This window comes from Elaeis guineensis, chromosome 7 (genome assembly GCF_000442705.2).
Source record: "Elaeis guineensis isolate ETL-2024a chromosome 7, EG11, whole genome shotgun sequence".
NCBI lineage: Eukaryota > Viridiplantae > Streptophyta > Magnoliopsida > Arecales > Arecaceae > Elaeis > Elaeis guineensis.
In genome coordinates, this window is record NC_025999.2 from 1,553,408 (window position 1) to 1,625,496 (window position 72,089).

A 72,089-nucleotide genomic window follows, 5' to 3' on the forward strand; every position below is an offset into this window, starting at 1 on the left:
GAGCATTTCTTGCATGGATGGCTGCCTTTTCTTTTTGGCACTTCCATGCATACGACATATGCATCTGAATGCGTGCACAACTGCGCATGCCACATGCATGCAGGGTTCCTTAATTTATTTGAATTCAATCTAAGTTCAACTTTGTCAGGCTGTTAGGCTACTTTTCAGGCATAAATTCAGCAGAACAGCAGTATATATGACTAGTCATAAATTTTTATGATTAATTTTTGAAGATTTCCGACAGTCTGTTTCACAAAGATGCTAATATATACTTCCCTAAGTATTCAATTATTGGTAACTGCCTTGCAGGATGAAGAACCAAATGATAGAAAGATTGGCAAATTGTGTGAATATGCTTCTAGAAATCCACTACGCATCCCAAAGGTAATTCTCCTCTTTTTCTGTAACCACCTGAACAAATAGCACTCTCAAGTAAGCTTATTAGATAATAAAATTCAATATACGTGGTTATTTTTTCTTCATTTGAGATGGTTTCACTCTACCTTTTGCTTTAGGATGATCATACCATATATTAATGATAAGCTCTTTGAAGATTAAAAAAAAAAGAGTATGGGACACTGAAAGAAAAATGACCTACTGGTAATCATCAAGAATTTTCTTGAGATTTATTCCAAATTATATTTTGAATTGTTTTCCTTTTGGCTCATACTAATAAGTGTTATTCATCAAAAGCATGTATATTTTTGTATTTTCTGTGACAGTGGTGCCATTTTAAAGCAAACGCCTTCAGTTACCCTACTGGGCATATAACACATTGGCATTTTATATGTCTCTCTCTTGAGGAGTTTTAAAACCATTCATGATGCTCTTGTGAATGGATGTTTAATTGGTTCTCTTTTTTCTTTATAAATATAAAGAACAATGAATCATAAATTAACAACTAAAATGAGGAATCACTAGTCCAATATCGGAGTTTTTGCTATCGGAATCTTTTTAGTTAATATACTTCTTCCTCCATTTAGGCAATCCAGAAGTGAAAATTTTGGCCATCAAAGTTATACTTGAACTGCTGACTGAGATTCCTGTACTTGTAACTTCAATTTCTGCTTCTAGTCATTGCTTATAGTTGTCTAGATTTATTCCATGATTTGGTACACATTATCAACCAATACTTTTTCCTTAACATGTTTGCTGATGTCTTTATCTTTTTTAGCAGATTACAAGTTATTTGGAGCAAAGGTGTTACAGGGAATTGAGAAATGAGCACTTCGGCTTTGCAAAAATTGTCATGTGCATTTACCGTAAATTATTACTAACTTGTAGGGAGCAAATGTAAGTTTATATTCCAGTTGTATGCTTCTTGTTGTCTTCTTAATGTGCTGCATTTAGTGGAACTGTGTTTTCAAGCAAGCATGCAGAATGCCATGTTCTTCTCCCTGAATAAAATCATAGTTGTTGTCAACAGCAGTAGCTCTTGAATCCCTTTTTAATTTTTACTAATGTTTTTGACTCATGCCTGCCTTTGGTCATTATGGAGATATCTGTTGAGAGCCAAATCAACATGTCACATATGCCAAACAGAAGAAGACCAAAAGGACACCAAACCATTTTTCACCTTAAGGAAGTAACAAAAGCAAAGCAGCAGCATCATATCTAGTAACATATAACTAATAACAAGTCTATCTCTTTTGGCAATTTCACTAGTGAAGCAAGTCACACACATTGATATAAGTTTCCCTATATATGTATTTTGCGTAAGTTTTAGATGGATTGGTGAAGACATTCATTGTCTCTACATACATACTTGCAGACTGCCAATATTCAATTTACTAATATATCTGGTGTTAGTTACTCTGTGTTATAAAAGGTGACTGTAACATGCAGGAGATAAGGGACCTCATAGAACCTAGGCAGCTATGGAGAGGCTGATTGTATGGAAAATGTAGTGAATATTTAATTAAAGTTCATTGTTGTATAAAGTTAATTGGATGGATAGAGATAAATCAGAAGCATCTAAAGAATAATGGTAGACAAAACACTTCCACATTTATATGTGAACCTATTAAAGGGTTGCATACTGTATTAGCTAGTAAATATAAATTTTCTTTGCAAATTATACAATAACATTAATTGATCAAAGAGAAACAAGCTCACTAATTTAACTAAACAATACAACAAGCAACTCTTGACCAATAGATAATCAATGCAAGTTAGCATTAGATTTATAGTCAAGAATGAGTAGAGCCTGTAGTTATAACTAGACAAGGTGTTTAGGCACCAACAAGAAAGATACGTGTTTGTGGTTTGCTTGCTTGATATGCTTAATACCTAGACTTGCCACATCTAATAGATCTCATCCTCTTTTTCAAAAGAATGGCCACTATGTTTCAATTAAACTGTCTTGCCTTGACTATATAATATTAAATATTTGTATTTTAGATTCAATCTGCATTGTTAATTGGATCATGATGTTTAATCTCATTATATATAATAAAGAGTTCCTAATTTGCTATACCTGATTTTGATTGTCGGCAAACTTTACAATGACAAACATTGTTATATGACTGAATGTTACTGACTAAATTTCCTATGATTATGTGATGGATGGTACATTTATGCAATTCTTACCTGATTTTTCACCAAATTGCCTGCATATTCTTTGCTGACATGTCAAACAGATCATGTATTATGCCTATCTTTAATATGCTTCTTGATGTTCCTTAATATTTTGGTAATTTTTACTTTGAGATTTTCATTTAGCATCTATTGGGTTTATTTGAGAATGCATCTATGATAATTAGACTATATCTATTACAGGCCACTGTTTGCGAGTAGCTTACTGAGCATCATACACACTCTTTTGGATCAAACAAGACAGGATGAAATGCAAATTATTGGATGCCAAACTCTTTTTGATTTTGTTAATTGTCAGGTAGGCTTTCAGTTTGGAAGGTTAACATAATGTTTTTGTTAGTGAGGAATGAAGCTAGGGGTGTCATTTCTTAAGAGACCAAGTTTATGCTGTTTTGTTGATTCATGTCAGGTGGATAGTACATACCAGTTCAATTTGGAAGGACTGATTCCTAGGCTGTGTCATCTGGCTCAAGAAGTGGGAGAGGATGAGAGGGAACAGTGTTCGCATGCAGCAGCACTGCAGGCCCTTTCTTCTATGGTAATTCTTCCAAGGATTACACTGTTAATGGTTTAAATGTCACATATTTCACCCTGTTTTCTGATTGCTGACTTCTTGATCTAAGCATGTATTAAGAAAATAGACCATGGTATGAAAGATTTTATTATAAAGCACTACATTTTCTTGCTCCTTTTTTCTTTTTGCCCTATTAAAAATTATTAAATGACCCAAATATTGAGTGAAAACTTCACTTTGTATCATAGAACATAAACCTAGGATGTTTTCTTGTTATTATTATCAAGGTTTTATGTGCCAGCGGGGCGGGGGGCATCCCGGTTGTCCTGTCCCGTTTCTGTTAGAAAACGAGACCTAGAAGAAAAAGAAAGAAAGAAAGGAAGGGAGAAGAAAAAGAAAGGAAGGAAAAAAGGAAGAAAGGGAAGAAAAAAGAAGAAAAGAAAAAAGAAAAAAATGGGAAGGGATGACAAAAAGAAAGAAAAAAAGGAAAGAAAGAAAGGTAGAAGAAAAAGAAAGAAAAACAAGGAAAAGAAAAAAAAAAAGAAAGAAAGGAAAAAAGAAGGGGGAGAGATGGAGGATATTTATCGGGATGCATGACCGAGACGGTTGTCGCGATGGGACGGGATAGCGGGGTGTCCTGTTCCATGGAGATTCTGGGATACCATCTCATGGGATTTGAAACCTTGATTATTATAAACAATAAAATCTTGATATATAGGCATAATAGTGTTAACAAGTGGATTGAATGTAGGTAGAGAACAAAAAATCTGACACTTGTCCTATCATTTGCTAATGAAAGGAAATCTACTTAGCTGTGAGAAAGAATAGAAGAACCACAAATGATGGAAACTTGATGTGAAAGGATGGTGTATAGAGAAGTATAACAAAAGTAGTGTGATGTAATCAAATGTAGAGCAGCCTTTATGCCAGATTTGCAAGATGAGCCTACATGATGCTTGAGAACTCATAGACAATAATATGCATTCATGAATGCTAAAAAGAACCAATTTTGTAGATGAACATGATTGATGAAAGTGCAATATTGCTGATGTGGCAGGTTTGTTTGCAAGTTGCAATGGTACTGAGATAAGTTGTATGAAGGCATCATTAGCAAAAGGAGAAACCACAAGTCATAATGAAGGCATCTGGAAGAATTTATATTGACTAGTTGAGGAATCCTTGAGCTCTAGTATACGCCAATAGAACTTGTATTAATAACCTTGATGATGTACAACCAAACTGATGAGAATGATGGTGTATGCTGATGCTGGTCGAGATTCCTGCTATCAGCGAAGCAAGTTGGCTGGCCAAGTTGGTTGATGACAAGATAAACGACAGATTAGTGATGAGTCTGGTTGATGATATCAAGGATTTGGTGGAGAAAGACAAATCTATCAAAAAGTCATGCAAACAATATCTAGATAAAGACAATGCTACCAAGAAGGCCACACATAACTATGAAAACCAGAAAGTCTAATTGTATGTGTTTTGAGAAGGTGAAGCATGCTTAAAGATGCCATGATTGCATGATTGAACTATCTTTGAAGCTATGAGGATGCTGCATGAAAGGTGACATAGGTGAATGCTTTAAGATAGTCTGCTACACAAGTAAGGCTCTGCTGTGTGCAAGCAAACACATACAAAAGCACCAAGAATGTATTGTGGATCTAACGAGTCAGAACCTTCAAGCCAAATCTAAAGGAAAAAATAGGATCAAGTTTCACTATCTTGATACTGGATCCTATATTGGTACTATCCTATTACTGTGACGGTATACCTGATATGGGGGCTGGTTCGTCACACCGACACTTGGTACGCCCACTATACCATGTACCAGTTTGGTATAGCATGGTAGGTATGCACCGGCATCGACTGGTATGGAAAATCATGAATAAGATCACATGAGGCTGATCTGAAACCAAGAAGTCTATCTACCTAGTTATGAAAATGCAATCCACCGAGAATGCATTACCACCATGCTAAAGGGTGTCTGGTTCAAGGAAGAAGGCTAAAGCTAGACCATGTTACATCACTACAATAAGAGAAGGGGATTTCATGAGCTTGCAATAATCTCCAGGGTTATATGGAGTATAACAATAAGGTTGATCATTTGTATTCAAGGTGTTACTACAAGCTTACACTCTGGCAGCCAATATGGGTTCAACAAATTAGAAAGGTATGCTTCTAGTGGTGGACTCTAGAACCAGAACACCTAGAAAAACAACTAAATAAGGCCTAAAATTTCAACTTAAATGTAAATTACATTTATAGTAGGGTAGCGTGGATCAATGATGGAACATTGTTGTTTGTGAGTAATGGTTTTCCATTCATGAGCAATAAGGTTAAGTAACCTCAGGTTGATTTTCCAAAAGAGATGATTAATCAATATGCATCATCGAAGCACTTCAGAGATCTAGGGCATGAACTTAGTTTAACCGATAAAATGTCTTGAACGTGGAAAAAGAAACCAAATTTCGAGAAAGAAAAAAATGGAAAACAACCAAAAGATTCCAAATCAACCAAAAAGTTGGGAGAAGATCCAAAGTCTGAGGGAAACTGGTAAAAGTAGGTAAAGGAAAATCCCTCTCTGTAGTTTAGAAATTTATATGTTTGATAAATGATTAAATCTTACAGATTTAAGCCAAAAGAAACATGATGACATATGGAGTTACGAACAACACCTTAATAGGCGAGGCAAGTAGTTGGAGAAGATGGTGAAGGGGCAAATTCATGTTCTTAATGGTCTGCTAAAGGAACAACTAAAAATTTGTCAAGTTCAGTATTATCTAGTCAAAAGGGAGAATCTATTGAAAAACTTGTTGGCAGTTTGAGTATGCTACAAAGAATCTCTCAAGTTGGTGGTCCAAAATCCCAGCGGGATCTGGGATTTGGCTGCACTTCTCTATATTTTGCATATGATTTACTAATCTAATGCTCACAATACAACACTGATCGCGTTGTAGACATTTGATTTATGATGGAGCTTAAAACATAAAGCCATATATATACACTCTCACAAGGAATTAGTAGAGTTAAATTAAATGAGAATACAATACCATTCTAGGGTTGCATATATGATAATTTTCAGAAAGATGGAGGCTTTAGCAAGAGATTTCAATTCTTAATGAGGTGAGGTGTAAGCCTGAAGTCGAAAAGCATCTATCACTTTGATTCTTTACTAAATCTTAGGAAACAAGGATCTAATATTGCATATTATAGATGTGCACATATCTCAAGGAGACATCTCAAAGGCACATGCCTTCAGTTGACTCTATTTCCATGTTTTAATACTTGTAGAGCATGAACTACTACAGACCACAACATTACCAAGTTTGGCATATTACGGCACCAAAGCAACATTTTGCAAACTAAATGAATGCCCCTTACATTGTTTGTGGAATTGAGAAACATATCTTGCGGAAGCTTCTCTATCACTGCACATACCATACTTTATGCATCAAAGGAAGTGAGCCCTATGGAGGTTTTTAACTGCCTCATCTCAAGGGGTGGGGCTTGGCAAGCCTAAAAATAGGTCTTTTAAGCATTAATGCAGTTATATGAGCAATATAAGGACATCAGTGCCCAACATATGCAACAAGCATGTACTTTAACTTATGTACACTAGTGCAGACTGTCATGTTACCTTTCTCTAACATGAGGAAGGAAACCTTTTTTTTCTTTGGGAAATTGATAAAATGAAGAAATGTATCATTTTTCTACTAATAGTTGTCATATATACATTTAGCTTTTCATCAATGTGCACACAAGTGTGCTCTCAAGGATGTATTTTGAGAGAATACCTGAGGATGTATTTGTTCATCAGTGTAAACACAAGTGTGCACTCAAGGATGTATTTTGAGAGAACACTTGAGGATGTATTTGTATATGCAGGTGTATGGACATTTTCAAATTGTTCCTGCTTAATGTAATGAAAACTGTTCTTTGTATGTTAGGTTTCTAGGTGGTTATATTATATCTTTATACAGCACATCCATAATCTAATTATAATGTTCTATTTTTTAACAAAAAGATTCAAACTAGTATGTCTGGTTATTTAGAGTAAAATTAAATCATTTGAATTATTTATTCTCACCAGTTAATTTTATTGTGCTTTTTATCCATGTGAATGCACCACCAAAAAGCTTAACTATCTTAATGTGCACTTATGGTTCAGCACTCCTCTGTACCTTTGAGATGATTTATGGCTTTTTTACATGACCGATTCATCTTTTCTATTTTTTTCTTGTTCTGGAATCTATACTTGTAAATTAATAAAGTATATGTTTTAAAGATTAATGCCCCTCTGTTTAGTTAATTACTGGTTCAAGGAACATTTCTGAGAGCACCAATTATTTTAAATTTTGAAGAACCCTTGCTCTTGGGTTGCACTCTAAGTTTATGCAGCTTCATCTGTCTTATTGAATGTTATTGTCTTTGTATTTTCATAGTCTATCAGTTTTTTTTAAGGAAAATTTCTGTGATCTGTTGAACTGCAGTTCTGTATTTTTATTTAGTTGATGGTTTTGTATACTTCAATGTGATTACAGGTTTGGTTTATGGGTGAATTTTCCCATATCTCAGCAGAATTTGACAATGTAAGCGAATTTTAAATTTTTTTTTTGGTTCCTTAAATTGAATATCTAGTAGTATGTTGATTTTGTCATTATCATTGTCTTTAAATTTTATTGATCTATCCGTAGCTTGTTAACCATTGATTCATATCATTGAGATCAAGGTTTTAAATGCCGAAGGTTGGGCTTTGCTGGTTTTTCCATTGAATGGAATGGCCCGTGTATTCACACATGGGATGGTGAATATCACATCCTGTCCTAGTGGATGTCCCATCCTGTCCAAGATGATTTCTTGACTTGTCCCATCCCAATACTCTGGTTGGTGCTCCATCCTGATACTTGGGATGGTGGGATGCCCTGGCTTCCACTTGGTATCTAAGACCTTGGTTGAGACACCAACTTGTGACTGGGATGATTTGTTTTCTGGAAAATAAATTTCTTTTTCTACTTTATGGAACTTTTTGTAATAAACCCCTAGAATGCAGTTTTTAGTCAGCTGTGATCTAAAGTTTAAACCAATGCCCATAGAAATGGTCCTCTAACCTACTTGATAAGATCCCACTTCAGGATGGAGTGTTATTTGGTGGCTAAAACATTAACTCCTAATGATTTCTTGTAATATGAATCACATGTTTTTATATAATGTTTTGTAAAACACTGTGCAAATGAATCCCATACTTTTCTTTTGACCACTTGCAAAGTTCATTTGAAACAACAAATGCCTAAAATATCTCAATTTTAAATCCTTGTTCATCTGGTCTTAGGTTAAAGATTCTCTTTTGATCTATTTGACCATTATATAATTTGGAAATTGGAACCTTGTTTCTAAATCATTGCAGATTATCTGATTCATCATCATCATCCAACCTTTTCCTATGGAGTTGACTTTGGAGCGTGGCATATTTCTAAATTGAGAAGGTTCTATTGAAGGATTAAGCAAGCAGATCTTCAAAACTAAGAGATGACCATCCTAATAGCTGATGCTAAACTAGGACAACTTTAGGCAAGAGAGGCCTATCATGAAACCTATTAAGTTAGTTTTGGGGTGAGTAAACCTATTTGCAATTGAAGGTCGTTCAACCAGAAAGCAACCATTTAAACATGCAACTTGGGGGCAAACCTTCGGAATCTTTACTCTTGGAAGATACTAGATTCAGAGGTAAGAGATGGCAAAAGTTTATGTCAATGATTTAGAGCAAGGTTCACTGTACCGATATTGAAGCCCGGACCGGTTGGCTGGTGATATGGTTTAGTACACCCTGGTATTGTTCCATATTGGGCTTGAACCGACACAGCAGGGGGAGGGAGAAGGAAAGAGAGGAAAAGAGAGAGAGGGGAGAGGAATGAGAGAGAAGAGAGCCTTTGGAGGCTACCGGAGGGCCACTGCACTGGAGGAGGGCCGACGAGGAGGGGGGAGGAAGAAGGAAAGAGAAGGACAAGAGAGAGAGAGAGGCATGGAGGGAAGAGAGGGGAGAGGGGGAGAGAGCCTCTAGAGGCCCGTTGAGGCTGCTGGAGGGTTGGAGATGTTCAATCAAAATAGGGATGGAAGCCCCCGTTTTGTATTTCCCTTGGGGATATCGGCAAAATAAAAAAAAAGGAAGTATTGAGGGAAGTCGGCAACGCCGTTGCAGACTTCACCCGATGTTCCTCCTAAAAAATACGAAACAGTGTTTCGATTAGCGACCTTTGACGCTCTAGTAGCCTCGATGAGCCTCCAGAGGCTCTCTTCCTCTCCCCTCTCCTTCCCATCTCTCTCTCTTCCTTTTCTTTCCTTCTTCCTCCTCCCTCCTTGCTGGCTCTCCAGTAGGCAAAGCAGCCTCCTTCTCCTTCCTCCCCCCTCTCCTTCTCCTCCCTCCCCCCTCTCTCTCTCTTTCCTCTCTTTCCTTCTCCCTCCCCTCCTTGTTGATGTCTCATTTTGAATGCTATAACCATCTCGGTCCACCGCGATACAGTTTGGCAAGCCCGAACCAAGTAGTTGGGGTGATTTCACATTCCTTGGTCTAGAGAGATGATAATGTTGATAGAAGTTGAGAGAAATGATTCTCTAATTGTGATATTCAAAGTGGGGTTCACTTTAATTTGTGTTCACTTCATGGAGTTGCAAAGAAGTGCCAATATGGATTGATTTAACAGGTTTAGTAATGCTCAATTACTCAAATGGACAGAGATTAGATTTTTAACTAAAGAATATTTGGTGATTGATCGAGACTCAGTTATGATGAAGAAAAAGTAAGAAAATTACCTTTAATAGTGGTAAGATAGAGATGTGGGCCTACACAAAGTTTATAGTGATATTATTGCTTTTGTATGAAGAACCACGATCAAAGATAAGCAAAGTGGCTTATATATGTTGCTAAAAGACATCTATTTGGATTATTAGGTTAAAAAGAGTTCCAATATTAGGAGGAAGCATCTGTGTACCAATAAGCTATTTGAATAAAAGAAGTGGAACTAGTTCTGTGGTCGCTGAAATTCGAGATCAGGCTGAGGTACTATGAATAAGGTGATGATGAGGTCATCCTCCATGGGAGCACTCTGTGGATCTGAAGATGCGGTTGTCAGAGTATCTTGGTTGGCAGATGGATCCAAAAAGAAAGTCCTCTTGTCAGATTTTTTTGGACTCTCCGATGCTTAAGTCAGTCAGAATTTAGGAAACAATAGAAGAGGAGAGGAGATTGGGTGTTGTAAGTGATAGAGTGGTTGAGTGCCTTACCTAAGAGTCCCATATCCTTCCCTATTTATAAAGAAAGTTCATAGCCGTTATCGAGATGGATGGAACGTGCATTAACTGTATGGCTATAGCTCTAATTGTGCTTAATTGCACAATAATAGCTTCCTACGTTATCTCATAATTATAGTTGCTTTAAACGTGCAATTTTGGCCAATTGGGCGTCACTATTGCAGTATTTTCGGGTTGGCATAGTCATTCTTGCTGTTCATCTATATCCAAGATAAATAAGGTTGGATATTATCAGGGTGGCATCATTTGGTTATTACAGAGGTCAAACAAGTAGACAAGAAGGGGTGTTGTAGCGAGCAAATTGTCCAATGAGCATCGATCAGCATTGGACAACCCCGGAGCTTGGTTTAATGATCTTCAGGTCTATCCTCAGAGGTGTCAAACTGCCACGATTGCTTGGGAGATAAAAAGAAGAATCTCTCCTTTCGTTCATGAATGGAGGAAGTTCTTCGGATCGGTGACATCCTTTTCAAGGAGAGAAGTACCTTAGTATCTCTCCCAAGGATGCTTTTGTAGGGTGAAGCAAGCTCGAAAAAGGGTGATGATAGTTGGATGTCATTAAGGAGGCAAAGAAAAGGAAAGGCTACAATGATCTTCCAAGGTTCGACACTAGAAGGGTCGGGACAAGAAGATAAAACTTCGTTAGTTGGATGAGGAATGGGTGAAAACAAAACTTAAGCTTGACCTTAAGTTCTCATATAAACCTAATCGAGCTAGAGGAGGGCTAGAAACCCAATCCTTGGGACCAGCAAGCTCAAGTTAGACTTCAGGAGGAATGGAGTATTGAAGTCGAAGCATGTCCAGGTCTTATCGGATGAGGACAGATACCTCATTCTCGGGTCCAAGGTAAGCTTGGAACTCGACCTCCAAACTATGGAGGAAGAACAACGGCCCTGAGTTGGAACTTGGTCGAATGACTACCTCCCAACAGAGAGTTTCACCTTGTTCATTCTTGAAGAGATTCCAAAAGAAAGAAGAAAGATGAAAGAGGAAAGAAGAAAGGAGAAACAAAAAGAAGACCAAGGTAATACCTCCACTAAGGTTGGGGAAGACGAGAGAAAAGAAGAATTGAGCAGCCAAAGATGAACGACCTCGAAGATAGACATCATCGAAAAACTCATCAAAGGACATTGAATGCTCCTCGGAAACTTTGAAGGCTCATCGTGATCTTCAAAGTAGTTGGAGCTTGGGTGAAGGGCTGTTTGAGAGCAGCAGTTCCCCCAAAGTGAAAGAGTAAAAGTGAGAAGTGAAAGAAGGTAAACAATATTTATAAATAGCGGACGACCCAGATCAAGGTGTTGCTTCGATTGACCCGACCTGATTGTGCCGCATGTTAGCTTGGAATAAGTCACAGTAAATCCCATGGATCACTATTTTGAATGGTTTAGAGGTGCTGTTTCGCGTAACTTGATATGATCATGCCATGTTGCAGATGGGGATAGATCATGACGAGGTTTTGTGGATCACGATTTCAAACCTTTTCAAAAATCAAATGACTGTGCTTGAAATAATGATGTCTTGAAAGAATAAACATTGCATTAAATGTAGTTTCTAGAACTTTCTACTCGGATTGCAGCATGATCTCGATCAAACTAACGCTTCTACTCCCACCCCACCCAAAAATCAGCTTTGGCTTAAAAGTGGGTGGGGGGGGGGGGCGTCTGGCGCATATAATGTGGGGGATATCTACTTTTTGATCTTGGTAATAACTGAAGTGATGTCATCCCGATAGTGTTTGATCTCATTCACCTCGGATATATATGAACTGATAAGACGATCGCGTCAACCTAAGAATATTGGTAAGATTGCGCCCTCTCAACCATAACCGCACATTTAAAGTAACTATAACTGCGAGATAATATAGGAAGATGTAGTTATTCACATTCGTCCATCTCGGTAACGACCACCGAATCCCTGTATAAATAGGGAAGGACATGGAATCCTTAGGTAAGGCATTCAACTACTCTACCACTCGCAACACCCACTCTCCCTCCCTCCCTCTCTCTCTCTCTCTCTCTCATGTTGTTCTTTGAATTTTGGCTGACTTGAGCATTAGAAGGTCTCTTGCTAGAAAGACTCCAGCAAGAGGACCTTCTTTTCAAGTCTATTTGCTGATTGAGGTGCTTAACAGCCGCATATTCAGATCTACATAGTGCTCTAGGAGAGGACCGACCTCATCATCACCTCATTCATACCTACTTCAGCCTGACCTGAATTTCAGTGGCAACAAGTTCTATTAGTAAGAAAGGAAATGCTTTTGTGAAAACAAAATTTAATGACAGTATAAGAGTAGTAGGATATTCTAAATTTGTTTAACAAATAAAAAATGTTAGATTTGATGATCCAAGTGAAATGTGCTGTGGCATGGGCTGACATGCTTTTGGGCACAATAGAACATCACACTAGAAATTATACGTGCATTTCTTTTGAAGTTTGATAATTCAAAATTCTGTTGAGTTAACCTAAGAGTTGTTTAATGCATTAAAGCAATACTTTAAATTCTTGTATATTGTTGTGCAATCAACAAGGGGTATGAATGCTTGTTGAATATCATGCAATGTATTATTTATGCTAATATAATATCCTAACAACACATTAGTCTTACTAATATAATGCATTAACATTAATGATAATCCCTATAAAATGGATAGTAATTATTCATAAAATTATGGACAAGAAAAATTTGAGACTAAGATTTTAAAAGAATATGGCATGCATGCAACTTGAATCCTTGTGCCCCAATAACATTGTATTAGATGAAAATGGTTTGAAAAATAAGATGTAAGTTTTGGTAATGTTTGAAATTTGAATACAAATCAAATTTATTAGATTGCTAAATTGGCCTAACCTCCAAAAAATCTGGAATTGTTGTTTGGTAGGAAAGTTTATCTTAATTAGATGGAAGCTAAATTTAGATATTTTATGGAACTCAAATGAGGGTAAATTCTTTATTTACATGCAATATTTTAGATCCATTTATTTAAATTATATTCATGAAAATGAGGTTTTTTTTCTAGTTATTTTTCTACTTAGCCATGGATAGCGCAAAGCCAATAAAAATGCTGCCACTCACTTCCCAAGACAATGAGATGATGAAATAAAAAAAGAAGTGTTTTGAACCTTTTGGGCTTCTTTTTTGGAAAGTAATGAGCCATGCTGAGACATAATGGTTAGTAATGCGCAATGCTGGGACAATGAAATGCATGACTTTTTTTTATTGCACAGATGTGTACTTGTACCAGCTTGGCACTGTGTGATGGCCGACATGGACCATCACTTCTAACCTTAGCTGAAATAGTAAAGCATTATATATTAATTCACAAGAAGACATTTGATTGTAGAAAATTGTGCCAGCTACTTCGAGATCAATCTTGCATGCTGTGTTAGAAAATTGGAAATTAATAATGTAAATGCATCATAAATCAAGAAATTGTACAGCCTATAAGCATCTTCTATGGTATCAGCCAATGATCGATTTGACATGGTATGGGTCTGTATCATGCTATTCTGGGGCGCACCAAAACATGGAGAGGGAGAAAAGGAGAGAGGAAGAGTGGGAGAGGAGGGAGGGAGGAAGGGAGAGAGGGTTGGGGACTTACCGGTGATGGCCGGGGGGGAGCCAACGGCATCTGGTGGCGAAGCTCTTAGAATAACCCCCAATCCACTAAACCCTAGATTTGCACTCTCCTCCATCTTTAGATCCAAAATCCTCTAATAGTACCCAAAATCGAGGGATTTTGAGATAAATTTGATTTGCAGTCCTTGCAAGCTGATGAGAGAGAGAGGGTGAGAGGAGATGATTGTGCGTAAAGCCAGTGGGAGAGAGTGCCTCTTGAACCATTGCGAAGTGGAGGGAGGGCTCTTGAACTATCACGAGGTTGGAGAGGGGGGCAAACCATCACTAGCTGGGGTGAACCATCTTATAACCAAGCCTTATGGTATCCGAGCCATTTTTAAAGTGAACTGAACTATCTTATAGCCATCTCAGCTGTTTTAAAACCAAACTAGAGCTGTCTTATAAGGTTTTATAACTGAACTGCATCTAACCCCTAAATTGTTCCAACTTGGCATTAGTTTGATTTGGTATGGGCCAAATCACCCGGTTCAAGCTTGGTTCTGCAAACCTTGCCTACAAGGATCCTGCAACCAAGCGCGACATTTGCTAAAAAATCCAAGCTTCAGCCTTCAAGGCCATTTCATGTAAAGGCGGTTGATGAAAATTTTAGGGAGAGGGGGATAAGAAAGGGATGGAGCTAGAATTTTGTATGGTAGGGAGTAGGTGGTGGTATTTCGGTATCCGTAACAGATGTGGTCTCTAAAGATCATGGAAAGCATTCTTTAAGTTACTTGAAAAGGTAATACTATGGGTCTTTAGGAAAAAAGGAACCACGTAAGAATTTGGTTGCACAATAGTCTTGTTGAGAAGAATGGTATTTAGCAATCATAAAAGGCATACATCAGAGTACTTGGCGAGATATTAAGTATATGATTCATAAGTATGGCATCTCATATTTGTATGTCATTTAGTATCATCCTTACGTTCATGGTAGATTCAGGCTACTTAGTCGATCATTCAAGATGAGCCTGTAGAAAGCAACATGGGGCTTGAGTGGGAAACTGGGAATACTGCTATCTATCTATGTGCCTAAAAAGTAAGATCCATCCTCTTTCTTTGCTGTGGTGCCCACTTCTTATTCCTTTCCATCTGTTAGAAGGTTTTTGGACTCTCCATGTTTCTTCGCTTGCTATTACTTCTGTGAATTCATTAGAAGCTAGTTGCCTAGTTCCTTTTCATCCTGCTCAGTAGCTATTCCTTTTCATCAACCAGCCAAGTTGTCAACTAGGCCTCTAATCTAAGTGAATAGTGTCGCCAATGTTTCTTCCATGAAATGCTACTAGTGTTTTGCTTTTAGTTCTAATCCAGAAGCTGTCTATGCCACATCCTACCTTCTTTAGCTACCTATATGATTCATATGTATCTCTTATTTGTATATTATTAGTATTATGGAGATGGATTACTGAGAGGGAGAATCATGAGCCAGAATTACTCTTGCATAAGGAGATTGGGAAAATTCTAGTCACAATGGGATAATACAATTACTAGCTCGACTCTTATCATCTTTAATGCTATTATGCTGCAATATCTACTGCTTTGCATACATAAGAATATAAGATAGTTCACTGCCTGAGCTGACTAGAGGATAATGCTGCATTTGATATTTGATAATTAAGAACTTGAAGATGAATGTCTTATGATGGCTTGATATGTAAAAAAAAAATATGAACTACAATATTGGTTGAAATCTTTTCCAAGATCAGGAATGAAGCTCAATAGTATATGGTAGAGTGGTTTCCTATGCCTTTATTTCTACATCTTGGTTGTATTGCATGCGGTGTGGTGAAGCAGATGAGGAAGTTTCTATTTTCAAATATAGTAGGGTCTTGAATTGAAGTATATATGCACATCTAGAATGCTGGGTGCTTAGCAGATGCCAAGGCAATTTAAGGAAATCTCTCTTAAGACAGTGCTTCTGCGTGTAGTGTAAAGCAACAAAGAAAAAGAGTGTAAGATGCTAGTTGGGGAGTTGAGAAAGAGTCCAACAAAGGTAGCTTAGTGTCATGGTAACATTTGAATGGAATGATGGGTATATCAGTTCATGGCTATTCGACGGCATGGATCATGCTAGTGAAGATTCTTATCCATAGAACTTTGGATGGAAGCTTAGTGAATGAATTTCTGCAGATTGAAACAACGGGGATATGACTTAGATGGACAATATGATACAAATGAAGCCAATTTAGATGGCATTAAATTGATTGGTTGTGATTGTGCTCAGTGTACTTCAGTATTTTATTGTACTGCTTCTTGTAGGGAACATTTTTTATGGTGCCAGACTTGTTGTAGAATTGGGTATCTTCTACTTTTTTCACTATTTTTATTTAAACTGTGAGCAACTGAAAGATACCTATCACTCTGTCACTAGTAATTTCTACTCACCATCACACTCAATTTCTTGGCTTATAAGTTCCAAGTAGGCAAGTAGTATTGATTACATCTATTATCTTGGTAACAGGCAAGGAATAGAGCATAGGTCTTTATATTGCTCCATTATTATTGAGTTATCTGTAATCCTCTTTAGTAGTTGCATCAAATCTTGAACTCTATTTTATTAGATGTACAAATATCATAAAAGGATTGTGGAGGAGTGCATTAGAATCCAAGAATTTTAGGTTAAGTGGGACCAAGATAGAATACAATCATACATGGATTGCAATTTTAGTAAAATTTAAAAATAAAGATGAAGTTGGAGTAAAAATTAAGGATTATGAAATTTCTAAGAGTCATCATTTCCTGTATTTAGGATCAATTATTCATAAGAAAGGGGACATTGAAGAGGATGTCATATGTAGGATTAAAGCAAGTTAGATGAAATGGAAAAGTGCAACTAGGATATTAGATAATCATAAGACATTTGCCAAGTTCAAGAAAAGTTTTATAAGCCAGCCATAGGCCTGCTATGCTTTATGGTATCACATGCTGGACAGTTAGAAAACAACATAAGCATAACATGACTATGGCCAAAATAAGAATATTGAGATGGAAGTGTGGTAATACAAGAAAAGATAGAATAAAAAATGACCATTCATAAGAAGTTGGAGGTAGTGCTACTTGATGACAAATTGAGAGGACAATTTAGATAGTTTGGACAGTATGATGTAGGCTGAGGGATTCACCAATATGAAGGAGTGATTCGATATATGTAGAAGCAATGAATAAGGGTAGAAGTAGATCGAAAATCACATAGGATAAAGTAGCAAGGAAAGACTTGATATCTCAGTATCTTTCAAAAAGTATGGCCTAAACTAAGCAGGATGGAGGAAAAGGATTCATGTAGCTGACCCCAACTAGTTTACGGTTAGGCTTAGTTGAGTTGAAGTGTGCTGTTGTTGTCATATAGTTTGAACAAAATCTATTTGCGTTATGAAGATGATATTTAATGTTGGGGCCTTAGGGGTACCCTTTTTCGTTGTTGCTTGCTAGGAGAGAAAAATGATAATATTTCCATTCAGTTTTCCTTCAAACTTTTGTGTCTTTATCACTACAGGTAGTTACAATAGTTTTGGAAAATTATGGGGGCCCTCAAAAGAAATCAGAGGATCTTCATCAAACTACCAAAGATTCCCAGAGCCGATGGGTGCAAGAAGTCCTTAAAGCTGAGGGTCATGTAGCTCCTTCGCCATTTGTCATGTCAAGGGTTCCATCTTGGAGAAGCATTGTTAATGAAAAAGGAGAACTCCGTTTGACTAAGTAAGAGTTTATGAGCTATTGCCTACTAATGACTTTCACTTGTCTCTGTGCTTGTGTGCGCAATTGTTTGTGTGTTTATGGATGTGTTTGTGTTTGTCTGCATGATTGCTTGCATGCTTGTATTTTGATTGTCAGTTTTCTTCTTGTACTTATTTTTAAGCACATTCAACAGGGATGAGGCCCAGACCCCAACTTTTGGTCCAGGGTTTGTGTGCATAATATGGCCAAGCTAGCCAAGGAAGCCACCACTGTGCGGCGTGTTTTGGAGTCTTTTTTTCGATATTTTGATAGTAATAATTCATGGTCATCACAAAATGGGCTTGCGCTGTGTGTCTTAATGGATATGCAGTTATTAATGGAAAAGGCAGGTAATTTTTGTGGGAAAAAAATGTATGAATTTGTGGTATACTTTCTATTTATCTATTATCTTTTAATCAGAGAAATTCCGTACAGACTTTCTTATGGGGAATTACTATGATCATATCCTAGAAAAATGGTTAGCATGTTTGTTTCTTTTTTTCTTTACAGGGCAAAACACACATTTGTTAATATCTATATTGATCAAGCATCTTGAGCACAAGGCTGTATTAAAACAGCCTGATTTACAGCTAAACATCGTTGAAGTTACAGCCAGCCTTGCTGAGCAATCAAAAGCTCAGGCTTCTGTTGCAATTATAGGGGCAATAAGTGATCTTGTGAGGCATTTACGGAAAACGATGCATTGTACACTTGGTAGGCAGGAATTGGGGGATGACATGATCAGATGGAACAATAAATTTCAAACAGCAGTAGATGAGTGCATTGTTCGGTTATCTAAAAAGGTACCATCTATTATCCGATTTTCTGTTAATATGAAGGTTTTTTGAAAATATTTGCATGTACTGTTTTGTAATTATTATGAATATTAGCTATGCTTTTTGGATATGCAGGAGATTCTGGTAAAATGCACAAAGTTGAACATCTTTTTAGCCAGGATTTCTGTGTGAATTGGGCATTAGTGGTGAAGATGCCTAATAGGTTTATATATGCTGTTGACTTTGTTAAACAGGTTGGTGATGCAGGACCTGTTCTTGACATGATGGCCGTGATGTTGGAGAATATTTCAACTAACATACAGTTGCTAGGTCAACAATCTCTGCAGTATATCGTATGGCTCAAATAATTGCATCAGTACCAAATTTGTCATATCAGAATAAGGTTTGTCAGGGGTACATTTTTTGGGCATATCTGTTTATGTTATGTAATGCTTAATTTAGTTAATTTAATTTATCTTTCATTATTATTGCAGGCATTTCCTGAAGCTCTATTTCATCAACTGCTTTTAGCAATGGTCCACCCAGATCAAGAAACACGTGTGGGGGCGCACCGTATATTTTCTGTTGTTCTTGTTCCATCTTCTGTATGTCCCTATCCTTGCTCAGCTACACCAGAATCACTGAAGACGTATGATCTTCGAAGGACACTCTCAAGGACTGTGTCTGTCTTTTCATCTTCAGCTGCTCTTTTCGAGAAGTTAAGGGAAAAGTACTCCTTGAGAGATAATGCTTGCCAAGAAAGTCTGGATAAAAACTCTCATGGTTATATTGGACAACAAAAGAGCAGCAATGAAGCAAATCTTTATACACTTCGGTCATCTAAAAGTCGGAATCATAGCGTGAAAGGTGCTCGCTTACAGTCATTTCGAAGTCGTGTTTTTAGCACGAAAGGCTCCCCTTTACCTGTAACTGAAGGAAAAGCTTCCATGAACAATGCAAAGAAGGAAGTGGTACATTTTTATTCTCTATCATATTTTGTTATCTGCTACTCCACTTGAATAAGCTCACTGAATTCCTGAAAAATATTCATTGTATTATGATATCTTGGTTCTTCTTCATGCATGGAATCCAGGACCCAGTTTCTTTAAGATTGAGCAGTCGCCAAATCACACTAATGCTTTCATCCATTTGGGCTCAGGCCAATTCCCCTGAAAATACTCCTGAAAACTATGAAGCTATTGCTCATAGTTATAGTCTGATATTGTTGTTTTCTCGAGCAAAGGTAACCTCACCTCATTTCATAATCATGCTGAAATATTGCCATTACATTATCTCATTTTTAAGTTAATATTTGGACTATTATTTTGTTGGCGGTATTAATTTTTGTGTGAGCTTTTATACTATTTACTTATTGTCTGATATTACCTTTGAGCTGTACGAATATCTGAAACTATCTTTTCTTGATTCAATTTCATGTAGGAAACGTTAGAAAGGAAAAGCTAATCAGTACAATAGCTTTCCTTGATCTATGCTCTGACAAATTATAACCTACTTTATATTGGAAAGTGATGCCTGACAAGAAGCAAAGATTAATTTGTAAATCTATTTCAACTCAACAAAAGAAGTGATCCAATCAAAGTGCAGTTATATTATTGCAATTTGAATGGTGCTCACTCTGCTAGTGTCTACTTGATTATTTCTTGTAGAGCTTCTCCTTGATCCTGTAGCGTGGTTGCTTCCTTAAATCTTTGAATGGATGAAGTACTGAAATTTACACCTTCTGTAGGCTTCTTTTTGGCCTTATAAAATTGCCCCTGTAAACGGCTTCTGTTTTGGCTTTATAAAATTGCCCATTGCTGGTGGGCGATGAGATTCCACATCTTTGCATTTAAAAAGAAAAAAGAAAAAGAAAAAAAGAAGGAATTTTGTTGAAAAATTGACTTTTCATCTTACGCTAATTTTTTAAAGTGATGAAGAGGAAAGGATATCATTGAAACTTAAATGTTTCTGTGGGATCTCTCCTCCTACTGTCAATACCTTATAAACATCTAAAACTACAAACATGTGTCAATTTTCTTTTTCTGAAAATATGAGGTCTAAGGAAGCAACTTTAGCAAATTAAGATGATGGAATATGAGTGGACCAGCCTTGCTGTAGGGCTTGACCTCGTATGCACAACATCGAAGTGAGTTGGGACAGCCATGCAGTCAGGTTTGGGATTAATTCACCTCGGGATAAAAGTTAGTAATTTGCTAAAAGTTCAAGGCAGTTATATGAATGCATCTGAGGGTGGTTGGTTATACAGGAATTAACATATTTAAAAAATCTGATGCAATTAGTAAATTCTTTGTTAATACTATAAATTTTGCATAAAATACTATGAACTCTTTGGTAATGTTGCCAAAATAAATATCTAGGAAGAAATGTTGACAGAATAGGAACCTCGCTGCTTCCTTAAAAAGGAAAAAGAAAAGAAGAAAATGTTTTGTGACAACACATTATATATTGAATGCGGTAATTCCAATCTTATGGAAAGTGTACTATCTTATTTTACTTTTAGTTTCCACCTTAATGCATGTAGTTACAATAGTTCAATGTTTATGCACTTTTTGGATTATAAATTCCAACTTCTGATGGTACATGTCATTAGGGTGCTTCATCTTGTATGGTTGGCAAAAGTTACCGCACATCATATATTTCACAAGTTATTTCACAAGTTGATGTCATACAATTCAACAAATTCTATGTTATGTATGGATTGTTTGCAGTTCAGCTATTCTTAACTCATTTCTCCTATCTGCAAGTCTTCAGACCCCAATTCATGAGGCCCTTATTCGGAGTTTTCAGCTTGCATTTTCTTTAAGGAGCATTTCGCTTGGAGGAGGAGGTAAGCTTTTCAAATTATTCTTTGTATTTAGTGAAACACAGCTAATCTTTTATCTATCATAAAAACATGATGATCTGTCAGCTTTATGCAGAACATTGTCATTATAATATAGGTTTTCGAAATAGTTTTGGAATAATTCATACTTCTTCATTTGAGACTTTTATTTGTCTAAGTTGATATCTAATCGAGGTTTGAAATCTTGATTGTATCATACTGTCTTGATCCGATATATATCCACAGCATAGGGGTATCATCTGGTTCGGTAATTATTAGTAGATATGGGAGGTTTACCACGCTGCATAACATACGAGGCATACCACAAGATTTTAAACTCTGTAACAAAGATGTGTCAGTAATAATCTGCCTGTGACAGTGACATGATTCATACATAATAACATTATTATTTTTATTTTGGATGCAAATAATGGATGGAGTTACCATCAGTTGGTCAGCTGTAATCAGCTTGACAATCATCTATACCTTATTAAAATAGTTATTGTGCAATAGGAATTACTGCCATATCATACACGGAGGACTGCTTTCTTTGGTATTAATTGACCGTGCAGATTCTTCTCAGTTAGATAGAATGAATAAAGATGCAGATTAGCCCAATCAAACTCTGATCTGAAGTTGAAGTGAATTAAAAAAAATTGATGATGCATGGTCGACTGACCCTGAATGCAATGCAACACTGAGCGGCGATGATGATATAGCAGAGATCCCTGTGTTTGGAGAACACCACAATGCAGCAACTGAATATTCTGGGGAAAAGATCCTTCCAGTATAACATATAATATTATAATGTATGTTATTTTAATTTTATTTGTTAAAAAAAAATATGATGCCTAAAAAAAGAAGAATGAATTTTGGTTATAGATCTCAATCTGTGACTGTAATGACAGCATTGTTAATAATCATTATAGCCATTTGGACGAACTAATGGCCCTGATCAACTAGCTTTAGTATGCACCGATAATTTATGAAATCTATGATCTTGGCACGCAAATCATATTTCATCCATATGGGTTTGCTTCATGGAATAAACATGATCAATTGAAATTTGAGATTGCTCTGTGCTAACAAGCTGAAATCAGCCTAAATGTAATATTTGTCGAGAAGGTTTGTTATGAAACCTAGATGACTAAGCATGTGGAGAAACCTATTTTATTGATTGTATGGTATAAGCTTATCAAACCCAGGAGTAATTCAATATAATTCCCCAGCCACTAAACGCAGCTAAAAGGATACGACAAGGTTTCTATAAGGAGAATATTTAGCTTTAAGTCAATATACTAAAAGACCCAAATGCGGGTGCAAACCCACACTGTTTGCAATCAGTAAGTTAAATGTTGCCAGCAACCGGTATCTTGGTTGGTACCCATCTCTCCTAGTGAAAGTCTTAGGTTCAAACCTGAGGGGTGGTGAAAAAACAACTGTATTCTCCAAAAAAAAAAGGGTTAAATGTCAAGAACACTTACAAATATCCTCTGAAGGATATAAGTACATAACTACACCAAAAGGTTTTGGTTGCATTTCTGATCCATACCTTTTATAGGTTTAAACACTGTTCTGTGCTTGTTCAACAGTATGAACGAGCAATAATAAATTGCCAGGAACTGGTATCTCGGTTGGCATCCATCTCTCCAAGTGGTAGTCTCTGGTTCAAACCTGAGTGGTGGTGAAAAACCACCATATTCTTCAGGAAAAAGGTAGGTTAAATGTCAAGAACACTTCAGGCATCCTTTGAAAGATTTAACTACACCAAAAGGTTTTGGTTGCACTTCTGATCCATAACTTTTACAGGTTTAAACACTGCACTCTGCTTGTTCAACAATATGAACGCGCAATAATAAATTGTATCGGCATGTCTAAATTGTGACTTATACTGTTTTTTGGACATTTAGATCCTCTGAGGAGTATCTTCATTCCATTTTAAAATGTTGAGAAGTAGCAACCCTATGCTGGATAGGGTAGCGAACTTATTGTGGTCGGTTTTCCATCATTGATTGTTTCAATAGTTTACATGTTGCAAAAACTATATGATTATCATATAACTACTAATGCTTTTTTGATTTATCATATAACAAATAAAAGCAGTTACAGATGTTGATGCTACTTATACTTATTTGTAGGTTCACTGCCACCATCATGTCGCCGGTCCCTATTTATGCTGGCAACAGCTATGATTGTGTTTTCTTCAAAAGCATTCAATATACAGCCTCTTATTCCGCTCGTTAAGTCATCGCTGAATCAGAAAACGGTATGCAACTCAGTGCTTATGGTCATGTTAGAGTCAACTTTGTTCAAATCATGCATTAAGAACATCTTGACAGGCCAGATGTCTGTATTGGGCATTGTAGGACCTCATACAAATTTCTTCACGGAGATTGTCACACAACCAGCATAGAGTTTCCGTATATTGTTGTAAGCAAGGACTCAAGTCTGGCGAGATGTCCCACGGGATACCAAGATGGGGTAGCATCCCAAATGTTGGGACAGGACTACCCAGGCACCCCACCATTGTCTTGGTGTCCCGATTGGCATGCCTTGGGATATCCCCTATCCCAAATGTTGAGACGGGGTGGATGGTGGCATATATCCTTACATGGAAAAATCAGACTGCCCCATTCCATGGGATTTAAATTCTTGATTTTAAAAGACAATCTCTGTATGTGGTTTTATTTGGTCACCTCTAAATTTTGGTCTATCTTGAGCTTTCTTGTAGTACCTTTTATTAATATTGTCTTGCAAGTGATTTAGTGACCTATATCATGTCAAACCACATCACCTGATCAGCTGATCCTGCAACATCGGTTTCTTGGAAATATTTCTGTGGCATGTGTCACTTTTGTATATTTTTATGGTAAGAACCATCATTAACAAATATCTTCAATCAATCTGAAGTTGAGTTCATTGTCTCAGCTAACAATGAGCAAAAGTGCAGCAACTTGAAGCATAATGGACAATCAAATAATTTTCTTCAAGAATTTTGACCATACACTTCCCTAACTGAAGTTACTAATCAAATAAGATCATCTTTTCCTCTAGATATAGTTTTAACCTCTATTATAAGTTGTGTTCCTCATTTCAGGTTGATCCATTTCTTCAATTGGTCGAAGATTCCAAGCTACAGGCTGTGAACACAACATCTGATCACCTGGTGAAAGTTTATGGTTCAAAGGAGGATGACAATAGTGCCTTGATATCTCTTTCAGCTGTAGAACTAACAGAAAACCAGTCAAAAGAATCCATGGTCTCTGTAATTTTGAACAGCTTAGGAGATTCATCAGATGTAACTCCTATAATTACTCTCTTTTTCCTGCATATGTGTTGAAGAATAGTTGTTTATCATATCAGTGTCCTGATTGTCTTATGCTCATATTTCAGACAGAATTACTCACCATAAGAAAGCAACTTCTAAGTGACTTCTTGCCTGATGATGTGTGCCCATTGGGAGCTCAGTTTGTGGAAACTCCTGGACAGGTTCCACCATTTGGCTCTAAAAAGGACAACTCTCAAGAGGAGGTGCTCAATATTTACTATTTAAATGACTGATTGAGAGTTCCATGACCTAGAATTTACCAATTTTATTTTACAGGTCATGCCTCCAACCAGCTTAATTGATGTCGATGTCTTTGCTGAAGCATTTGAAGGTCTAGTGGACCCCAGTCCACAGCTTCCCAGTGACACATCTAATCTTCTAAGTGTCAATCAACTTCTGGATACGGTATGCTTGCAATTCGCTTGCTTCTTTTATTCTTTTTCCATACATCAAAAGATATTAAAAGAATACTTACTAATTGCTTCTCTGTCAAATTCTCAATAGCTGGCATACGTGCAATTTATGGTTGCTGAATCTTTACAAATATCCCTCTTGTTCCACTATTCTGAGCATATCTGAAGGTCACAAGGGATGCTGTAACTTCGTACCTTAACTACCATTTGAATAAAACTGAGATAAAATTCATAAAGCTTGATTCTTCAGGGCACCATCACACGTCTTACCTGGTTATCAACATGGACTCTTTTAAGTGGATCAGTTTGAGGTGAATGCTTTATTGTGCTGACAGTTGCATGCTTTTCACATTAAAATACTATCGATACCCTTGAGTCAATTAAAAGAAAATGTCGTGTCTCAAATGTTTCCGGATTCCATGCTCTTGGAGGTTCATAATGTAAAGATCAAGCTTTAGATAACATCAGAGGGAGCCTTTGTGATCATGTTTATGTGCTTAAAAATGATTAAATATTAGCTAAGCACTAGAAAATGATAAGCATTAGATGGTTATGTTCTTAAATGTTTAGTTAAAAATCTTCATTAATGTATATGTTTCCAAACTTGACCCTCCAATCTGTAGAAAATAGGCTCATGCGATGCATGAAACATTGAACTAATGTGTCTATATACATAAATATCTATCTACACTGAACTTGATTTTTCAGGGTAATGTTACACATATTATCTGGTTACCAACGTGCACTCTTTCGGTGAAAACTGAGCAGTTTTGAGACGTCGATGCGGTGCTTGAATGTGTTGATAGTGGAATGCTTTTCACAGTAACATACTCCCAGTACCGTTGAGTCAATTAAAAGGAAATGACATATATCTCAAATGTTTCAGTATTCCATGCTTTGGAGGTTCATAATGTAAAGTTGTAAATATCAAGTTTAGATGACATCAGGGGTGGCCTTTAATAGGAAGCCTTGGCGAATAGTTGGACTAAAGTTATAGTCATGGTTATATACTTAAAAAATTATTAAATAGTAGCTAAGGAGGTTCGCTGTACCGGTACCGGACGGCGTGCCGGTGCCGGACCGGTACAGTATGGTACCGGTACCATACCATACCGACATGGTACGCCTAGGTGTACCGATCCGGTATCGGTACACAATATTTTTTTGATTTTCAATTTTTTTTTTTAGATTTTTGAAGTTAATAATTGATAAATACAACCTCAATATGGCATTATATTGCATATTATTGACATATTTGGGTTCAATTTGGAGTTAGGTTGCGGTACAAAGACTTTTGATCCAAAATTTCAAACATATATTTATTTATTTTCTTCTATTTTTATTTTACCTTATTTTTATCCTATTTCTAACAACAAAAACAAAAAAAAAATATTTACTAACAAAATAACAGATTATCTTACCTCCGACCAAAGATCAACCTCTTTTCAAATCACTCCAATTTCACGAAATTTTGCCTTCTTTTTTAATTTTTTGGAGGTCTCAACGATTAAGTTGCCCACGGCATGGGTTCTCTGAGAACTCTCAAAGAACACCGAAGCTGTGCTTATTAAAGCACCAAGCCCTCCCCATGTGAAGTGGACCATGCTCATTTCCCCCCCCCCCAACCACGTGAAACCTCCACCTTCCCCCCCCCCCCCCATACGAACCGAGATATACGCCCGGTTCGGCGTATGGCCGTACCGCATCAACTGGCTGTTCGTGCGCTTCGGGTCTCTGAAAATAGCCCGAACCGGATCGGTAAGGACCGGTCCGGCTCGATACGCCCCATACCGGATGTCGGCCCGTACGGCAAACCATGAGCTAACACTAGAAAAATGATCAGCATTAATAGTTAAGTTCTTAATGATAACTTAAAAATCTTCATTAATGTTATCTTTCCAAATTTGACTCTCCAACATGTCGAAAATGTAATCGTACGATGTCATGAAACACGAAGCTAGTGTGTCTATATACATTATGTTTTGATTTATGTAATGTGCTTATCAATTAGGTATATGTTTTCTCCTTTTCTTTTTTCTCCATAAATTATAAGTTTAAGGTGTCCCTAAATTAATTAAATGTCAGTTTTCTTGCACAAATGTGTTGCTTTGAACATCCTGAGCTTATGCATCTACATATTATAGGCAATACTTAGTTCAACAGGCAGGAAATACCAGGGGATATCTGACAAGGATCTTAATTGCCAGGGGAATGAGGGGTGCTGGCAGTGGCTGCTGTGCCGGCATATGTCACCATGCTGAAATGAAAAAGAACACACTCGACACTTTTTAATTAAAATATATTCTAAAAGAAAGATTTAATAGGTGTCATGCACCCCCACCCCCAAAAAAGGCCAGATGCTGATACTCGTCCAATACATATGGGGCATAGATCAGTACTGGCAGGCACTTGAAACCCCAGTACATATAGCCTTTTTTCTTTTTTTGAATGAAACCGGTACATATACCTAGGAGACTTTTTCTGAGTGATATGATTGCTTTTAATTATTATGTGCTTCAATAAGTAAACTTGTGCAGGCTTTGGAGACATCATGGCAAGATGGAAGATTTTCAGTATCAACCACTGCTGATGTACCATTTAAGGAAATGGCTAGTCACTGCGAGGCTCTTCTGATGGGAAAACAACAGAAAATGTCTGCTTTTATGAGTGCCCAGCAAAAACAGGAAATATTATTCCCCGATCTTTTACATGATCAACGTGACATGAAAGGGTCATCATATTTGTATATGGATCAATTTCAAAAGGTATAATAGCTATCTCACAGGATGCATGTAAATATAGGTATAAGCATCTATATAGTCATGATCTCAATACTAACCCTTCTTTTACCCCTTGTTTTCCAACTCTATTAGTCATATCATGTTACAGAAAATGTCAATTTTATATTTAAAAAAAATCCAACTAAATGCACACTTTGCAGCCTCACAAAACTTCTATTTACTCCTTGCAATTTCATCTTTTTTATGCAAAGCTAAAAAAAAAAACCTTGTACTCTCCATCTTTGTAAGAATTTCGCACTCGCATTGCTTCTGTTTTTGAAAACCATAGGTATATTGTTCTTTGGACTCTACTACATAAAACTATAGAAATATTTGTTTTGTTGTATACTTATCTGTAAGCTGCAAAAACACATGCACACGTGTGTGTGCACCCACCATGCGCATGCACAAACACAAAAGAAATTCTTAGAAATTTCTGTTCTTAGAACTAAAATGGTGGAAAGAAAACTCTCTCTCCCTCCATTTATGGAGCAAACCAAAGGGAACCAATCATTCTGGATCATCATTCCATTTTTACTTTGAATTAGTTATAATTCTTTTCCGGTCAGCTAACTACTGTCACATCTCTGTAATGCAGACTGGCAATCCTTTCCTAGATCCGAACTTAAGTGCATACCCACAGAATATGTCTGATGGCAATAACATACCGTTGCAAAATGACTTGCAGTACCATCCCCAGTTCTTCAGGCTCCCAGCAACAAGCCCATTTGACAACTTCCTACGGGCTGCTGGTTGTTAAAATGGTGATGCAGAAGATGGCTAGAAATCTTTAGCCTCTTGTGGATATATTATTATGTAAAGATAAGCTTGAAGATTTCTTGTTTAGGTGCTTGGCGACTCCTGCCTTCACTCTATTTATAGAATTGCAGGACTTTTTGTATTCATGGTCGTATAGCTTTGACATTTCATTTATATCTATTACATAAATGTAGATCAGACTGGGATATCCCAATTAACATGGGATTCCGGCAAAGGAGAGATCCAAATGTCAATCTTGTACCTACATTGATTCAGTGGACTGATACTCATATTACCGAAATATCCTCTTACTAATGATGTATTTGAGAAAATAAAGCTTATATTTTGTACACATTCCAGGAAGATCAGATGGTGAAAATTACAGCACCCAGTTGATGTTTGAGCCTCTTTTCTCGCCCTTATCATTTTTTCCCCGTCTCCTCATTAGTAGTTGTTTGCTTCTACCTACCCTTCTTTAGTTTTGCAATCTGCTGCACTAATCACACAAATTCACCAACCTTCTAAAGGCAGCAGGAAACATATTGCTTTAGCCCTGGAAAGCTAGGAGCGTGAACTGATTTATTTTTACTCGTTCATGCGGTAAGAAATGACATTAGATTCACAGCAGCGTCCACGCCATCTATCTTCCAACCAAAAGAACCGAACCCCACTAGCGATAGAAGAGCCGAGGCTCATCCACGAGCTTCCGTGTCACGACCCGGTTTGACTCGGGCGTGGCTTGTCTCGCATGGCCTATTTACTCACTTAGTCTATTCAGCAAGACGGTGCATCATGTCTCTTAGGGGCAGGCCTAATTATTGGATGGCAAGGCAGAAGCCTTTGGCATGCAGCCTCTCTTTGGCTGCATCAACAACATTATCATCCTCATCAACCCATCCACCTATACTAGAAATATATACCATAAGTAAACAAAAACCTTTCAACTTGAACTTAAATTCTCATTAACATGTAATAAAGATGATAATAAAGAGTTATCGTTCCATTAATATCATGCTCAAATTCACATAACGTATAATAACACTATAAGAAAACAGATTATTAGCGACGGCGATGCTCAAATTCACATAATGTATAATAGCACTACAAGAAAATGAGTTATTAGCGATGGCTATTTGCCGTCGCTAATAATCCTGATCCCGTCGCTAATACTGTTAGCGATAGACTCTCATCGCTAAAAGTTACTCAGAAATAAGCTTGTTGCTAATTATCATTATTAGCGGCGCCAAGATGCCTGTCATTAATAGGGATAATTAGCAATGGTATTAGCGACAACGAAGCCGTCACTAATATTTTTTATTTTAATTTTTTAATTAAAATATATTAGTGACGATATTTACCGTCACTAATATCATTGCTAATAATTTTTTATTTTAATTTTTTTCTTAATTAAAAACTATTAGAGACAGCTTTGCCCGTCGCTAGTAGTTTTGTATTTTTTTTAAAAATTCATAATTAAATTTTTTAAAATCAATTTTAATCACAGTAACAAGCAATTATATTTTTAAAATCTGTTATAAATAAAATAATATTTTTTACTATAATTATAAATATAAAATTAATTATATTATATTAAAAATATAAATTATATAATTTTATAAATTTATACTGCTTTACAAGTATCAAAATTACATACATATAAAAAAAATCACGTGAGAACCTCCTCGTCATCCTCTTTATCATCCTCCTACTCCTGTACGTCCTCTCCAATAGTTGGTAGATAAGAGCCGAATGTCCCAACATCCCATAATGAATAAAATAAAATATTATTAATAAATTTTGATACGAAAATATATATGTCGATACGGAAGCATATATTTCGATATACTACTCCTATTCTCGAACAGATTATTCATATACATTCCATTCTATGATACGGAATTATAGACATTCCGATTCTTTATTGGATGGTTAGATTGAATTTTTATCCCTAGATCCCATTCTCGGATTCAAGTCTAAACATGTGAAGCTTTTAAATATAAAAATTTAAAATAAGTAAAAAATTGTTAATAGACTTACCTACTATGATGGTTGTAACAACGAGCCTAGTTGATCATGCATTATGTGGATCTCGAAGAATCTCAACGACCGTATTGCGGATGGCGTCTTGAAAGCTCTGAGGTCACTGGCTCCAAAGCCTTTATACGACCTCCTCCACATGTGCATCATCTCATATCTAGGTCATCGAGGTATGAGAGGAGGACGTCGAAGAGTATCAAGCTGCTAGAGGTTCGAAGCTATGGTCGAATCCTATGACCCAGCTCCTATGCACATCTCTGGTGGTCCTGAGCTATCTTTTGAGATCGAGGGGCTGAGAGGATTGGTCCTCACCATGCTGTGATATGAGGTACTCTACATAATCTATCTATACAGTTTAGAAATTTATTAGTCCATATATATCAGTATATATAAAAACTTAATAAATAATATTTTAAGTTATTATCGTGATCTGTCGAGATCTAGGATCTAAATAATCATCAATCCTCCTAGACTGGTGTATGGCCTCCCATATCTGCAGCTGCCCTAGTGTACGATATAGCTGTTGTGTCTATAATAAATAAATAATAAAATTAAATTAATTAAAATATACATATGATTAATTCAATATGAAATTAATTTAAACGTAAAATTTTTATCAATCTATCGGCCACAACATGTGTGCCAACGGAGCTGTCGGTATGCTTGATCGGATCCTGCTGGACGATCTGATTTTGCCATGCCCTCTACTGTCTATCAGAGTACTTCTTACTGCACCATCGGTCACAGAGGGGCCTCTCATACATCCGTCCACATCCAGTGATCTATGTAAGACTTTCATTCGATGGTGACTTGAAACTGGAGAGCTCTATGGCGGACTGCCTAAGGCTGTACAGCCCATCGCAGATTTACGTGTGGCCACCTCCTCAAAGATCGCCAGCCAGCCTCCTCATTCTGAGGAGTCTCGAATTGATAGTACTCCTACAAGTAGAAGCAAGCATGTATTAATAAATAGAATATAAATCTATCATGAATTTAAAAATTAAATATTTTTGACTTACTAGGAACGTCTTTTAGACTTGATCACGAGCCCCCAAGACCAATTAAAGAACTCGTTGATCGGCCCTGACATTAATCGTCGGATGATCCCGAAAACCACATGAGGCACCCCAGGCTCTCTAAATGTACTGCAAAATTGATTTTAAATGATAAATGTTAGACTCTAAAATAGCTAAATTTTAAACATATTTAGTGAAGATATAGTACTTATGAATGGCTTTGAATATGGATGAGAGCTCTATCCTCCGATCGAGTCGGAGGTGTCGCGAGCCGGACGGATCCTCTACCATACCGCTGACTTTGACAATCGAGCACTGCTCAACATGACTATGGGATCACTGGTGACCCCACGTTATCCAAATTTGAAAGTATCAAGACATCACAAAGAATATTATATTAGATAATAAAAGATAAAATAATATTAAAAAAATATTTAAAGTATTAGAGTTTACCGCATGGTATGTGAGCTCTCTCCTCGGCTGTAATGGCTCCGACCTCTGAAAAATATGATTTATAATCTCTAAAAATAAAAATAAATAGATTTACGGATTAATTATATAAATTATAATATGACAATTTAAAATGATACAAGACAAGTATTTAAAATGATTCAAGGCAATGCAATAAATAAAATGATACTAGAAGGTCGGAAGAATGAGAGCGGTCGGAGGTGGCATCCTGGATGTGAGATATAAGAGCTTGGATGCCTAGGTGGAGGCCATTGCTAAGAGGTGCTTGGATTTGGAAGAGCAGTCCAAGAAAAGAGAGGTAGGGCTTCAAGTAGAGTCTCCGAGCTAAAGTAGAAACTTTGTGAGGAGAGGTACAAGAGTGCTTTGCTAGAGGCAAAGCACAAGGAGTCAGAGGTTTAGAAGTTCATCGCAAGAAAAAGCACTACTCATCAGCCTTTTCAGATATTTGATACCCTTCAGATTCTTTCTCTTCTTTCCCTTCTTGAATAGGATTGTCCTTTAAAACAAACTCAAAATGATCTACCTCCTTATGTTAGCCATTATGTAGGAGAAAATCTGGAGTATCCAACTCTGCATTTATGAAAGACTGATGAACTTCAGATATTTCATCCTTCTGAAAGCATTCTGATAAATGAGGTTCTTCTTCTTCTTCTGGCACGTAATGAATGGCTCGAGACTTAAAAAAGATCTAGTCCGGGCCCGACCCTGGCCCGAAATTTTTTTCGGGCTTTGGGTTGGACTTAGGTCCAATGATTTTAAGAAAAATCAAGTCTGGGTCGGTCCTGACCCGGCTCGAGCCTAGCCCAAACCCATTTGGATGGGCCAGAACCATAAGGTGGTTGCAAAGTAAGAAGGCTATAAACTAGGAGTAGAAATTTTTTTAAAAAATAAAATAAAAGCTTAAAAACAGTACTTAAATAAGAGACCAATAAAGTAAACAAGAGAAAGAAGAAAAGAAAAAGGCTCGAATTTGTTATTGGAAAATAAAGCATTGTATGTTTCTCTGCACTTTTAAACATGAGGTTGCTACAAGCGATTGCCTGTGATGTAATAGATCGTCCAAGCTTGCCCTACAACTATAACAACAAGAACAGAAATGCATCATCTCCATCTCTCTCTAGACTCTTTAGGTGCATCGTGCATAGGCAGTTATCATAGCTTCTTTATGAATAGAGCATTACTGGTTTTAGGTTGGATGCGGGCCGACAGTATTGGGCCCACTCTCGGATCGAGCTTGGGCTGGGTCAAAGATATATCTGAGTTCGGTCCGAAGTTCAAATAGACCTAGAGCTGTCAATTTGGATTGGATCCATTGGGTTGGTCCGCTCCATCATATAAATAGGATGGATTGGATTCATATTTTAGCAATCCATTTAAAAGTGGATCAAATAATCCGCCCCGTTTGGATTGGCGAGTCGGGGTGGGTTGGCCCGCCTATTTTGTTTAGTAAAAGAAATATTATCAAATCCTCTTGAGGCCTTGACTTTTGTCTAGTTATCCGCCTATTTTGTTTAGTAAAACAAATTACCAACCCTCCAGAGATCATGGAAAGAATGTGGAGAGGAGAGAGAAGGGTTAACAGTTTTTTTTTTTCAGAGAGGAGGAATTTTGGCGGGTTGGCCCGTTTAACCCGCAGCCCATGACGGATCGGATCGGGTTGGTGTTTTTCCAACCCACAGTTAAATGGGTCAGCCCGCCCCGCCCCATTTAGAGGTGGGTCGGGGTGAGTCGGCCATCTTGACAGCTCTAAATGGATCCTATAATTAGATCCAAGCCCGATCTGAACTATTTTAAGCCTAGTCCGAAGCCTGATACGAATTTGGATCGGCACGAAGCCCATCGGGCCGACCCGAGCCTAGTTCCAGCCTTAATCATAGTTAAATAAAGAACTTAATTAATTAATTAAATTTATACCTAATTAATTAATTAATTATCTAATTAAAATTAATTAATATATGAAAAAAAAGGACTTTTAGGTCGCTGATGTCGCCGCCGCTAATACTTACCAAAAGAATGGGTACGCAGGCGTAGGGACACCGGCAGCATAGCGATGGCGGTTCGGTGCGGGGACAGGGATGACGATCCGGTGTGGGGATGGTGGATCGGGTAGGGGGAGAGAGGATCCGGCAATGGGGGTGGTGGATCCGACAAGGGAACGGCATCACTAGTGCAGGGAGAGTGGATCCGACAAGGGGGCAATGGATTCGATAAGGGGGTGGCATATCCGACAAGAAAGGCGGCGGATCGGCAAGGGAACGGCAGATCTGGCAAGAAACTGCATCACTACAAGGGGAGAGTGGATCCGGCAGGGGACAGCGGATCCGACAAGAGAACGATGGCACGAGGACTTCGACGGCACAGGGATGGCGAAGGGGGAGGTGGCGGCACATGGATGGGGAGAGTGTGAGCTGGGGAGCCGAGAGGGGATGCAGTATAGGGAATCCGATAGGTAGATGGCGGCAATGGGGAAGTGGTGCAGGAATGCCGGCAGGGATGGTGGCACCCGTGAGCTGGGGAACTGGGAGAAGAGGTCGGTCGGCCGTCGGTGGTGGAGATAAAACTGAGGATAGGGGGGCGGGGGAAGTAAGGGGAGAATGAGAGGGTGGGGGGTCGGTCAATCACCGGCCTGGGAGATAATCCAGAAATCGAGAGGGGGGTGGGGGAAAATGAGGGCGGGATCCTAAAAACAGTGGGGAAACCAAAAATCGAGGGGTAGAGAGGGAATCGATGGTGAAAAAATTTAAGGATATTAGCGATGCCATCGCTAATACAATATTTTCATTGCTAATAATTTTATGATTAAATTAAAAAAAATTATTATTTATTAGTGACGTCATTAGCCGTCGTCAAAAATCAAAAATTTTATTGCTAATATTTTTTTTTGTGATGGCTTATCTTTTGGTCGTCATTGGTCGTCGATAAAAAGAGTTATTAGCAATGATAAAATTGCCATCGATAATGACCGTCACTAAAGCTTATTTTTCTTATAGTGTAAAGATGATGTCGACAAACAATAAAAAATTTGCTTATACTAAAATTATTTGAATTTTGAAGAAAAAAAAAATTTACCATCAGAGTCTCTCACGAAATAGGCAAACTATTATATATTATTATTGTTAATGCTTTTGCTACTACTACTTTTCTCCAATTTAACAATATGCTCATCCTCTCAATCCCATCCACAAATACAAGAAATGTATATCAAAAGTAAATAAAAACCTTTCAACTTAAAATAAAATTTGCATTAACGTGTCATAATAATAATAATGAAAACAAATTAAATGTTTAGTAATAACAAAATCATTTGAATTAATTATGAAAAAAAGGAATAACAATGACAGAAAGAATCAGATGGAGATTGATTATCCTTACAGCAACTGAACTTTCACTAATAATTAGAAAATCTAAACCTTAACCTTTTCCTTTTTAAAATAAAAAATATTATTATTTAAGATAAGCAGACTGAAAATGTGCAATTTCGTGTAGCATGAATGCATTACATGTGAAAATTTAAATCTAGCTTTAATTAGTTACTTAAGCCGAAGGCATATTCTCCTGAATGCATGTGTGCTAAAGATAATATTGCTCATCTTCCAACAAAGTAAAGAGTTAATGCAACATCTAACTCATATTTGATTTCCTTAGTTCCATGTTTACCATCCTGATCATTGAATAGATAATGAACTGAGTAAACTGTGTTAAGGAGGTTCAACTATGAGAAGCTGCTAGAGGTCTTCTGTGAAAACAAACTATGCTTTCATAAGAAGCTTGAACATGTTGAATATCTGCACAATTAAGATGTCTCATGATTCATCCTTCTTTTTTCTTTTTATTGGGGATGAAACGGAGGCTCGGCAACCCAATTTTATTGAAAAGATATCTTATGATTCTGTTAATCTACTATCAAAGATCAAACACGATCAATGATTTTAATTCTCTTAAATAACCTGTCAAAATTTTTTTATTACTAGATTTAAACTAAAATCAAAGCATATTAGAACATCTAAACACCAATTTAGGAATTTTTTTAGTTTGACATGAAATTAATCAAATACAAAATGCATAACTAGCAATGCTAGCATTTGTGCCAAAGAACATATTCTTGCTTATCTATAAACTAGAAAAGGAAAGGAGTCATGAATTTTAATTTCTCTAAACATGATATGTTGAGTAACCTTTTGCTATTGCTGCACAAGATTTTTAACTATGTTTTAAATTATTAGCAACTTTTTATAAAGTTACAAAATAAGCAATAATATAATTAACTCCATCTCCTTTCAAAGACTATTTCATCTGGTTGCCTATGCTGCTACATCTTCCTTTATGGCTAGGCAAAATTTTATGCAACATGTCAGATGTCACTAGATTTGACTCTCGTCAAACCATTTGATGGCCAGTTGTTTATCAGCCATGTCTATAAGCCTTTTCTAAATAGGAGACAAGCGGTCCCCAAAATAGGAGAATTCCTTAAAAAATATTTTGAATCATAGTAAACCCTAATTTATTGTCACACCTCCGATTGAGATTGTGAATCGAGGGTCATGACAACCGCCGCATACTCATAGAAATCTCTTCCCATAAACATGCAAGGCATCTTATCATGCTATTCTAAAACAACACGGAATAATTAGTCAATAATTTAGATCCAAAATATGACGATCTAAATTTTTTTTTAATATCTCAATAAATTCAACAATGATTCATAGGCTTACATCAAATTCAATAAGACTTTCAACCTAAAATAAAAGTATGGAGATTCTGCTTCTGATCACTCTTCCATTCATATCTTGTATCATCTTAATTCTCAATATTTATAAAAAAATAAAATATGAGTAATGAGCTAGACAGCCGAGTAAGCAATGATCACTTTCAACAGGTTTCATCAGGCATTAAAGTAAATAATCATTTATAAAAAATAAGCATATAGAGTTTATCAATTTGAAATCAATTTCGATTGTGCAATATAGTTCATGCCAAATTTATTTCTTTTTCAAAATTCGAATTTCTTTCGAGATTTCAATTTCTTTCGTTCTTAAATTCTTTTCGTCAACCATGAGCTATGACCATATTTTTCTGTGGCAGGGTTATAACACCGCGTATCTTCTTGCGGTGAGCTGTGAATCATCTGGCAGCAAAGTCCTTTAGAACCACTAGTCTCTCTGACTGTTTGTCGCTGGTCTCTCTAGCGAATGTTGCTGGTCTCGCTGGTGACATAAACCCTCAGGATAAATCAATTGCCAACGTATATGCTCCAATTGGTGGAGCCCTTTACATAGTCAGGTTGTCAATTCATATTGTTCTTATATCAGAATTCTTCATAAATTATGTTTTATATTCTAATTTTGATAAAAAAATATATAATCATGTAGTATCAAAATCAATCAATATAATACATCATAAAATTAATATGTTCAATCATGCTTCATCATAACATTTTGAATAAGATATTTTTCATAATAAAATATTATTCATTCAATTCATGCATCGTTTTACAATTTATGTCAGAAAAATATATTATAATTTACCGATAAATCTAAAAAAAGTAAAATATTACTTATCTCGAATACATTCCCATAAATTCACATAATTCTATAAATTTTTTTCCAAAAATTCTTCAGTTCATAAACCATATCACAATATCCGATTATCAGGTGTCAACGATACCTATACGAATCAAATTCAATAATAAAAAAAAATACGAATACCATATTTCAATGATTTAGATTGGGTCCGATCATCTAATTTCATCTAATCAAAATCTAATTAGGACATAAACGATCCAAAGTTTGACTATCAGATCAATCGGATTCGAAGTGATAGGATCGAGATTTCTTCATTAGTTTCATAAAATCAAGTAGAGAGAGAAAATCAGAGGAGAAAGAATTTATGAGGTACAATCCAAATTAATCAGATACCATAGTCTAATATCTCGATTGGTGTGATCAAAATAATCTAATCAAGTCATAGTTAAATCGAAATCATAGATGATCAAATTGAGAAATATCTGATCTGATCAAGATGAGTACCAGCACGTGATCGACAATCATGGATCAAGATTCTTCATTAGAATCAGATCAGAAATATTAAAAAAAATTTCTTCATTGATAAATTTTTATAGAAAAAGAAATCAATCAAGAGAGAGAAATAGTTTTAGAGAAAGAAAATTCATCTTGGACTCCTCAGATGATATGATTCAATAAATCCGATCGATCAGATCAAATCATGCTGAGATTATCATATGGATAATTCAATAAAATCATAAAAAATAGAATCTTAAAAATACATAATCTGATCAAAGTGGATGCCGGTATACCGTCCGGCGATCACAAATCAAAAATTCATCACTAAGATCATTTAAATTCATCATCATTCTTCTTAAAATTCTAAAAAATCTTAGGAGAGAGAAATAACCTAGAGAGAGATTAGAGAGAGAAAGAGAAAGTAGAGAGAAGAAAAGAGGGAGAGAGAGAAAACAGAGAGTCTGTATATATACTTTTTTCTATTTTTCTTCTTCTCTTTTCTTCTTTTTTTTTTCTTTTCTTTTTCTTTTCCTTCCTTCTTCTTCCCGCGGCTTCCTTTAGGCCGAAACAGGGGACCTCACAATCCCCTCGATTAGTCGGTCGGCCGGCAGTCGATCGGCACGAGACTGGCCGGCGATAAAAGGCGACGACGGGCGACTTGGAGGGACCCAAACTGGTGGCCGACGACAACCACTGGTGCCCGAAAAATCGAAGAAAAGAGGGTAAAAACAGAGGTTTCTTCTGCAACAAAATTCGGCATCTCCGGTCGCCGGCGATTATGCACACGGGCACGGAAAGGAAGGAGGAGAAGAGAGGGAGAGAAATCGGGCTTACCTCGAGCTCCGGTGACCGTTGTGGCGAGTAATCGAGGCGAGCACAGTGATGGACTCTTGCGAGTGATTTCCGACGATTCTCGCCGTTTGGCTCCGATTTTCTTCGTGAAAAAAAGGGAGAAGGAGTCTTCCTTTTAAATAGAGTAGGAGGAGAGCCTCTTTCTGACTCCTGTTGGGAGTCGGTGAGAGGAGGAAGAAGACTCCCTTTCGGAGTCTTCTCCTCTATTTTTTCTTTCTATTTTTTTTTATCATTTGGGCTGGAATTTATTACATGGGCCGGGCCATGACACCCATTCTAACCCAACCAGAATTCTTCATGCATATACTGTGTATCTCCATCCACTGTCTAAAAGACGCATGGATGGCCATCAAATAAGATACACTGTATATGAGCAAGCACTTGTGGACTCCTTGGTTGGATGGCCGGTCATATCTACAGCTGCACCCAACTTTGTTGCGCGAGGATCCGCCCAACAATAACGCACCAAAGTTCCAGTTGGGCCAACGAAGACTACAATAAAACTGGAAATCTGACAAAGATCGTCGACAAATTAATTAGAAACCACCAAACTAGTAGACATCTACGAAGCCATTCCAACGCAAAAATAGATAGACATGCCCCATCTAACCGATTTAGTTATTCCGTTAAATAGGAACGCTCGAGGCCATAACAAGTCCCTTCCATCTCTCTCCTCTTCTCTCACGATCCATTCCTTCTCCTAGACGCAGAGAAAGGAGAGCCTCAGACCGTTTAATTCCCTGCGACCAAATCCAAACCTCGTCCAATTCCCACCACCAAAAAGCTCTGTGACAAGAGCGAAGAGAAAAAGCTCGATCGTTTTGTACGTAACTTCAGGCTTCATTGCTGACGTCCGGTCATCATGCTGTTATCTGATAAAATTCTGTTCAGATAACCCTCGTGTATGGTGGCTTGGCTCTTTCTGGTTCTTTCTTTTTCATGAAAGAAAGGAACATATCTGTTGTGGTTGCTGATATCTATCTTTTTTTTTTTGTTTTCCTTATATATCTATATATATATTATATGTTCTTTGTTGCATCGATTCTAGCGATCGAAGAATGATGGGATACTTCGTTCGGCCTCCGAAATTGCCGGTCTTGTTCTCCTCTTCCTCCTCCTCCTCTTCCAAGGGGAAGAAGGATTTCTCCGGCGAGGATTTGAAAGACTCGTTGCTGGAAGAAGAAGACATGGTGGTGCCCAAGGGGTTCTTGGCTGTGTACGTGGGGGTGGAGATGAGAAGATTTGTGATCCCGACGAGCTACCTCTGCCTTCCCGCCTTCCGAACATTGATGGAGAGGGTGGCCGAGGAGTTTGGATACGAGCAGACCGGTGGGCTCAGGATCCCGTGCGAAGAAGGGGACTTCCAACGGATCCTCAGGCTCTTGGAGAAATCGGATTCGGGGAAGAACAAGAAAAAGAAGGCCAAGAATTCCTCGTTGAAGCTGTAGGAATATTTAGAAAGACACCATAATCCAAGCGACCTTTGACATGTAATAGCTAGCCATTAATTGGATATATATATATATATATATATATATATAGATTAATTATTATTAGGGGAATAATGTGAAGTTTAGACATACAACCATCGATACAATTCTATGTTGCATGGATGAGGGGGAAATTGAGGAGGATATATATCGTGCAATGGATCTCGTGTAATGAACAAAATCTCTTTCACCATGTTCTTAATTGGGCGATCAGCTGGTGCCATGACCTCGCCCTTATCGGGGTGCTGCGAGGCTGATGTTTTGCGCTTCTTGGGGTGCTTTGCCGTTCTTGTGATTTTGTCGTAATTACAAGAATTTTATGTAGAGATGGAGCAATACTTAAATTTTATTATTTTTTTTCTCGAGTAATACAATCCAAATGCGTCGACTGCTGCAAGGCAATGTTTGCCGCCGCATGCCAAAAGAAAAAACACGAGTATCTCTACACAAGTCCAGGCCAACAAGGTCAGTCCTGCTATTGGACTCCAATGGACCCAAGGAAACGAACCTCGAAGCCCATATCCCAAGTCCATGACTACCGACAAGCACCAATGCGCCTGGATCCGATGCCGGAGGGTACCCTTTCTTCGCGTCATTCTGTCGAATACCTAGTATGCACCTAGATCGAGTCTGAGGAGACGGAAAACGGTGCCATCTGGAGCAAGAGAGGAAGGGATTGCTCACTGTGATAGACGGTGGAGACTAAGACGTGATCAGATTATGGACAGGTGAAGGGATCTCTATTTCATTCATCTATTTACGAGTTCCCCTAAATTTCCCTATCAAGCTACACGGATAGGCTAGAATTTTTAAGTGGATCGATCCCACCATCTAAATTAAGAATGGTTAGCATAGAATATGCTAGTAGTCTATGTACAGCCTGCCATCAACGGTAGCAAGTGTTATTTGAGGAAAAAGAAAGGAAGAAGTCGTCAGAAAGTTCTTCTAGAAATTATGATACAGCTAACTGAATGCATCCCACCTCTACAACGGTAATCTTGGACATTCCATGTTGCCCCACAGTGTGATTCATGCATCATTCCTGGTGCCATAGCTGTCTCATGCATTGTTTACTTTTGAGTCACAAAGAAGGCATGACTTGTGCATCGCAGACTACCTCAGATTGTTCTTTCTAAGAAAAATATTTCATACAACTTCTTTTATTCATTTAATTCGAAAGCCTTCAAGATAGGATCTAGCAGCACATGAATCTAGACAAACTTTGACCAGATTTACCATCCAATATGTGCCCTTTTTCCCTTTTTTTCTTTTTTTTTTTCCTTCTTTTTGGGCCCGGGTTGAGGGATCATTGTCCTAGTACCAGTCTGCATTCAGGTACATGATGATAATATGTAGTCGTGATATTCCACTTAATGTTATCATGATTATTAGATCCTTCCTGTATGCCTGCTTGTTGTTTTAAGTGGTTTGTTCTGTGTTTATGCTATTTGTGTTGGAAATTAGTGTGTTTTGTTCTGAGAACTGTATGTATTTGAGACTGTCAACATTTCACTTGTCAAACAACCTCGTAAAAAATAAATTATAATAAGAATATATATTCTATGAGTTACCAGTGTTGACAAAACGTCTGCTAAATCACCAACTTTGAGTGTTCCCAAAAATGAGCATGGAGGAATCAAGTTAGTTAATCCTTGATCACATTTCCCTCTTCTCCTGCTACTTATGCAAAACTCTCCATATTATTGCACCTTAAACAACTCATGTACTCTCTTCACAAGAGTAAAAGGAAGAAAAGTCGCAAGTTTTTCTTTTTTTCCTTCTAAAATGAAGAGAAAAGTAGCTTATACCAATAATCATCTACACAGTGAATTCTGAGGGTGATGGCACTGGGCCAACTCAGCCTCCGAAGAGCAACAGCAAAACCCTTCCTTCTTCTTCACCACCTTCAGTATGCTTTCAAATACAGACACCTCGCATGGGATCCTCAGCACACCTTCCTGTTGGAACCCAAACTCCTCCTCTGCTTCTTTAAGCAGAAGGCCAAAGGCCTGATGACTCAAGTATTCTGTTGGGATCACGAACCTCTTCATCTCCTCTCCAACGCAGACTGCAAAGAAACCTTTTGGGATGTCACTGGAGGGTGCTGAAGTGTCAGAGAAGGAGACAGTTCTCTTGAGAAAATTGATGCTCTTTTTGCCGCTCTTCTTTGGTGCGACTGCAAGCTTCTTCCACTTCTTTAGCACCTGTTGGAGCCTTACTATCTCTGTGATCTTGTTGCTGGGCTTTCTGGAGTCCATAAAAGTTTATGCAGTGATTTGGAAATTTTGAAGTAGGGAAACCTACCTGGAGTTTCCTCTTCTTTAGGGGTGGTGGCAGGAGATGGGATGGAATCCTGCTGAGAAGTTGAGAATTTATAGAAGTTAGGATCCTTTATTGTATTATAATTTATCAGCATTGTATGTGATAAGTATTTGCTATAATAATTTTAAAGAAAGTTATCATTTATGTAAAATTGTAGATTGATAGGACCGATATTTTAAGAAGTTTGACTCTCTTGGTTTCTGTGATTTTATTGGGGGGTTTGGAGTTAGTGTGGGCTTCCTATGCCGAATAAAAGATTTAGATGAACCATCTCCATCATCCAGCTGGCAAAATCAGAACCACCTTATGCATTCTATTTTCTTAAAAAATGCTTTAATATTTTCTCCCCTTTTAATAGTTGAACCAATGATGAAGACATTTCCAAAACTCACAACTGAAGATCAGAATGTACTATAGTCAAATCTTGTAGGTGAGGCTTTAGTGAAATCAGACTACGACGGAATTTTCCACACATTATCAGATAGTAAATGCTCCATGCACATTTTTACTTTTTTTGTAATAATTTTTTATATGTATGATATCATATTGTTGTTGTTGTTGTTGTTTTTTTTGTTTTGCTTTTTTTTTTAATCTAAAATTCTAAATAAAATCAATGATGCACCAGTTTCGATTCGGTATTTCAAGGCACAGCTTAGAGTGCATGATTTGAAGACCTCAGCTTGCCTTAGTATTTGTTCCTTAATACTTCGCATTTTGTTTAACATATGCTTATCTTATTTATGTGTCTATTATGATCATTTTTTAATGCAATCTGTGTACTTTTAGAACGTGGCTGATGGTAAGAAACTTGAGTCACATGTGAAGTTCTTATTTGCTATTATTTATAATTATTAAATAAAATATGCAATTGATTCATTAAGTTTACTGGAATGTCTAATGATAATTGATATGGTTTTAAATTTTAGGCACTGAATGGTCAGCTTGCTCACATTTTTTTTTTAATTTCCCAACCTTTTCCTCTACAATGATATACAGATTTGATAAATTAAACTAATTGGCTGTTTTTGTGTATGGAGTCTCACTCTGCCTTTCACCAATCATGATTTAAATAAAACACATGGAAGTTCTACTGCTCACCAGTATGAATGACTTAATTTGGTCCAACATATAATTGAGTTTTGGTGGTGATGATGATTAGTATGCTGAAGCAGTTTATGGTTAACCTTTTCCCCCTCTTTTCTTTCTTGGTAACCGAACGACCTCAAGCCTCAAGATCTAGCATAGCTACAACCAATAAAACCAGCTCTTGTGAGATGATGTAAAGCTGAAGGAAACTTCTGCACTTGAAGACAAGTTCTTGGAGATTGACGGCCATATTCGAGATTGACAGCTTCCTTGATTATGACATCTTCTTGAATTAGAAAATGTCTACAATCTTTTATCGACAGATTCTGTTATTTCCCTACAATAAATCTGCAAGCTTCATCACTGGAGTGGCTGGTGAACGAAAAGTTTCCAGATACGAGATGAAAGCTGTTAGTTATATCTGCACTTAATGGTGCCTTTTTTGTGACCCCGTACTACAGAGTTCATCCAATTAGCAGCTATCTTCATCAATATAAACTGCATCCACTATCTATAAGACCCAATGCTTTACCAGGCAAATTGATTTAGACAATTATTTTGACCGTTGATCGGTGGAATGTACCCTCAAATTTCCATCTGATTGGACAATAATCTTATCATCATTTTTTTGTTATTAAGTGTATCATTATTGTTTCATGATTATCGCTATTATAATACATGTTATGTTTATCCACTATTACATGCTTCATTTGTCTAATGGTTCATTTGGAAGATGGACTGCAGTGGAGTGAAGAATAACTGCTAAGTAAGTTAAGGTTCGTTGCTAATTTTGCTAAAATGCTAGAATACTAGTGCAATCTTTGCTGAATCTTTTTCAGCTGTTCATGCTTTTAAAGTCCTGGTGTATCAGTCATTTTGAAAAGTTTATGGACATAAGATTTCTATCAAAGTGGAATAAGTTCATTGATATCAAGGTTAAGTTTTGAACTGAATGCAGGGCACTGTATGATTTGGCATATGGGGTCTTAGTGCTCAGACTGAGAGTACTAAATTCGAGATAATATGATACTTTATGTTAAACGAGGAATCATTTTTATAATATTGCCCAAGTGGGAAGATCTTAGCAATGCATGTGAAGCTTTCAGGAAGGTAGTCAAGGTAGTGGGGTTTTGTAGGGTTTATAAAATTTATTTAGGTCCTTGTCTTGGCATGAGGTACAGCACAGGACACCAACTACAGCACAGGACACCAAATACTCTCATCTTGTGGCTTTGGTAAGAATAATTTTTATATCTCATGGGTTTTCAGCAACAACTAACACTCCAATGGAAACAAGGGCCCTTTTGTTTTCTTCCTTGATACTTTTAAAACTTGAAATTAAAATTTGTTTCGGGTACCAGTCCAAGCTGAGCCATCCCTCTTTTCTTAGGCATTTTGATTCCTTTTATTTCTTTATTCTTTGCTGTAACTTTTCATGTATTTCACTTTTGTTGGAACTGTTTTAACCATGTGTTTATTTCTGCCATGGCAGTTATTGCAGTTGCACCTCAATCTGCAGTGACTGAATTGATAAAGCATGACAGTGGGATAAGATATTTTGGTTTTTTATCTGCTCCAAAGCAGCGCACATGCCCTGCTTGCATCTTGCTGATAAAGCAAGAAGCCCAGCATTCTTGCTTATATGTATGTTTGCACATGAATGCATTAGGCCATATCCTTCTCCAAATGTCGATATCCAGCTTCTAGTTCTTTCCGTGCTATAAATTCATTGTACCCGTCATCATCATATAATTGATGCATTGCCACAGTGGTGTCTGCTTGATACCGTTGTCTGTTGCATTATTATAAGATGCAGAGCATCATCACTACTGTCGTCATTGTTCCATGCTAATCTGCAGTCATTGGTTGATTTTCTGATCTTACCAATATCAAGTGATATCCTCTGAAAATGATATGAGTTGAGTGTGAGAAAATTTTATCTCCATTATATCTGGAAAAGAGCTGTTAAGGAGGACCTTGTTAGCTGATGCAGAAAACTGATAGGTTGAAGAAAGCTGTAACTGAAAATGACTTAATTTTCTTTCAGTTCAAAGTTCTATAGAAATATCACTGGTAGTAAATACCGAATCACAATTCGAAATATAGTCTGTAACCAAAACTCTTGTTCTCTTACTTGCCCACAGTTTTGAAGTGCCCATTCAGTGAGTCATTGGGTAATTTGCAAAGTTGTTTCCCATATATATATATATATATATGTATAAAAGCATGTCTCAATATTAATCTCACTATTTCCCCCTCTTGTTGCAGCAATCATTTGCAATGCCGCCATCCATGGGGCAACACATTCAACCAACCAAATCTAGGCATCCACCAATCACCAGCTCAGGTCAGGCAGATCCTATCCAATCATATTTCCAATCATGAGCCTCCACCAACCGACCACCCCTTTTCCCTTTCAGAATCCAGATTTGACGGCAACAGAAACATCCGGTGGAAGAAGCCGAGCATCGACTCACATGCAAAAACCAAGCAGCATCTCCATCTTTTCAGAGTTGTGAGCTGAGCCCTTCATGGCCAAAATGTAGCCTCTCTCTTCCATTATTGTGCACTCTATTTGATTCACTGAACCCATTCACGGTAACGAGTTATCCCTTGGTTCTGTTGCAAATTGATTGAGAGAAGCAGAAGCAATGTGACTCAATTCAGTGACCACGCACTCCCATGCATGAATGAAAGGCCATGTACAATTAAAAAGGAGCAGGATAATGGGATGGCAGGCAGCAAATGAATGCTGACTTGTGTCTGAGCTGAGAGAATGGCAGGTGAACAGATACTACATTTCTGGATCTTATTTCCTCGTTGCCAATGATTAGCTTGATGGTCTTTAATCATTACAGAGTTGCGTCCTTGACCAACCATGGGTCCCTGACCAGAAAGTAGTTGCTAGCCCGGTGATATGATTGGCATGTCATTTGGTGTCTGTACGGGGTTATGAATACATTAAACTGAGCATCAAATGATAGAATCCAGCTATTGCTGAGTAGATACCGGTGGAAAGAGCCCACAACAGCTTCTGTAAGGACTGTGTTCTATGGGGAGAATGGAATATTGGCTGGACTAATCTATATTGATGATTCATCAAATATAATTATATGATACTCTGTTTAATGACCAAGTAGTTCTTGGATTATCTTATGTCGGATCCATCGATTAAGAGCTTTTCTAGGCCCTACAACAGTGGGCCTGACTTTGCAGCCGATCGTAATGATTGTGGACCTGGGCTTTTTGTGAATCCTGTTGTTGTGATTCTGGGCCTCAAGTTTATAGGAGCAAGGAATACAATGTGTGGTGAATATAGGTCGCCTGAACTTTTTTTCTTTCTTTCTTTTTTTTGTTTGGAGGATTTTGCATAACATTCCATCACATAGGATGTATATTGGTGGCAAAAACTGATCCAACATGATTCCACAAAAAAAAAAAAAATACTGAACCAGCATGAGCTTTCTTGTTTTGGCTCTGGAGAAATTCTTTATACTCCATCCGCGGTGTAGAAAATCTATCATGGAGCACACTGTCCCGTCTGACTAAGTCACATAGTCATCATTTTTTAATGCATATTTAATGTTCGTAGTTTTATTTTTTTATTTAAAATTTTGAATGATGAAAATATCTCTTATCTTTTAAAAAAATTATGACATCCTATGCCGATATTGTGACATCATACACTGAAATTAGGACTTCCAACATAGAATATCATAATTTTGATAAAGATATTTTTTATTTAAAAATTTTATAAATTTTTTAATGATAAAAATATCTTTATCTCTTTATGATATCTTGTAAAAAAATTATGACATCTTATGCAGGAAGTCATAATTTCAACACAGGATGTCATAATATCGGTACATGATGTCATAATTTTTTTAGAAAAAGAAAGATATTTTTATCATTTAAAATTTCAAACGAAAAAAATGAAAATGCAGGCATTAAATGTGTGTTGGAAAATGATGGCTATGTAGCCCAATTGGATAAGACGGTGCACTCCACATTGGATTTTCTACACCGTGGATGGTGTACAAAGAATTTGACTTTGTTACTGTTAGGTCGGTGATGGTTCAATTTAGGAGGTACGAATCAAATTTTGACTCTTGTTTTAAAGTAGGTTGAATGTAACTGATACCTGACTCAGAGTGAAACTTTATTTTGGTGGGATTCGTACAATTCAGGTCTTGAACATGGACTTAAAGTTGCATTTGGTAGCTGGCAATCTATGCAAATTGCTAACAATTTAAAGGGGCCCCATTGGATTACTGCATTTGGTATGTTCTTTGGATGGCAATTCAGATTACCTTCCAGAAGATAATCCGGATTATCTAAGGAAAGGGTGGTTATCCAGATTACCAAATATTTGATAATCTGATAATAAAATATTTGGATAAAATTGCTATCATCAAAAAAATAAACTAAACCCCTCTTTCTTTTCGTGATTCCTTGCCGAGCAAGCACCTCCACCCCCCCGATGCGGCACCATCATCGCTCCTCCGCACCTCCCTTCCCACCCCCTCTCCACGTGGTGCCACCCATCGTTTGCCCGCGCCTTCCCCACCAACCTCCCCTCCGGCGATCATGTCGCTGTCACTGCTTCGTGCTCCCCTCCCCAGGCGGCCCTCCACCTGTCGCGCCATCGGCACTGTCTCTTGCCCCCCGACCGCGCTCCCCTCCCATCCCCTCATCCGTCGCATCTCCTCCATCCCCTACGGCTCCATATCCGGCAGTGGGGATGCGATGGAGTTTCATCCGGGAGAGTTACCACTGGGGGATGCGGTGGAGTTCCACCCGGACGTGAGAATGGTAGTAGAGGGTATCGTCGGGGATATAGAAGGAAGAAGAAGAGAGAAATGGGCAGCGGAAGGAAGAAAGAAGGAGAAATGGATTACTGAAGGAAGAAGGGGGAAAGCATATTTTGAAAATTTAATGTTACATTACCAGTAATCTGATTGTCATGCCAAACAAGTCAATTAAGATTTTTAGTAATTTTACTATAATATTACTTGTGTGTATCAAACACAGTAATCAACATTACTAGTAATTTAATGGTAACAATCTATTCTGCAGATAATCTAGATTATCTTTTAAGATTATTTGATGATGCACCAAATGCAAACTAAGATTTTAAAATATGGTTAGTTATATTTTCTTAGCACTCTTTTTTTTTTTTTTTTTTTTGAATATGCTAATTTGTGGCTGGATGGGTTACATTAGTGCTGGCTCATACTAATATATATAGTGGAGTAGGTTATGGGCGAGTCAATTGGAGTGGTGATGCGTTAAATGGTTGGATATGATTTGAAGAGGCTCGACCCGGTGCTGGAAATGGTCAAATTGGTAAGACGTGAGTCAAGTTCTCTCGAGCATGTATGGAGTTTGCAAGCTCTCGATAGGAAAAAGGAACTCTTTGGCCGGAAGCAAGCGGAGCGGAGCGCAACAAGCGAAGCACCATAGTGAAATTTTGGCACCATCTCTTCTCGTTGATGTGGGTCTTGTGTGTTCTTATTTTAGTCGTAGGTCGATCCGACCCAATGTTCATTGTTGGTTAGGTTGTGACCCCTTGTCAATGATGATGAAGCATACGGGGGAACTATATTGGTGAATTGGAGCAGTGCAGCACTATTCATTCACTCGGCTGACCTTCTGTCAATTCCTAAACAATTGGAACGTGACATTGCTGACTGGGCTTCTCTACTGCTGCTCATGGAGACATGCCGACAGACCCACTAGCATCTGCTGATCGACGTCATCAGCCAGACTATTTGGTTCTTCTCCTGTCCCTACTGTCTCCGTTAGCAGGCGCGTCAAGCTCTTGTGCGCCCTCCACTACCCTGTTATTTAGACGGGCAGACCAACACTTCTGAGGCCACCTCCTCACTCACACATTGGTGAGGTGAGTGGCATGTACTTGGGTCCTCTCATCTTTAACTTAGACCTCCGAAGCCGGAGCAATTCTACCGGCCATGGGTCATGGACTCTGGACCCAGCTTAGGAAATATGCCGGAATATACTGAAAGAGACATGGGTATTCAGTTTCCACTCGATGTCGCTGGATAAGCTGGATATGTGGATCTGATTTAAAAATTAGAAATTGCAAGTCTGGGTCAGATCTTTGTTTTATTAGAACCAAGTTGGCAAGTCATTAAAAATTGGATAAATTAATTACGCTTCTTTCGCCTTGGTATTGGCCAAGATTCCTAGCTTCCTCATAGTTGAGTAAGATCATGGATGAGATTGGACGTACAGTTTACATAAAATAAAATTTCAGCTTTGGTACATAAGATTTAGGTCCCTAGCTAGGTGTGTTGAGTTTTAGTCCAGAACTTATACAAGATTAAGAGAGAGGGAGAGACGGGGAGAGTTTAGGTCATCATTATACAGACTATCTTCATAGGGTACTCTAGCTTATATATATATATATATATATAATAGTTTGCACCATTAAGAGCAAGGGTTATTTTTATGCGTGTGCAAATCATCTTCATATGGTACTCTAGCTTTAAACAAAAAAAAATGCAGCAATGACCCTTTGCCAGTCGTTCGAGTCGCTTTTTCCATCTTTTGATGGCAGTAACGTTGAACGACGGGACGGAGTGCAAGTCGCACTGAAGCAACAAATTGGTCTTCTTTTGATCACCTTTTTTTATCACCTCTCCAAAAAGAGGACTCCAAACAGGGTGATGAAGTGGTCTTCACATTTGGACGTCACATATAAAGGAAGATTGAGACCAGTGGCAAACAAGCAAAATCTTTCCTTCCAATGAGATCATGATGCTGTGTCCCCGGTCAACAGAGGAGGCTTAACATTTCCTCAACCAGTTAGAGGAGAATATTTTATATGTCATGAAGAAGAAGACTGCCGATTTAGACAAGCACCCTCATTTTCATGCGGTTGAGCCAGTGCTTAGAAAAGGACGGACGAACCAAGAAGGCAACGCCGTGGCGCTGTTAGCCTTAGACAAAATAAAATGAGACTCTATCATGTCATCCATTTACTTCTCGGTGGCTCCAGCTGAGAGCGCACAATATCACGTACACAGGTTAGCTTACCCAGCTATGTATAATTATAGCTGTCATAGCTAGTGTCTAAACTTTCCCTTAGCTTAATGCTACGACACATTTCCATTTTGATGCACTAACATAGATTATGCTCTTGGATCTAACCAAAAAAGGAAAGAAAGAGGCTTGGTTTCAGTGCATATTCTTTTTTTTTTTTTTTTGGGTGAGGAAGGAGTAGTTTAATCATCCTTTTGCTTCAGTAATCCATACCCCAAAAGGCCGGATATCATATCGTTATTGATGGAAATGCATGACACTTGTCCTCAGTGCAATTTAGTAGGTAGAGAAATGCTTAGGGACTAGACTGGCATTTGCTGCATATAGTGGTTAAGAAATGCACACAAATGTCGTGAGTACTGTAGAGACGCTATGATAACATTATCAACCCGTCACATCTATACTCATGGCTTATGCGGTTTGACAGGCCAAGCAAACAAGAAAGCAGACGCCAATCAAGTCCTCCTTTTTCTTCTGAAAAATTTTAATAAACTCACGCTGGTGGCGTGACCCCACCACTTCATCTGATATCCCAAGGCCTCGTGGAAGTCACACTGGCGGTTACTGGGAGCGACGTTCTTACTCAGCTACCCATCGCACTACTGCAATTTGAAACGTCACATACGGTTTCTTTACGTTTCCGCACTATATGATCGATCACGCTACTGTTGAGTCGCCAGCCAAAGTGGTTTGGTTTTCCTAATGGTCGTCCAATCATTCCTCCAGCCAGATACAATCATGTGGGTACATGATAAATTTAGCAGTAGGTCGAACCTATGGTCCAGTTTGCTTCAATGTATATAATATATAGAATTTGCATGAGGGAGAGGCATCAGATCCTCAGAACAAAGAGAGATTCTATGGTACCGAATCAGTTTTATATATGTTAATTTGTTCAATGCCAGTACCGATCCAACTACGAACCTCACTTAGTAAAAGGTAAAATTTATAAGGAGCCTGATCAAACTTTATGTAAATAATTTGGTGAGCGAGGGGACCAGTACATGAAGAAACAGAAGTTGCACGCTTAATATGCTGCTGCTTAATTGGCCACTGAACAAGGTTTGGTCAAGAGACTTTGCTGTATTAAGTGTTGTCTGAGTATCCTTTTTGTCTGCAACCCATTAAGAAGTATTCCTCAGAATCTCTTAGAATTAAGCAGCAGTTTCCATTTCCTTTTGATCTCGTATATTCCTCCTTTTAGCAAAAGAATCTCGTATATTCCTCTATATCTATTCTTCTTATTATATGCTGTAACTGTCGCCGACCGTACATTCTTTCCCCCTCCTCCCCCAGAATAAATTTGGTGACAAAAAGGGCCGGAGAATTGCACCCCCATTAGTCTCCTTCTTCCTCCCTCCACACCCCACCCCCCCCCGCCAAAAAAAAAGAAAGAAAAAGAAAGAAAGAAAAGAAAAAGAAAAAAATAAAAAGTGGAACCACGTCCCTCGGCATTGAGGTAGTGCTCTATATATACAACTCCAAAGCCTTAATTTGAGCAAGTGGAAGTAGAGAGAGAGAGGGAGAGAGCATGGAGTGGAGAGAGAGCTATTTGGACGCGGTGCTGGTGCCCTTAAGCCTCCTCCTCCCCATCCTATACCATGGTTGGCTTTGGCACAAGGTCCGTTTCCAACCGCATGGCACCACAATCGGCATCAACTCCAGCGGTCGACGCCTTTGGGTCCTTGCCATTATGAAGGTATCCAACTTGAGCTTTTGTGATTGGTTAGTCCTTTCGAGGCACCATTTTTGGAAGCAAAAAGAAAAACAAGAAGAAGAATAAAGTGGAACAGAAATTGTTATACCATCTCAAATAATCGTCATACCTTTTTTTTTTTTTTGTTAGGAAAATCGGGCTGAGGAGAATTATCTCCAAGCCATAGAAAAAAAAATATACAACAGCAGTACTCGAAGAGATCAATTATTCAAGTAGTCCTCAGACACCCAACAGTGATACAAATGAATTGGTGGCATGCATATATATATATATATCACCATTATCGAACAAATTCTATGTGAAACGTACGTACAAACCACAGGATCAGCTATAGCTAGCTTAATTTGTGGAAATTTTAATTTGCTGCAGGACAATGACAAGAAGAGCGTCCTTGCGGTGCAAACGATGAGGAACGCGATCATGGGGTCGACTCTGATGGCGACGACCTCCATCCTCCTCTGCTCGGGCCTGGCCGCGGTCATCAGCAGCACCTACAGCATCAAGAAGCCGCTCAACGACACCGTGTTCGGTGCCCACGGGGAGTTCATGCTGTCCCTCAAATATGTGACCCTCCTCCTCATCTTCCTCTTTTCCTTCATCTGCTATTCCCTCTCCATAAGGTTCATCAACCAGGTCAACTTCCTCATCAACACTCCCTGCACCGCCAGCGCCGATGCCTCCCTCCACCTGGTGACCCCCGACTACATTTGTGATCTCTTGGAGAAGAGTTTTGCTCTCAACACCGTGGGGAATAGGCTCTTCTACGCTGCCCTTCCCCTTCTGCTCTGGATTTTTGGGCCTGTCTTGGTCTTCCTCTGCTCCGTCACCATGCTTCCAATACTCTACCACCTCGATATTGTGTCTGGGGAAAACAAGCGTGGGTTTGGTAGCAAGGTGGAGAAGATGGACGAGGTTTGAATTCTAGCAACTGTGAGGGACGAGGAGAAATAGTGCATGGTTTAATATCCTGCCCGCCTGGAGTCCTGTACCTAGAATTGGTGTCCCAGGTTTTAATAGTTAATGGTTCCATTTATCCATATATAGTTGGAAATTAACTTGACATGCAATGGCCCCAGCATATATTCCCTTTCCCTACCGGTACCAAGCATCTTCATTTAATTTGGCGAACTGGGTGCACCACGTGGCCGCCCATCACAGCCACTCGTTCCTATTGCCTTCATTTATCAAACATTCATCTCAGTGCATCACTGTGTAGAGCCAAGCGGCTGTAATTATCTGTTGTAGTGCGTGCAGTGTAGATCTCCATTAATTTTTGATGACTCAAAATGGGATGTTTTGTCCGCTTGTCAGTTTGTGAGGTGGAATACCACGTGTGCGAACGGTGGGGCAGCTCATCGAGCATCATGGGCCGGGCTGGGATGTCCTTGCGTCATGGACTGGTCCCACAAAGGAACAGACATGGCCCACGCATAAGTTATAGTTCATGACAGAAATTGATATTAATTAGGAAAATATGAAGCAATACTTTGTTAAATAGGGAACTATGAAATTAATTTTCAGTCATATAAAGATTACTATCTGTACATGAACATCATTAGCTAGATTCTTGCTGAAGTCAAGAGCATTGCTAGCTTATTTAGCTGATCAGGCATCTCATTGAAGGAAAACAGAGTAACGATGGGTTCTATGCTTCGTTCTTCTCTGACAATATTTATTTGGTTGAGCACTTTTGGAAGAATCATACATTTTGTAAGAGAGTCGGCACTAAATGATCAAAATTAAAGTCAGTGAAAACAAGAAAGTAAATACTTGTAAAATCGAAGGCCTTTATGAATTTGAAGAAAATTCTGAGGAAATGGAAGAAATCGGACGATTCTTGGAACAAGCAACAAAAGAATATATAAGAGGGATATACATTAAGATGCATGAATATTCTATCTGCAAAACATCTGGTCGAATGGAAGGTGAGAGATCATCTAAGAGATCTTAGGATGAACTTCTCCTCAATAATAATAAAAGAATCAATACAAAATCCTTCCCCCACCCTTATGCCTCTGCAGCATGGAACTCACCATGACTCATCCCTGCAGACACCTTCACACCGACCTCACCCTTCTCATCCGCAGAAACAAAATCAATGCTATAAAACACTGGAATCAGGACTACCGAGCTTAAGACAACCAGCACAGGCCCAAATACCCAGAGAACCAAGGGGAGGCCGCACAAGAAGATCCTATTACCCACGATGCTCAGAAAGACTCCTTTCTCTAGGAGCTTGGCCACATACTCTTGGGTCACCGGGCATTCCTCGACGGTCAAGATGTTGGCAAGCATGTTAACTTGGTTTACGAACATGAGAGAAATAGTCTGGCACAACAAGGCAGAGAGCAAGGCCAGGATCGCGGCAGCGCACTTGGAGATCACCTCCAGTTCATCGTGGCGCCGCTTTGGTGCGTTGTAGGTGCCGCCGGTGAAGGTCAGTAGGCCGCAACAGATGAGGACGGAAGCGGTGGCTATCAGCGTCGACCCCATTTTGTGGTTTCGAAGCGTTTGCACAACTAAAATGTCCTTCCTGTCGTTGTCCTGCAACAACATGAAAGCAGCAACAAGTTAAATTATATTTGGGATATTATGAAACTGGAACTTTGAGAGCATCCATATATCATCTTCAGGCTATGCCTCCTTTCATAAGCAGGCTTACTTATTTTTCAAAATGGGCCGATCCAAGCCCAATTTAAATCTGTATGTAAAATCATATTATACATGCAGAAAATCATAATTTGATGTAGAATGTCATAATATACTATCAATATCATAATTTTTTTCAAAAAATAAAAATATTTTTGTCATTCAAAATTTTTAAACGAAAAAATAAAACTGTAAGCATTAAATGCGCATTGAAAAATAATGGCTATGTGAACTAATCGGACAAGACAGGACATTCATGTCGGATTTTCTACACCGCCCGTAGTACACAAAAGATTTTCCAAAGATGGAGAAGGCTTAAAACCAGTCTGCTTGGTATTCTTACATGGAGATGGACTCTTGATAAGGCCCAATCCAAAGTTAATATTTAGATACCTATACGCCATCCTATCATAATATCCGTATATATATGGTATGAGATAAGAGATATATCGAATATTGATATAGTATGAGACTGCATATTAGTTTGATAATAATATAATAGGGTACCGATCAGTGCGGCAAATTTTGATCCAGTTCATTTCTATTCCTATGGACCCAACATAGAGTCCAAGCTAGGTTTCTTTTTACAACTGGGTCTTTGATCCACTCTCAGCTAGTGTTATGCTTCGGGGTTTGATTCACGCAACCAAAGTACCAAACTAGAGAAGCTCGCCCGCTCAGAAGGAAACAGGCGGTCCAAAATTACCTTCATCATCGCCATAATCCAAACTCGTGGGCCACGGGCGGTGACCCCCATGTTTGTCCGGCTTGGCCGAGTCCTAACCGCATACCAGAGCCAACAGTGGTAAGAAGAGAGGAAAGGAGGGCGAGGGCCACAAGAATGAAATCCAAGTACACCTTGCTCCACTTCATGCCTCCCCTCCTCCTCGCTTATGCTTTCTTAATTCTTCTCCACCACCTGATCGGCGAAACGAGGCTCCGAAGATGGGGGTTGAAGGAGCAAATTTATCAAGGTACGAGCTGGTGCCTACGTCGAGAAAACTTTCTCCGTGTGCCCATTTTGTATTCGCTTGTCTGCACGGCCGTGACGGGAACCTGGTTGAAACGAACGTAGGGCGAGACGTACGCACTCAGGTACTAGATAATGGACAGGTGAGCATCTTTGCGATCATCGCAGGGGTCACAAGAATTCAAAGCTCCCCAAAAAAAATTATCTTAAAAACTAAACTAGATTAACAATTGGGTCTGCCACAGCCGCCCCAAGGATGTCCTATGGGTAACCAAGATTATAAGTTAACATTTGGTTCAACTCTATTTTGATCTTATATTGCGTCCCAAGGTGCTACGGATGGATATGGAGTGAGCCGGTGATATAATCAAATTATATTTTATTTTAATAAATAATTATTAGATTTGATGTCTCGAGATTCGATCCATATTGAGCCACAGCGAAGTCCGCGATGAAAAATTAAGTCCAACGAGCCAAAGATCACCTCAAACGGAGTCTGAATGGTCGAGATACGTCCGATTGAATTGGCACGAAATCCAAAATGGCGGAGGACTGTCGGAGTCGGCGCGGGCCGGCGAAGTGGCGGTGGTGTGGCGCGGGGCGGTGCCCGCAGTGTGCAGCAATGCGCGGCCCGGGCGCACGGCTCGGGCACAGCCCAGGCCCATGCGCCCGGAGGGAGCCCGGATCCCATCCACGGTGGATCGGGCGGTGTACAGAGGAGGTTGTGAACTGAGGGGGTTTCCCCTGGTTTCTCACGGTCCACGATGGATCGAACGTCGTTTCTGGGTCGTTTCTCACGGTTTATGGGCTGTTTCTGGACTGGGTCGCAATCTAAGGTCCTGGGTGTTGCCGGTTGTGATCCAACGTCCAAGAGGTCTTTGGGTGTGTGGGACTGTGTTTCCTGTTCTCTCATGGATTTAAGCTTTTTAAAAGGCCTGTACATGGAACAGAGAAGTGTGGCGCGGTTTCCTTCAGTGAAAAATCAGAGAACCCACGGAGAGGGAGAAGGTGACAAGACGCTAAGAGGACCAGGAGCAGGGAGGTTTTGGACAGTGAACAGCGTCGCTTCAGGGGTTCAAGAGATCTTCTAGAGAGAGAGTTTTGTGAGAAAGAACTTTTGTGAGGGAAGATTAGGTGTACGAGGATTGAGGGTGTGATTTCTCTTATAATTTTTTTTCTCTTTTCTCATAGTGAAGTTTGCATGCCCCGTGAAGGTAATCCTTTTTGCTGGTCCACGTATTGATTATTTCTTTTTATTTCTTCTTTTTTCTACTGCAACGTGCGGTATCGAAAAGATCTGGGAGGTGGTGTCCTGCAGACATCTTACTTACAAGTGGTATCAGAGCGAAGTGGTACAAAGACCAGATTGCAGTAGTGGTGAGCAAGACTGAAGATGGAGAAGATAGGATCAATCAAGATGGAGATAACAATTTGATGAAAGAGCATTTCTCCTTGTGCAGGCAAGGTGAAGGATGTGCTCATCCAGCAAGGTTGATTGATACTCTCTTATGCAAGGAGAAGCGACCACCATGGAGGTGCAGGATTGGAGGCGGCTCCAGATGCAGGCATGAGTACCATCCGTATGTACCTAGCAGATGAGGTGTGATCATGTGCTTAGCAAGACTTTCCGATGGTGCTGTGTCGAAGCTCGAGGAGTTGTACATGACGAAATCTCTCACTAACATCTCTTCCTCTGGAGGTAGTTCTACCAGCTGCGGATGACTGAGGGACAAGTGTGTAGGAGCATCTCAGTTACTTCCAGAAGACCTCACCAACCTCCTCAGTATTGGCGAGAATGTTGAGGAGAAGACCAAGGCTAGTTTTGCTACGTCACTTCCACCTTCGTATGATCCTTGGTGACTGCTCTTCTAGTGGAAAGAGCATCATCAAGATGGATGAGATCACTATGCGATTCTCCAGAATAAGATTCTTAGAGGAAGAACCCAGCTTCGAGCTTAGATGGTGGTAGCTAGATTTGATGATTTCTGGAGAGCAGGAGGCGGTAGATAGAGTGACAGGAGATCGCGACGAGGCGGTCCAAGTCCAGGATGAGGACTTGAGCAAGACCAAATGTTACCGGTATGACGAGTTGGGGCATCTAATCAGAGATTGCCCTCAACTCAGAGATCGGACGATGGCACTGTAGGACGACCAGTAGCGATTCAGAGGAGATGTCCTTAAGATATCTGATGAGATATCTACTTCTTTCCAGCAATGAATTTTGGATTCTGCATGCACCTATCATGTATGTTGCAGAGAGAACAGTTTGACTCCTTGGAGAGCAGTGAGGGCATGTTTAGCTGTAGATAGATCGACTGTGCGATCAGAGCATCGGGACGGTAGCTGGAGAAACATGATGGTGCATGAGGAGATTGGGAGAGGTCGATACATATCCGATTTCAGAAGAATCTTATTTGCTGAGCAGACTGAATTCGAGAGGCTACAGGACGATAGCTAGTGAAAGAATCTGAAGGTGCTACCGAGATAGGATTATTTTGGAGGGAAGAAGAAGAGAGAGGAATTATTATCTGAGGGAGCTCAGTGGAGGAGCTCGAGAGCCAGGTGGAGTCCAGAGCGAAATAAAGCTCCAGGTGTAGGTGGATCAGGCACGAGATGCGAATCGAGAAGATGAAAGCGATATCGCAATTGAGATTCTATTACCTCGGATGATATCCGAGTAGTCTCAGGTCAGGAAGAGCACAGCATATGAGGAGATGGGATCGAGCGATCAGGCTCGACTCCCATGTCTACCATCCATGATCAGTAGGTGATTGTCCCAAGGCATGGAGGCGTGGAGATCCAGAAGCTCTCAGAGTTAGAAGAAGGCCGAATGTCGAGTCGAGATAGAATCGTTAAATTTGTACCTTGAGATTCAGTCTATATTGAGCCACAACAAGTCCGCATGAAAAATGGAGTCCAACGAGCCAAGATCACTCAAACGGAGTCCAGATAGTGGAGATACGTCCGATTGAAGTTGGCAGAAATGAAAGCGACGGAGGACCACCGGCGATGGGCCGGTGGAGCGGTGGTGGCACGGCCACGTGCGGCATGCGCAGCCAGCACTGCAGTATGCATCAGCGCGGCCCAAGCCTGGGAGCACCACGCGGGGTGCAGCCCAGGCCAAGCGCACCCCGAGGGAGCTCGGATCCGATCTATGGTGGATCAGGCGGTGCACGGAGGAGGTTGTGGATCGAGGGGGCGTTTCCCTCGATTTCTCGCAGTCCACAGTGGATCGATGCCGTTTCTAGGACGTTTCTCGTATCTATGGGCTGTTTCATGGATCAGATCCGATCTAAGGGTCCTGGGTGTTGCGGTTGTGATCCAACGGTCCAGAGAGGTCTTTGGGGTGCTGTGGGACTGTGTTTCCTGTTCTCTCATGGATTTAACCTTTTAAAAGGCCTGTACATGGAACAGAGAAGTGTGGTGCATGGTTTCCTTTAGCAAAAATCAGAGAATCCACGGAGAGGAGAGAGGCGACAAGAGCTAAGAGGAGCAGGAGCAAGAGGCTTTTGGACAGCGGACAGCGGTCGCTTCAGGAGTTCAAGAGGTTTTCCTAGAGAGAAGCTTTTGTGAGGAAGAACTTTCTGTGAGGGAGAGATTGGGTGTACGAGGTTGAGGGTGTGATTTCTCTTATAATTTTTCTTCTCTTTTTTCGTAGTGAAGTTTGCATGCCCCGTGGAGCGAGCTCTTTTTTGGCTGATCCACGTATTTGATTTTTCTGTTTTATTTCTTCTTTTTCCTGCTGCAATGTGTGGTATCAATAATATCCTGAGAGGTGGTGTCCTAGCAGACATCTCACTACAATTATGTATGGTTGGAGAGAGTTGGATTCTGAAATGAAAATAGGATTGTGTGACTCTTATTCAAATTTGTTTTTCTATTCTAAATTTTAGAGGAAATAAAAATTCTCATGATTCTTAAAAATCTAATCCATATTCTTTTTTAATGTTCAAATCCAAATATGATGAGGGATATGATCATTTAATTTTCATTCCTATTCATTCAATTTTGATTCCAATCATGAATTAAACACACCCTCACATGAGGTGGTGTGCATGGATTCATATCAAATCCATAAGAAATCCCCATCAGTGCTCAAAATGTCATTCCTTTGTATTGAAGTAGACGATAATTTTCAACTATAAATCATCTAATATATCATGGCCAATTGACGTTCGTTGTCTTAGTACCAGATTTTGTTGAGGTACCATTCTGTTATAGTATCACTATGCAATTTGATATGGTACAAGATAATATGTCGAATATCACTACAATATGAGATAGTATATCAATACGAGTCCGATATGATACAGTATAAGATTGTACGATGGACTATGATCATGAGAGCCTACTTACCTCCAGAAAACTAATCTAAACTGTCCAAGAAAAGTTATCAGGTCTCTCTTCCAAAGAACAACAATATGAATATGGGGATCATATGGGTTGTTAATTAGATGATAGGTTTCAACTGCCCCACAGGATGGATAGTGTATATTCTCCATGATTGATGGTATCTGCACCTTCTTGTTTTTTTTTTTTTAATTTTTTATTCTTTTGGTATGGTGGGAGGTAATTGTCATTAAAGATGAAGAACATAGCAATGAAAGCAGAAACCAACAACATGAATAATTGCCCAAAGAAAGTATCGTCGTGGGTAATTTGTACAACCACACAAGAGGATGAGTTTGCTGAACTAAAACTGCAATCACTCCTAAAGAGCGAAAATTATAAGATGGATCAGATTCACCATAAAGCTGAAATGAATCGTTCTGGCTTGTATTGCTACTATACATGAAAAGAACAAGAAACGTGCCAGGATGTTTCATGCTAGCTCTTTTTCTTTATGTGTATAAAATATTTTTAAATAATTTCGATCCAATATTTCTTCTAAAGAGAACTTCTTTTGAAATATCTTGGATCTTTGTTAGTTAGCTATTAACAAATCTACATTCAAAAAAAAAAAAAAAAAGAAAGGTAGTCAAAAAACAGTCAACAGTTCAACGCCCATATTCATTTCTATTGATTTTGAATAGTTGACCTTGCCACGTCCCATGATTCAAGCAAAGACTCCATCGTTAATATCGCTTAACGGTACCATGGTAGCAAGCCAAGCCCATGCTGTATTATGTGATGTTGTTTGAAGAACAATTAACCATCCATGTGATTGATATGGATCCAATAGTGGACCGACTAGGCTCGCACAGGCCCCATGGAACATGAAAAGCATCATTTTTCTTGTGATTTGTTTCATTTATATTTATATATATCGAACATGCTAACGTCTAATAATCAAAAGAGACCGCGTTCCCGAGCTCAAACCCTAGAGGCCTGGTCAATTGGCTATCATACCGATGCACCGGGAGGAAAAAAAAAAAATGCCTATGTGCCAGGACTTCATCCATTTCTTTGCAGTGGGTTTTATAAGCACCGTTTGAAGGCGTGAAGGGGCAGTACCAGAAAACCAAAGTTAGAGCCATATCATAAAAAACTGTAGGGGTCTGTTCCATTATTGACAAAGCTCGACCAAACTAGAGCTTTCATTTTTCAATATATTTAGTTAAAGTAGGACTTTGCTTGATATAATATATATATATATATATATATATATGCATATATCCTCATATTTTTTTGAAAATATTTTGTTTTTGGAACTTGTCTGAGCATTATCTATCAACTTTCATAGGGGCTTGCAGTTCCTTAGTGTTAGGTTTGGTGCCTCAAATTTGATCTTGGTTGCTTGATAATATATGTACGCATAAATCGTCATATATTTTTTTCATTTAAATCCTCTAGTATATATAGATCATGGGCTGGATCTGTCTCACAATCATTTATAGCAATCCAGGACTTCATCTAAAAGATTTGTCGAAAATATTATTTTGGTTCTTTGGCACTATATAAGTAGCCAATATGGGGTTTACATTTATTCTCCAAATTTTTGGCTAATGAGCGTAATTTACAACTATCTAAAAATAATTCATAAGATACTTGCAAACTGACTCAAGCTTTCCTTGCGCACATTAATAAAGCTTGTTCAAGCAGCAATTCATCAAAGGTCATTCTATTCTAGACGGCATACTTTGTGCCTTTGAAATGCTTCATCACTCTTACAAAATAAAATGCAGTAGGGATGATCTGTAAGTTAGATTTCTCCAAGGACTTCGGCAAAATTGACATTGACCATCCATTGGAACTACACTCTCATAGAGGTTTCCTAAGGAATTGGACCTTTCAGCTTGAAAAAATATATTGTTATCAAGCAAGTTTGCTTCTAATATCGATGAGGAAATAGGAGACTGGATTCTATGTAAATGCATCCCAAGATAAGGCCATCTTCCTTTTCATTCTTGTGGTTGATGATCTTAGTAAAGTGTTCCATAATGCTGCATTATCTAAGATATATATATATAAGTTGGACTAGATAACTCTTGGACCATTGGTAGCACTAAAATCCTGTAATATACTGATGACACGCTCATCTTTGTGCAAACTAGGATGGATTTATATATATATATATATATATATATATATATATATATATATATATATATATATATATATATATTTTTTTTTTTTTTTTTTTTTCTTTTGAAAATATTTTGTTTTTGGAACTTGTCTTAACATTATCTATCAACTTTCAGAGGGGCTTGCAGTTCCTTAGTGTTAGGTTTGGTACCTCGAATCGGACCTTGGTTGCTTGATGGAAGTCCAAGAGTCAAGAATTGATAGAAAAATCATAAGATTAAGCTCAATTAGATTGAAACTGGAGGTGAACCGGCCAAATTGAAGATGAACCAATGAACTAGTGTAGAATCGGCTGAAAACCAACCTGAACCACCCTGAACCACTGTGAACCAGGTTGAACTATATTGAACTAATGTGAAATGGTGCTAGACCAGTTGCGGTGCCCTCTAAACTGACTCTTATGTGGGAGGCTTTTGGACCATCCGATCGGCACGATCGGATGGTTGGCAATGAGGCGCACTAGGGCTACTGGTGGAGGCACAGATCCGGTGTGCGGGCTAGCGGAAATTAGCAACGATAGATGGTAATCTGTGTATCAAAGCAATGATCAAATGGCTCAGATTTGTTCCGATTCAAATGACCGTAGATTGATGTTTTTTTTATCCATTTTAGGTGTTCTTGGGCTCTATAAAAGCTTGTGACAAGCTCTACGACTTGGTGGTAGAGTTTACGGTGGCTAGAGTATCTCTTTGAGGGTTTTGAGAGTTTTTGTGAGGGATATGTGCTGTTTATTAAGACATTGATATATGAGAGTTGAAAGTTTGTGATCTCCTCTTGTATTTATGGATTTTTCTCATAGTGAAGTTACATATCCTGCGGAAGTAAGCGTTGAGCCGATCTACATTATTTGGTTATATTTTGTTCATCTCTCTTCATCCTTCCTCTTGTATTATCAACGTCGTCATCGATGTTGCGATCTTGAGCAAAGATCCATATGATGTACTCATGAGAAATTCTTCCAACAAGTGGTATAGATCACCAGATTGTCCGAATTGTGATGGTATTCATCGAGATTAGAGAAGATAGAGAAAACAACTCAATCAAGATAGAATCAATCGGTTTAATGGAAAGAGCAATTTCTTCCTATAGCAAGTGAGTGTAAAGAATATGCTTATCCAACAAAGATTGATTGATACTCTCTTATACAAGAAGAAACCGACTATCATAGAGGAGAATGATTGGAAGTGGCTCCAAATGCAGATGGTAAGCACAATCTACTTATACTTGATAGATGATGTGATAATTCATGTGCTTAGCGAGATTTTTTCGATGATGATATGGTCGAAGCTCGAGAAGATGTACATGACGAAGACTCTCATCAATGCTCTCTTCCTCTGGAAGTAGTTTTATCAGCTGCGGATGAGTGAGGGGTAGAGTATGCAGGAGTATCTCAGTAATTTTCAGAAGATCCTCATCGATCTCTTTATCGTTAGTGAGAAGGCTGAGGAGAAAACTAGGACGTTGGTCTTGCTTTCATTGCTTCTCTCTTTATTTGAATCTTTGGTGACTGCTCTTCTTATGGAAAAAACACCATCAAGATGGATGAGGTCACTTTTGTACTTCTCCAGAATAAAATTTTTAGGTGAGAAAACTAAGCCTCGAGTTCATAAAGCAACTTAGCTTTGGCAGTGATTAGAGATAGTGGTGGCAGAGGATGAAGCGGTAAGAATTACAAGGTGGGCAATCTAGGTCCAAGTCAAGGGACTCGAATAAGATCAGATACTATTGGTAGGGCTATTTATAATTCGATTTCAGATCGAAAATCGATCTGAACTGAACCAAAATCGAACCCAATATAGTTTAGTTCGATTTTTTATTTTCATTTTCAAGAATTTTGATTTTCAGTTCGGTTCGGTTAAAAATTAAAAAATCAAAAACTAAATCAAAAATCAAAATCATAATTTAAATTTACATTGTTTACTATATTGAAAACTTGTTGGTTATATGGATGGATGATTGGATATTTAGATTTAGTCTATTATTATAATTTGTTGTAATGCTTGATTGCTTGTTTGTATGAAAAATGATGTGATTTTTGATATGTTATATTTTATTTATTATCGATTTATTATTTATCAATTATCAATGTATCATTACTTATCAATTATTGATTTTTAATATAAGAAATTATCAATCAACAAATTCAACATATCCTGAATTTAATTAAATATAATATAACTAACTAACAATGAATCCATAATAATTATTTGAATATATTGTATCATATAATTAAAAATAAAAAAATTATAAAAAAAATTGAATAATCGAATCGAACCGAACCGAAATTCTCGATTCGATTTCGGTTCAGTTCCTCTCTTATTCGGATTGGTTTTCAATTTTCAATTTTTTATTATTCGATTTTTGGATCGGATCAATTTGGATCAGATCGGATCCATTAAAATCGAATGAACTGCCCCAGCTACTGGTGTGATGAATTAGGACATCGAGTCAGAAATTATCCATAGCTCAAAGATCGGATGAAGGCTACTCGATGGTGGTTCATGGTATCGACCTTGATGAGACTGATGATGTGCTTATGGTCTCTGACGAAGTATCTATTTCTTTTCCTCAGTAGATTTTAGATTCAGCTTACTCACATCATATTTGTTGTAGAAAAAAGCTGTTTGACTCTCTAAAGAACAGTGAGGGCACTATTCATTTGCAGATGGATCGAGTTGTACGATTAAGGGCATTGGGACAGTCAACTTGTAGATATATGATGGAGCAGTGAAGAAGTTGGATAAGATCTGATACATATCCAGTTTCAGAAGTAATTTGTTTTCACTAAGCAAACTGGATTCAAGTAGTATAGATGAGGATTTGATGATGGAGTCCTGAAGGTTGTGCGTGCAATAGAGTTGTCTTGAAGAAGAAGAAGTATAAAAAATACTATCTCTTGATAGGTTGTGCATATATAAATTATTTAAATTTAGACTCCACCTTTTTGATCATGGTTTGGCTGCATGCGTGCGCATGCACGCACACACGCATAAGGAGATTAAACTTTCTGAATTTATTAATTTTTCTCGAAAGGCAGGTTTTTTCATGCAATTTTTCTTGCAACAAACATACTTCAAGTGGAGGCCATTTATTCTCATCCGTTTAACTTTTGCAAGAGAACTAGACGGTTAAATGAACAGGCTCATTTGATAAAATAATAACAATAGGAGATAGAGTGCGATCGTTCATCCATCTACATATTGCTCGGTTCACTAGTCTTGTATGGCAACATAAAATTGATGTGGCACATCATGATAGTGTTAAGCCAACGAGGACTTGTACATAGAACCAATGAATTAAGCAATGATGTAATGGATAATCTGTAGTATTTTCTGGAAAAAAAATTGTCAAAGAAACAAACATTGATCTGCATGCCAGCAGTCCTCTACGCATTTATTTAGAAGAAAGGTTGTGGCATGAGTGCTGTTGGGCATGAAGCTCCAGCAGTAGAAGTGGGAGAGGTGTTTTATCTGGACAAAAATTCTCTGATGCATGTACTAAAAAAAATATTGCATTGGGTGGGAGGGGAGCTTCTTATTTTGCCATGCTTCCTCTAGCATCCATCTTAAAGGCAAAACCCAAAAATCAAAGCGGATGGGACTTCTAGTACTAACACAGTTCGTCAATTTCATAATTCTAAAAAAATAAAGTTGCACATGTAAAGGGAAAACATAAAAGTCAAATTGGAACGGGACTTTCAGTATTAACTGTGATAACCCGATCCGTTGGATCTAAAGCCCACTAAGCCTATTCAGAGAAAAAAAAAAGAGAGAAGAAGACTCCCGATCGGAATCTTTTTCTCTCCCGATTTCGATTGAAATCAGAGTCTTAGGACCATTGAAGGATCCTAGGATAAGTCCTATAAGAACCTCCCTCTTCTCCTCTAAGAGAGGACATAGCAATCACCGACGATCGCCGGTGTTCCTTTCCAATTTTCTCGATTGAAGCCGCAGCCCCTCGACTCGTGCTCGCCGCGATTTTTCGCCGGTGGTGGTCATCGGAAGCTGAGGTAAGTCATTCTTTCTCTTCCTCTCTTCTCTTCCTTCTTTCCCGTGCTTGTAGGCATGACTGCCGGTGACAGGAGTCATCGAATTTCGTCTGAGAAGAAAGCTCTGTTTAGCCTCTCCCTTTTCCCTAATTTTTATGGCACCGACGGTCACCGCCGACTTTGGCCTCTCCGAGCTCGGGAGGGTCGCCCCTTGCCGCCGGCCACCGCCAGGCGAGGTACGGCCGTGATCGGCCGGTCAAAAGCAAGGGGACCTTTAGGTCCCCTGTTTCGGCCAAAGAAGGCCACAGGAAAAAGAAAAGAAAAGAAAAAAAAAGAAAAAGAAAAAAAAAAAAACTTATGAGAGAAAGTTTCTCTCATCTCTCTCTTAAGTCTAAATCATTTTTTTCTCTCTCTAGAATTAGATTTTCTCTCTCTATTTTTTCTCTCTAAAAATTTTTTCTCTCTAAGAAGCCCTATAGATCTCCTATTAGGCCATCTTCTCCACTCCTAGGAACCTATGATCTTAAATCGATTTAGAGCCGAAGGGGAGGATTTATTAGACTGATCATCAAATCGATCATCTTCTTATATTATATAATTTTATATATAAAATAAAATTTAATGATGATTTAATATTTTAAATAGGACTGTCTGATTCATTTAAGGAAGATTAAAAGGTCTAGGACGATCGAGGTATGTAGATCTTATGCTCTTTATTTATTTTTAAATCTCTATGATTTTCATGCATAAGATCTCTTATTGATGAAGTCATATTTTTCGTAAAATAAGGATCAGCATATGTGAAATGAAAAAGCATGTTTTATTATGAGCATTGATTGCATGAATATATTTTATAAAAAGTTGCATGATTATGAAGCATAAAATTTTATTGTTTTCCATCTATGTATATATATGTTTTAAGAAAAAGATACAAAGATTTTAAAGGCTCTCAGATAGCTATGAATGAATTCCTTCGGGAAGGTCGGCATCCGGAACTAGCATCCACATGAAACATGGCCCTACCAGTAAGTATAAAGTTGACATATGAATTAAGAACTCTGTCGATTAAGAAACATGGTCATGTCATGGGTATAATAGTGACCTCAGCACGAATATCTGTGAGCAATTTTTTTTTGAAACATGACACGAATATATGACAAAAATGATTTATGATTCATGATTGTGAAATATACATGATTTATGCATGCATGATGAGCTTATAACTTGTTTTATTACATGCTCTATGAAATATTTATTTTTATAATTATTATTATTTGCAAAATAATGCATTATCATAAAAAATTTTATGCTTAATTCGATAAGGAAGCGAAAGTCTACTTATTGAGCTAGTGAAGCTCATATTCTCTTTATTTTCTTTTTCATGTATAGAGAAATAAGGTTAGGACAGGTAAAAAGAGAATCCAGGCTTGAGGATCAGCAAAGCAAGCTTGAAAATTTTATACTAAAAATTTAGTTTATGTTTATATTGTAGCTATTATGAATTTTGAGGCTTGAATTATTTTATCTTTGGATTTAGATGATCTGAACTCGTTTTGGTTTAATTAAATATTTGAATTGAATTTTTTTATTATATTTATTTATGATGCACCTGTTATTATATTTAAGAAGATGAATTTTGACTTCGTGTTATCGTGGGCCCATCCCTCGGTAGCATGGCCATGTTATGTCCCGAATTTGGAGCGTGATATTTTATGGTATCAGAGCGATAGGTTTAATCATGGGTAGAACTTAAAACCTAACAGTGGGTAGTTAGGTTACGTATAGTTAGACTCTATCTTAAATTATTAACTGTACTACAGCTCTGTTATAAAAAATATAATAATGTTAGTATTTGACTAGGAAGCGATGAGCGACAGGGAGGGCGAGATCTTGGCAAATATGGCTGCTAGGACAAGAGGAGCAAGATTGAAGTCGCGGGGAGCTGCCAATCAACCAGTTGAGTGGGCTCTTGACGCATCGGCCACTCAGGCGGACATTGCTGGTGTATGTCAAGTGGTAGCTCAGCTTATCCAGAAGTAGGCACAAACTGCTCCTCGACCTACATTATCTATGGAGTCATACTACGAGAGATTCAGAAGGCTCAACCCTCCTCTATTTGAGGGGGATCTGATTCTATGGCTGCGAGACATGGATTTGAGAGATGGAGAAAATGTTTGATGCCCTGCAATACCCTGAGAATATGAAGGTCAGATTAGTCGTTCCTATGTTAAAAAGGAATGCTGAGTTTTGGTGGACTGCAATAAAAGCTGTCTATGGGAATAATGATGATCAGCTCACTTGGGAAGAGTTCAAAGAGATATTTTATGATCAGTACTTCCCTGGGACAATGAGATTGGTAAAAGAAAATGAGTTTCTAGCCTTAAAGCAAAAGGATGATATGACAGTGTTAGAATATGTTAACAAATTTAATGAGCTAGGCCGCTTCTGCCCCCAGCTTATGGAGTTCGAAAGGAGTAAAGCTAACAGATTCGAACAAGGTTTAAGATATAGAATTCGGTCCCATCTGTTTTCTCATATTTTAAATAACTACAAGGACGTACTGGAGTGAGCTTTGAAAGTGGAGTCTGAATTGAAAAGAGCAGATCTAGAAAGAGGAGATAGAAAGAGACCTAGATCAGTAGGAAATCTAAAGGATCAGTAAAAAAATTTTAAAAATAATAACTTTGATAAGAAGAAAGAATCTATATCCTGCTCCTATTGTAGAAAAAATTATAATGGACCTTGTCTCAAGAGGATAGGAGCATGCTTCTTATGTGGCGAGAAAGAACATATGGCTCGTGATTGTCCAAATAAGAAAAAAGATGACTCTAGACCTAACAAACCAGTCGATCAAAAATAGAAAGAAAATGCACGAGTGTTTGCTTTAAACCAACAGGAGGCCAATGCAAGTGATCAAGTGGTGACAGGTACTATCCCAGTCAATTCTATTCATGCTCGTGTGCTATTCGATTCCGGCTCTTCTCACTCTTTTATATCTCTCAAGTTTGCTACTTCTTTGAATTGTGTATCTGAAAAACTAAATGAACCACTATATGTTAGCACACTTTTTAAAAATATTATTGTTGCTAACATTATTTTTAAGAATTACATAATTCAAATAGAAGAAAAAGAATTAGCAGCAGATTTGATTCAGTTAAATATGCATGATTTTGACATTATTCTTGGGAAGAACTAGTTATCTTCGTACCATGCTCATATTGATTATTTTAGAAAAAGAGTGGTATTTTAAATTTCAGATGAACCGCAATTCTTCTTTCAAGGTGAAGTTCATAATACGGAACCCAAACAATCTTTGAGTATTATCTCAATCATGAACGCAAGAAAAGCTTTGAGGAAAGGATGCAAAGTATTTTTGGCCCATGTAGTGGACACTGAGAAGGAAAAGATAAAGTGAGACGGTATCTCAATTGTCAAAGAATTTTCTGATATTTTTTCAGATGAACTACCCGGACTGCCTCCAGATCGTGAGGTTGAATTTAAAATTGATATCACACCAAGGACCGGACCTATATCAAAACCTCCTTATCGGATGGGTCCTGTAGAATTACGAGAATTAAAGGATCAACTATAAGAATTTTTGAATAAAAATTTATTCGACCAAGTACATCACCCTGGGGAGCTCCTGTGTTATTTGTGAAAAAGAAAGATGGGAGCATGCATTTATGCATTGACTATCGGGAGTTGAACAAGGTAACCATAAAGAATAAATATCCTCTTTCTCAAATAGATGACTTATTTGATCAACTTCAGGGTGCACAAGTTTTCTCTAAAATTAACTTACGATCAGGCTATTATCAACTAAGAATTAGAGATGAAGATGTACCTAAGACTGCATTTAGAATTAGGTATGGCCATTATGAATTTTTAGTAATGCCTTTTGGACTAACCAATGCACCGGCTGTTTTTATGGATATGATGAACAGAATTTTCAAACCGTATCTGGATCAATTCGTTGTTATTTTTATTGATGGTATCCTAGTTTATTCTAAAAATATAGAGGAACATAAGAGACATTTAAGGATTGTGTTTCAGACCTTGAGAGAAGAGAAGCTCTTTGCCAAGCTTAGCAAGTGTGAGTTCTGGTTGGATAGTGTTGTCTTCCTCGGTCATATAATATCTAAAGAAGGAATCTCAGTCGATCCAAAGAAGATAAAAGCCATGGTGAATTGGCCTCGTCCGACTAATGTGATGAAAGTTAGAAGCTTTTTAGGCTTGGCTGGTTATTATAGAAGATTCGTCAAGAAATTTTTTCAAATTGCAATTCTTCTAACCCGCTTAACTTAAAAATGAATAAAATTTGAATGGAGCAGTGAATGTGAGCAGAGTTTTCAAGATCTGAAGCAACAATTGATATCTACCTCAGTTCTTACTTTACCATCTAGTAATGGAGGATTTGTCATTTATAGTGATGCTTCCAAGAAGGGATTAGGTTGTGTATTGATGCAGAACGATAAGGTAATAGCTTATGCTTCTCGACAACTAAAAATCTATGAGCAGAATTATCTGACACATGATTTAGAGTTAGCAGCTATTATTTTTGCTTTAAAGATTTAGCGACATTATTTATATGGAGAATCTTGTGAAATCTTTACTGATCATAAAAGCTTAAAATACTTATTTACTCAAAAAGAGCTGAATATGAGGCAAAGAAGGTGGCTTGAACTATTAAAAGATTATGATCTAAATATTAAATATCATCCTGGAAAAGCCAATATAGTGGTAGATGCACTTAGTAGGAAGTCTTCAGCAAATGTGATGACTCTGCTATCCTTTCAAGACAATTCTGAGGAATTTTGAAGATTTGTAAATTGAAGTGACTTGTACCGATGTTAAAAATATGTTAGCTAATTTAATGGTACAACCAGCATTGATCGAACAGATAAAAGTGGCCTAACAGAATGATATTCGTTTGTGTTAGTTTAAGAAGGACATGGAGAAAGGATTACGAACTGAGCTTAGGCTACATACAGATGGAACTCTTTATTTTGAAAACAGATTATGTATACCAGGAGATCCTGAACTAAAAAAAAAATTTTGGAAGAAGCCCATAAATCTCGTTTCTCTTTTCATCCCGGTAGTACAAAGATGTATAGAGATTTAAAACAATATTTCTGGTAGAATGGAATGAAGCAGGAGATTGCTCGGTTTATATCTCAATGCTTGGTATGCCAGCAAGTGAAAGCCGAACATCAAAGACCTATTGGTTTGTTAAAAT

General features: G+C 38.1%; 2 protein-coding genes, 1 long non-coding RNA gene and 1 other non-coding gene across 5 annotated transcripts in view; 3 read left to right on the top strand and 1 right to left on the bottom strand.

The window, feature by feature from the left end:
- Nucleotides 1-28,999, top strand: part of LOC105049285 (protein SEMI-ROLLED LEAF 2) — a 30,641-nt gene extending 1,642 nt beyond the window's left edge. Inside the window, exons 3-20 of the transcript XR_012142663.1 lie at nt 310-384; nt 1,178-1,293; nt 2,779-2,893; nt 3,005-3,133; nt 7,657-7,704; nt 17,527-17,743; nt 17,915-18,097; nt 18,258-18,550; nt 18,778-18,926; nt 19,018-19,494; nt 19,617-19,766; nt 21,296-21,371; nt 23,504-23,631; nt 24,463-24,663; nt 24,759-24,896; nt 24,970-25,098; nt 27,644-27,871; nt 28,485-28,999. This is a non-coding gene — a transcript (protein SEMI-ROLLED LEAF 2). The remainder of the gene's footprint in view (nt 1-309; nt 385-1,177; nt 1,294-2,778; nt 2,894-3,004; nt 3,134-7,656; nt 7,705-17,526; nt 17,744-17,914; nt 18,098-18,257; nt 18,551-18,777; nt 18,927-19,017; nt 19,495-19,616; nt 19,767-21,295; nt 21,372-23,503; nt 23,632-24,462; nt 24,664-24,758; nt 24,897-24,969; nt 25,099-27,643; nt 27,872-28,484) is intronic.
- An 11,549-nt stretch (nt 29,000-40,548) lies between these two features.
- LOC109506091 (uncharacterized) lies at nt 40,549-47,399 on the top strand. Of its 2 annotated transcripts, XR_012142886.1 has the most exons (4): nt 40,550-41,259; nt 45,432-45,555; nt 46,208-46,286; nt 46,360-47,398. It is a non-coding gene; the product is annotated as an uncharacterized lncRNA (long non-coding RNA). The 2 variants fall into 2 exon arrangements; XR_002165082.3 differs by lacking the exon at nt 45,432-45,555 and having other exon boundaries at nt 40,549-41,259; nt 46,360-47,399.
- Nucleotides 47,400-52,495: 5,096 nt separating this feature from the next.
- Nucleotides 52,496-53,783, top strand: LOC105049287 (uncharacterized). Its single transcript, XM_010928891.4, has 2 exons — nt 52,496-52,703; nt 53,091-53,783. Exons 1-2 carry the CDS (start codon nt 52,536-52,538, stop codon nt 53,637-53,639), a joined length of 717 nt encoding a protein of 238 aa, XP_010927193.1. The 5' UTR covers nt 52,496-52,535; the 3' UTR covers nt 53,640-53,783.
- Nucleotides 53,784-54,594: 811 nt separating this feature from the next.
- On the bottom strand, nt 54,595-56,334 carry LOC105049356 (uncharacterized). The gene is made up of 2 exons (XM_010928977.4): nt 56,077-56,334; nt 54,595-55,265 (listed from the first exon to the last, which is right to left on the bottom strand). The coding sequence occupies exons 1-2, from the start codon at nt 56,125-56,127 to the stop codon at nt 54,729-54,731; spliced, it is 588 nt and encodes a 195-aa protein (XP_010927279.2). The 5' UTR covers nt 56,128-56,334; the 3' UTR covers nt 54,595-54,728.
- Nucleotides 56,335-72,089: the final 15,755 nt, after the last annotated feature.

Coding starts and splice junctions, on each gene's coding strand:
- LOC105049287 (XM_010928891.4), top strand. CDS start 52,536: ATGGAGTGGAGAGAGAGCTATTTGGACGCGGTGCTGGTGCCCTTAAGC. Junction 52,704..53,090: donor GGGTCCTTGCCATTATGAAG/GTATCCAACTTG, acceptor AATTTGCTGCAG/GACAATGACAAGAAGAGCGT.
- LOC105049356 (XM_010928977.4), bottom strand. CDS start 56,127: ATGGGGGTCACCGCCCGTGGCCCACGAGTTTGGATTATGGCGATGATG. Junction 55,266..56,076: donor GGATTATGGCGATGATGAAG/GTAATTTTGGAC, acceptor ATGTTGTTGCAG/GACAACGACAGGAAGGACAT.